The sequence below is a fragment of the Taudactylus pleione genome, unplaced genomic scaffold (assembly GCF_031769625.1).
Source record: "Taudactylus pleione unplaced genomic scaffold, aTauple2 ptg000015l, whole genome shotgun sequence".
Classification (NCBI taxonomy): Eukaryota; Metazoa; Chordata; class Amphibia; order Anura; family Myobatrachidae; genus Taudactylus; species Taudactylus pleione.
Window position 1 is genome coordinate 3340765 of NW_028284417.1, and position 60948 is coordinate 3401712.

Sequence of the window (60948 nt, forward strand, 5' to 3'; positions counted from 1 at the left end):
TGCTGCCCTGTCCGATTTGGATTCCAGCCACCGCTCCGCTTCCTGAACATGACTGGCACCTCCCTGCTGCTAACGGCTACTGCAGGCCCTGCCTCCTGTCAGGCTGTAGCCGCCACCTGCTCCATGACACCAGCAGTCACACTTCCACCATTGGCCTACAGTGAACACTGCTGCTGCTGATGCCGCAGGTAACCAACTCTCTGGCAGAGTGAGTGCTGCTGTTCAGGATCTCCAGCTCCACAGCTCCTGCTGTGACAGCTTCCCTGTTCCGTCTCCAACTCCACCCCCCTGTGCCTGACCGCCTGGCTGCTGGTCAGGACACGGGGGGGGGGGTTGAAGGAAGGTAATCTCCACACTGTCAGTCTGCTGGCAGTACTTTTTTATACCGGTCTATGTGCCTGCCCTTCTTTCCCTGACAAGAACCCAACCACTCCCAGTCATATCACTCCGCCCCTACCACAGAGAAAAAAGTACCGCATAAACTGTCATATGAATACATGAAACATATATGCTTTTTTCTCTCTCATAAAGTGTACATACATATCATTTACCAAAACCTATCTCTTAAAGAATGAACAAATTAAGCATATTTTACCTCAGAATATATATGTCTACTAATACTGTATTTCATTTAACCCTTAACCAGGGTTACACACTCCCCCTGATAATCTGTGAATGATAAAGGATCATTTTACAGATTATCACTCATCCAAACCTATATTGGCCACCGCCAACCCCACTAGGGGACTGTCCCCCCATCACAGTCAAATTGTGGCTTTCCTTAGCCACTATGCTCACTCTTAGTAAGTCTTCTCACATTTCCATTTATATTTTAAAAAACAGAACTCCAGTCTACTCCCCATACCTTTCCCTTACTCCTAAGGGTGGACCCCTCATCTGTCCCCCCATCCGTCTCCTCCTCGGGGTCAGCCCACTTGGCTCCCGGCTAGCATCTATTCCCCTACTCTGTGTGAGAGCACGGCTACATTTGTCTCTCACTATATATATATATACACACACCGGTCATGACAACTTCCCCATATTCTCCTACTCTCTATGAGAGCACGGCTATCTCCGTCTCTCAGTATAAATACCGGTCAGCTCTACTCCTGCTCTCCCATACCATGCTATAGCCAGTCCCCATAACTCCTCTTCTACATTCCCTATGCCGCTGAGGATTAGTCCATTGTCCTCACCTGTAACCACAGATGGGTGCTCTGCTGGTATAGGATTGGACATCAATTACTCTAATTCTTCACCCCTTGACTCTATACGGTCTGTGAGATCCCCATATAATATTAATCTCCTCTCTGGAGTGACTCCATCTCCACAACCATTCCCAGGCCTTCACACTCAAAATTTAAGCCATGGTGGCTATATAAGATAAACCTGCACCTGAGTATGTACCTCACATCTCAGCAGTGCCTCCAAATGTAACCCCCCTTTTACCCTCTCTAGGGTCACCAGATTACTAACTCCCATATACTCTACTGTACCCACCCTTTACCTCCCACTAAGTGGTGTAACTCCTTTTTAAATCAGTGCCTCCACCCAAGTATACTGTAAGTAAGTAGTATGGGCCTACTTGGGAAAACCCTAATTTAAGTGTTGAATTATAGGTGTGTCATGTAACATTGGTTCACACAATGAATATACATTTTACCAGAATTATTATGTACTTCTTTCCTCCACTGCTCCTCCAGGAAAGTGACACACAAGATACAGTTTGAAAAATACTTATACTTTAGTAAGATGGTTGTAAATTTATGTTAACACAAATTCAACTTTATCATTCCAAGCATTGTACATATGATGTTTGTATGTTAACTGAACAAATTAGGCATATCATATAAAAACATATATACGGTCTATTAACTTAAACAAATGTAAACTCACATGTCATGCAATAGTACACTAGCAAAGTCCCCTGTTTAATTAGAAAGTCCAAACATCAGACAAAAGTTCTGCATTTGCAATTTGTAGAATGTTCTCTATGCTCTCAAAGTATTTTGGGAACATCCTTCAATTTAGAGAGGATGTAAGGAGTTCTCTGTAACTTACCGGGTACAGTACTTTCTTACCAACTATGGTTACTGAAAGTGTCTATGTTAACAAGTTACTTTTGTTTCAGTAAATTAAATATATTTTGCTTCACAGTGAGGGTCTAACACCCCACTCCCACAAACTCTCTCCGCTTCGCTATTATTAGTAATAGAGCTGGGTGATGGAAAACTAAACAGCCCTAGGTTTTCCAGGTTCCGATCTCTTTTATAAGTCACTTCTTCCTGTTTACTTCTGTGAAATAGATATAGGAATACAGTCTGCCCTACTACAGGATTACACTGCATGTATGTGCAGCATAATAAGTCACTCGTATCTGCTGGCAGGCGCTGCTGCTGAATATAAGATTCTACTGACCAGCTACCTGCCAGTCACCTCACCCCCAGCTGGCTTCTCAGAGGTAGCTCTGCTCAAAACTGCATGTCGCAGGGGGTTTACTTCTCTGAGCAGCCTTTTGTGCCCACCACCTCGTAGTTACACTGAGCCTGTACTGATCCATCTCCTCTACCTTCACTGAATCTGTCAGTGTCAGCTGTAATACTCTCCTCGCTGGCAGACATCTGTGGAGCGGTGCAGCTGTACTACTCACTGCAGCTCTTATGCTCACCACCTCCCTGAATGGCTTGGGATCTCTTTGTCAGTGCGCTGATCTGTGTACTACTGATTACCTGACTGTGGACTATTGATTACCTGCCTAAATTATTAGGGGTGACTGTGTGCGCTGGCATGTCTGACAGGGGCTCCACCTCCTTCTTACAGCAGACACCGATAATGTCTGACTTCCACCACCGCTGCCTGCCACTACTGCTGCAGACACTTACAGCTCCCTGGCTGCTGACAGCTGATCAGGAGCCGCCCGCTCACTGAATGCCACAATCTCCAGTCCCTTGCCCCCGGGTAGCCGCAGGTGACTCCTCCACCCCATCGCCAATGAGAGCCGGACCCGGCCACCAAGCCCACAAGTTCCCTCTCTGGCTCTACCCCCCTGCGCCCGGCAGTCTCCGTTGCTAAGCTGCCACTCAGGATGCAAGGGGGTGGGCTCTGAAGGGAGGGATCAGCAGACTAACTCTCAGTCTGCTGGCAGCTTTTATACGTCTCTCTGTCCCTGCCCCTCTTTTCCTGACAGGAACCCAATCACTCCCAGCCATATCACTCCGCCCCCTTCTCCTGTGCATGTGCATCCCACTACACTGGGCACATCCTCACCACAGGGAAAAAAGTACCACATAAACTTATATGTAAATACATTAAATATATATATATATATATATATATATATATATATATCTATCATGAACTACAATACTCCATTATAAATACATGATACACACATACATTTTACCTCATGAACTATGACTACAGTACCTCATATGTACTTATATATATATTTACCTCATATATGTACTTATTAATATAGTATGTTATTTAATCCTTAACCAGGGTTACACTGGGTACACACCGACAGATATATTGGCCGATCAATTGATCGTCCAACATATTGTATGTGCATTGGCCAGTGTGTACCAGCGATATGTCTGTGAACAACGTCGTTCAGAGACATATATCACGTCGGCTGTGCTGCACATCCAATGGCAGATATATCTGTACATCGTGCTGTGTGTACAGGCGGTCAGCCAATTCCCCGTACACTTGCAGTAGAGACCGCAGGGAGGGGCAAGAGGCAACCCCCAGCCAACGGGACCCGTTGCCAGATGACAGATGAGGGTTGTTCAGTGTGTATGAACAACCATCATCTTCAGATATACCTGCAGATCAGTCGATTGACCTGGGCCAATGTTCTTTATGGCCCAGGGCACCAAAAAGTCTAGTTACAGCTCTGCACCAGGAGACAGAATACAGTATTGAAGTCTAAAGCCAGACACACACTAGACAATATGTCGCCCGATCCGGCGGATCGGATGACATATTGTCGACATCTGGTAGTGTGTACCTGCTATGTTGCTGATGATGCGTGCTCCCGACCTGAATGCAGCATGGCCCCCGCCGTTGCTCCCGGCATCGGCAAGTGTGTACACATTTGCCGATCTTGGTACCCCCACTGAGACCCACGCATAAGACATCGGCTGGGTATACATCATTAAGTGTGTACTCCGTATAAGGCAGGATAGGATGGATTCACAAAAGATGATCACAGAGGGAGCCTGAACAGTGGGCCTGATTCAGACCCTATTTGCGGCAGCACGCTGGCTAAAAGGGGCCGGCTATTTATATCATGCGCTCGCACTGCGTCACGTAAAGCCGCCCCCTAAGTATTAGCGAGCGGCCGCACTATGCACTCGCACCTGTATAAAGAAGCCCCTTTGCCACTCGCAACACACGTCATCTCCGGCAGTTGAAGGATTAATCGGGAACATCGAGAGCCATCGGAGCTGCTTGCAGCGCTTCGGGTAGCCTTTTCCCACCACAACATTGCGAGCAGTTCAGGCTAAAATACAACCCAGTCACGTGTGTAGTGACGCTACTTTGCTAATTATGCACACCCATTAAACTCTGTTATGACGGTCGGGCACGCCTGCATTCGCACATCCGCACCCCCACGTTTACAAGCACCTTCCCCTGTTACCACCCACAAATGGCACTATCTGTCACTCAAAATAGCGGCCCGGCTACAGGCGAGCACTTTCCCATTGCATTGACAGGTTCGCGCACACTCACTACGGCTTATACGCATGCACAGTTTGCGAAAAATCGCTCATTGCGTACGGCCGCTGCTTTGCGACCGGGTCTGAATCAGGCCCTGTATCCGCAGGACAAAAATGACTAGCATGAGGAAAAGAAGTTCTGATACTCTGCCAACAACAGGTAGTAGTTATAGGTAGTTAGGTGGGAAATAATTATTGAACCCTTTATGCCAATGTTTCCCAACAGTGCATGTTTTCCAGGTCTCCACAGAATCACAAGTGAAATAATTGGCTCCACCTGTGGATCTTTTAAATGTGTCAGCCAGTAATGAATGTGAATGTGCACCAACTAGGAAAATTGGAAACCATGCACTGTTAAGGCGGGTATCCACTACAAGATCTGAAAACGACTGCATGATTACGATATTGTAATCATTCAGTCGTTAGTCAGTGTGTGATGAGCCTGCACTGAACGAGCAGTCGTTCAGTGCAGGGTCATCAATCATCTGGAAACATGCTGAACCTCAGGTTGACCAGCATGTTGGAAAGATGATAGATGTCTAAACGACCAGCGGGCATGCGCATCACTGGTCATTTTAGACACATTTGCAAACGATTGAACGATCGTTATCGTTCAACTAAATTGTCTAGTGGATACCCCCCTTAAGTGCTCCCTGAGGAATGAGTTTGGGAAACACTGCTTTATGCAATTAGAATGCTTAGCACTAGCAGAACAGAAGAAACCTATACCTGAACCAGGCACACAAGTATGAATTATGACAAATACATAAACCAAGTATCTATTGCAGGATTATCATGACAATTTTATCCGCTGTTTTAAAAAATATAACATTTGGAACCCGCCCCTTCTAGAAATCGTGAGCTTGCCCCGAAGTAGCAGCGGAGTCTGGACAGCATTCTGTATTAGACATATGTGCATCTGTAAAGCATCCAGGAGGTAAGAAATATAATTTTTATTTTACAAAAGTCAGCTGGGCATCCACTATACAATTTTCTGTCAGATATCTGTCCAATCTGGCTGGGTAGAATGAAAACCTAGTAATGTATGGGAGCAAATGACTGTCGATCATATGGTTTTAAACACTGAAAAAAGGGACAAAAAATTGTTCAAATTGGTTACATTGTGTGTTTTAACCAATTTGTCTGAATGACCATTTTTGGCTATTTTCCAGTGTTTGTGAGCAAATGGACGATTGTCATTTGCTCCCATACATTACCATGTTTTCATTCCAACCAGCCAGATTGGACAGATATCTAACATTGTATAGTGGATGCCCAGCTTAAGAGACTGGTAAGTAGGTATTGGGGTAAGGATTGGTAGTTGTCTGTAGCTTTGCCTTGGGGGCAAAAAATCCTTGAGCTGGCCCACACTCAGACCTCCCCATATGCCATTAATATATAACACAGACCTCCCCAAATAACACTTAAGCATCTCCATATATACACTCTCACTACATAATCTAATCATCTACAGTAAAAATACTTTAATAAAGTAGAAGAGTGTGAGCTGGGCTCAGCAGGCTAAGTCTCACCTATGGTGAACTGGTATGAAGGATTAAATCAACTGAATGCTAAATATAATAGAATAAAAATAAGTATCTCAGACATGGTTGATAAGAATATTTATTCCTGTTGATGGTGTTGAACTCTTTAGGCTGGCATGTTTAAGTGCAGATTCTAGTCGAATGCTGGTGAGATACAGCGAGGATTTGGTAATAAGGCTTCAGTACATGTGGAGTTAATCAGACTGGCGAGGTATAGACAAGGATTTACAGAACAAGTCTTTAATACACAGAGGGTTAATCCAAGAAACAGGGCAAAAGCAGAGATTCACTGGAAACAGTGAGCTTGAGAGGGTAGCAGGCAGGTCCTTACAGCAAGCAGGCTTCTCCAATAATCAAGCACTGGAAGCTGGGTTGACTTCACTTAAATAGCAGACTGACTGTCTGATGTCTGCAGCCCAAAGTTATATGTAGGACCAGCACGGGGCGCACATGCATCATGTATCCCTTGCTAAATTTGGACCTTCCCCCCACCTTGCCTAACTGTAATGGTGGTGGCCGGCGGTGTGGTATGCCGAAGACCCCGCGGCCCTATCCTGGTAGTCTGCCAGGACAGTAGGCAGATGCTCGGTACCCCCTAAATGGCTGGCCTGGTGACTTCTTTCCACAGCCACTGTGGAAAGTGCAGCTAGCACCGTTTGTGACAATTTTAGCTGATTGACTGTAACCTTACATGAAACAACAAAGAAAACAATGCTAGCACTGAGAACATCCAAAGTTAGGTAAAATGTAGATGAGAGTTCAGCATACTGTATATAAAAATGACAATGAAGTAAGCTTTAGAATGTAAGCTCTTACGAGCAGGGCCTCTACCCTCTTGTGCTTCTCCTTACTTTACTTTCACCTACTTCTTACCCCCACACCAGGGCACCTAACACTTGGTTGCTTACGCTCTGTTGCATATCAAGGTGTTATGGTCACTTATGTATCAATGTATATTATCCATGTCCTTGTCCTATTTTTTACTGTAAGTCCGTTGTCAAATTATTTGTTTATGTACTTTGTAAGGCGCTGCGGAACACTTGTGGCGCCATATAAATAAACGATAATAATAATAATAATAATAATAATAAAGTCATGTATAAAATAACTATAAATTAAAACATTAAAATAGGCAAAGGGTAGTCCCCTTATGGACTGAGGAAATCAGTAATAGCAATATGTCCTCAATGGAGATGTGGTATTAGCATATTAATGATGTAATTACTCATAGCAATATCAAAATAAAAGTAGAAAAATATGTCCAGTATGGGCAAAATAATGTTTACCAGTAGTAAAGTGTTGCATTCACTCTCCATGATAACCGCACAATAATCGGCACAGATGTGAAGTGCTGGAGTGGACATGGTTTAGTCATTGGTGGACAAAGAGATGTACTGTCTGATGGTGCTGGTGGTGTGCACAATGTTCCAGTTAGTAAGACATGTTTGTAGGTTGTAATAGATATGCTGTGTTAGAGACAATCATAATGTGCAGAGGGAAAATAGTGTTTTGCCCATTCGTCAATCTCAATTGCAGATGGCAGATCTAGTAAACAGGTTCCTGCAATCCAGTCCAAAGTGATTCTAACGTAATTAGGAATATACAGTATATTATTTCATTAAATGTTATTTTTATATATATATTCCAATTTCATCTACATTTTATTTAACTTCAGGTGTACCAATAGCGCTAGCATTGTGTTCACTTTGAAGTCTTGTATGTTGCCAATAAAAGCCCTATTGCCAGGGGCTGGCTGGCAACTTTCGGCCTGGGGGAAATATGCATGCAAGTGGCCCTGGCTTATCTACCTGTGCACGGCAATGGAAAAATGGGCTTGAACCAAGTGTACAAGATGAGAATGAGTGTGTACAATGGACCTGGCATAATAGGCACTTAGGCGAAAATAGCAGCACATGTATGTACAGTACTTACCTGTTTAGTTTGAGGGCAAATGCCCTCCTCTCTGCGCTGGACAATGAGGCCATGGTGTGTCTGTGGGGAATAATGCAGCAAGCTCCCTCATGCCCCGACCGCTGTGCCAGTCAGGGATCTGTCACTTCACACTTCCCCTCCTTGACCGCTGCCACCCTGCCTACTTGCTGCAACCAATGCTGTGCAACCAACTGCTCTTCCAATATAGATTTAAGATATTAATCTCCAGCTTTTGCCCAAGGTTGTCCACAAGATGAGCTCCATTCCAATTTTAAAATACTTATTTTTCGACCATTACAGTAACAAATATCCAAAGGTCAGCTGTACTCAGCAAACTACATACTTCAAATAATGTCCCAGAATTGACCCACGATAATCCCCCTGTAATAAAAAAGCCATTTAAAATGAGACCTCAGCAGTGGCGTCCCTCCCTGCTATTGCACCAGGGGAGGGCTTTAGTGCACGCGGCACAGCTGCGCGCCGGGAGAAAGGGGGCGTGACCTCACGGCCTGAACCCTGTAACAACTGGGGAGCTCCAGTGGAGGGGGGGTCCCAGAGTTGCGGACTGCAACCGGGGACCACTCTGCGGGCAGTGCCGGCTCCCTCACTTTGTCAGGCGCCAAGCGCTGCACGTAATGTTACAGTGGAGCACCCGGCTCCTTTCACTTAGGGGGATTCAACATTTTGTTGTCACCCCGTGGCAGGTGACACCCAAGTGCGGAACGCACCCCCCCTTGTGACACCACTAGACTTCAGATCTATGGGGCAGCCCAATTTATCTTCTCATTCTCTTGCCATGCTGCTGCACCCTGGTCCTTCCATCTTTGGTAGCGGCTCCCTGCAAGCACGCTTACACTATAGTTTTAGCCTAATTGGCGGATAACAGCCAATCAGTGTTTAGATACTATTATGACTATTATGACCGAGATTGGTGGATGGTCAGCGCCATCCGCCAATTAACACTGATAGCACCCGGCAGTGCAGCTGTAGCGTGACTTCGGATACTGACACTGCTAGCATCTAGGCTGGTAGAAAATGGATTATTGAGTGGACATAGCTATTCTGCCGGGAGGAAGGCAGAATTGCTAGCCGACAGCCAATCCAATTGTGGCCAGAGTGTATCTTCGGACTGCCTCCTGGTCGCAGCCCCAAATGCCTAAAAGTATACCAGCCCGGGGGGCAGATGACACCCTGCCCCCCGTCCCAGCCCGCATCTGCCTATTGCTATACTGTAGCTGACAGCTGCCCTTCTGCTATACAAATAGGCTGTTAACCACCAGGTGAAGATGTGTTCAAAAAAGTATTAAAACATTTGCTATCCTGTCTTCATTTAAATATATTCTTTACAGGCAGACTACAGGTGCCAACGGGCCCTTAATGTCTGGACATGTTGACACTTGTGGTTTCACAGGTGCCATCATGCCAGGACAAGCTTGCTGGTACCTTTTGTCATGTAAAGAATATGATTAACTCTTTTAATTCCATCAACCGCAGCACCCACCTCCACCAAGGCTGCAGGGAATAGCCCTGACTTTCAGCCCAGGCTGCTTGCTCCTTGGAGGGGGGACCCCATTTTATTTTTGTGGTCCCCACTTTCTGAGGAATTCCAGCCTGGGCTGACCAGTTTGGGGCTGGTTAATGTGATGGCAGGGGGGCCCCACGCTGTATGTCTCCCTGCTATGGCATTACCACCACAGCCTGTTCAGCCTGGTGCTGGCTATTAGAACATAGGGGACACCCCACACTGGTTTTCCCCCTATTTTCCAGTACTAACCTAGGCTCAGAGGTCCAGGGCTGGTTGTTAGTTAAATAGTTTAATTAACTATTTAATCTCTAAAAAATAAAAATCACAAAGCAGGGACACAGTCATTTCATCAGATTGTTTAAGCAAATGTAGATTGGACAAGTGTGTATACATAGATTGGTTGTAGAATCTGCAACCAGGTCTGAAGTAGGATTATAAACAGAGTTGGATGTCTGCATAAGGGGCACTGCATAAAGGGCACTACTACTGGGGTACTGCATAAGGGGCACTAACTACAGGGGGAATTGCATAAGGTGCACTGCTACTGGGGACATTGCATAAGAGGCACTACTACAGTGGGCATTGCATAAGGGGCACTACTACTAGGGGCACTGCATAAGGGGCCCTACTACTAGAGGCACTGCATAAAGGGCACTACTCCTGGGGGCATTGCATAAGGGTTACTGCTATGGGAACATTGCATAAGGGGCACTACTACAGTGGGCATTGCATAAGGGGCACTACTACTGAAGGCATTAAGGTGCATATGGAATGGAAAGCAATGTTCCCAGAGTGACGAGAAATGGTGGCATGTCATGTTGACATCCCCATTTTTCAACAGCCATGCCACATTTTGGCACACAAGCGCCAAAGGGGGAGGGCATTTTTCATCTTGCCCTGGGCGCCAAAGACCCTAGTTACGCCACTGGTCATCCAATTAATATTATACTCCAAAAATGTTTTGGTGTTACATTTAATGGTCTTACAAGCCTTACAAAATAAATACTATAGAACAAGCGCTCTGAGCCGTGTTATATATAATGTAGAAAAGGAGGAAGGGGCAGCTAGATGTCGTGAGTGGTCCTAAACTCACGTGGGATAAGTGGTCAAATAAAAGAGCTCACATATAATTCCAATGTGTTGGATATGTGTGCAGTTGACAACAGCGCACCCTGCCTATTATTATGTAGTTGTTCGTCTCAACTGATGATTCCAAATGTTGTGTGGTGAACTGTAATCCTGATTATGACAAGAGAAACAATGTTGGGGAAACAGTGTCTTTTATTAATGAAAAGGTACTGGAAGGCACTGATAAATAGCCAATGTTCTCCGGATTAATCAGGTGATGGTACAAATCCTAGGAGACACTGATAATTAACAAGTGATCTCTGGATGGGTCAAATAATTGAAATGTCAAAGTTGCAGAAATGCTAAATGCGCATAATGAGTGTTATAAAACAGGGGGGGGAGGGGGGAAAAAAAGGAGAAAAAAAGAAAAGAAAAGTGAACAGTCGGATGTGCAAGGTAAGCCCAGCGACTTCAGTAACGGAGCTATTGGTAGATGCAGTCAAATCTCTCTATGGATGATACGCGAGGTGTGTGAGTAGTGTTCTGGTGGGGCGGCGTCCCGACTCCCCCAGGTGCACAGTACTCACCCTCAAACGTCCTTTGTGGCCACCTCCTGGTGGACTCCGATGGATGTGTGGATGGTCCCACTCCTGTGGTCCTGGAGCTCTGAGGAGCAGCACGCTGTCCACCCGCTGTCGGGGAGAGGGAGCTCCACAATGCTGTGACACGAGACTTCTGGGTCCCGCGATCTCGCGAGATCTCGCGGTCTCCGGGCTGTGTCTACCAGAGCAGCGGCTCAACTCAGAGGGGGGGCTGAGGAGACTTGTGGACGGAGCTGATAGGTGTAATGACTCAGGGCCTGATTCAGAGCCGGACGCTCTGACCAGAGCGCTCGCTCTGAATCAGAGCCCTCCTACCTAAACTTGGAGCGGCCTCCTGGCCGCTCGCATAGCTGTGGGTGACCACCCACAGCATATGCGAGCGGCCAAAAAGATGGTCGCGATGGTCAAGACCATCGCGACCATCGGGCTTGCGACGAGACCCTGCAGTAGGGTCTTGGTGACCGCAAGCCCTGGAGTGATTTTGGCTCTATCAGAGCCAAAATCACTCCCACTGACATCACTAGTGATGTCAGTGGGGCCGGACCCAGACGGTAGGCGTTCCCATGGGAACGCCTCCGTCTGGCTGCCACGCCCCCGGCACGCCCACCAAAGGGAGCGTGCTGTCAATCAACATCGACAGCACGCCCCCTTTGGTGCGAGACCCGGAGCGACAGCTTCCCCATCGCTAGCCGGGTCTCACTCATGCGCACTAGGGCACCATCGACCCGCTTCCGAGCGGGTCTGAATAAGGCCCTCAGTGTATTAAGCCTTACAAGAGCCACATTCAGTATAAAATGTGGAATTGTGGGGAAGGATTAAGTTCCACCTTCCGGCTCCTGCAGTGGGTGAAGGGAGAGATGTCATGGCGTCTGTCCTATAGTGCCGAGTGGGAGGAGCGGACTGAGGGGGGCGCAGAGCAGGGATTCAGGTAAGTATAGTTTTGTGTTCTGTGTGCCTGTTTTATGTGTAAGGGGTAATACTACTGGGGGCACTGTATAATGGACACTACTACTGGGGGTACTGCTTAAAGGGCACTACTGGGGGGCATTGCATAAGGGGCACTACTACTGGCACTGCATAAAGGACACTACTACTGGGGGCACTGCATAAGGGGCACTTCTATAGGGGGCTTTGCATAAGGTGTGCTACAGTGGGCATTGCATAAAGAGCACTACTACTAGGGGTACTGCATAAGGAGCACTACTACTGGGGGCACTACATAAAGGGCACTACTGGGGGCACTACTACAGGGGGCATTGCATAAGGGTAACTGCTACTGGGGACATTGCATAAGGGGCACTACTACAGTGGGCATTGCATAAGGTGCACTACTACTAGGTGCATGCATAAGGGGCACTATTACTGGGGGCATTAAGGTGCATATGGAATTGAAAGGAATGTTCCCAGAGTGACGAGAAACTATGGCATCATGTTGATACATCCATAATAAGTGATCTTTTGTGAGAACATGCCTCTATGAACAATTCCATCAACCTTTTTGTGATCACTACTATATCAGAAATAACAGCCCATTCAAAATTCTCATTAGGCTACTCCTTTTTTTTGTCACAAATCGAATACTTAGACCTTCTTACCCAACACGGTAAGCCGATTCACTGGCTGGCGCATGTCTGCTGGCCAGTCGTGTCAGGATTCACCTGCAGCTGCGGTCTGGTGCAGCAAGGCTACTATCTTGCCTGAAGTCATCTTTATTTGATGCAATAAGAGAATCCCTATCTAGCAGTTTCACATTTTCTAGTGTCTTATTCACTTTAAACCTCTCATATCCACTCCTTGCAAATTGCTCTTTAATATATTATTTACCTGATCTAAAAATACTTTTTTGATACAGTTCTTTGTAAGTCTTTTTATCTTGCCCCCTGGAGTGAAGTCTAACCAATTTTTCTGATGCCAACTGCAATGTAGGAACCTGAATATGTGGGCTTTGTATAACTTTTTGTCTGAATTTTATTATGTTCAATATAGATGTGATATCCAGAAAATTTACTTATACATGACTTATATTAAAACTAAGACTTATGTTAAAAGGGTTGTAATTGAAAAAAAATTGCAGAAGATGGACAAATCTTTATTATTTCCCTTCCCTATAAATAAAATGCCATCAATATAGCGTGACCAGGATACTAGTTTCACCCCATGGGAATTATTGGTCCACACAAAATTTTCACAATATACCATAAAGATGTTTGCATAGCTTGGGGCAAACCTAGTACCCACTGCTGTACCAATGTTTTTGCTAAAATCATCTTTAAAATTAAAGTAATTAGTAGAGAGAATAGAATTCCCATTAATGTAAATTCTTGCATGTGCAATAGAAAATATGAAGATAAAAAACAATCAAGTGCTGATAAGAGAAATGGACAGATGAGGGGAAAAGAGATTAAATAAAACAAGAAAAAAGAAAAAGTGGGAGTAGGGCTAAAGAAAGAGAGGAGGAAAGAGATGTAAGGAAAGAAAGAGAGGGAGAAAACCCAGGCTGTGTCAGGGATTACATCTAGTAGATTATATAGCTATTAATGCTATGCAGAGTCTCTAATAAATGTGGGGATAAATAATTTTATGGTAGATGTTATTAGGAGAAATTTGAATGCCATTAACTGATGTTGTGGCTAGTGGGGTAATAGACCTATATATTAAATATGAATGAACAATTCCTATATTGCTTTTTGTAAAGTATTTGCCCTATTTTTAGCTGAATTGTTTGATGCTGCCAAAGAAAGTGGCAACTTCCCTATATAAGTTAAATCTCAGATAGTAACAATTTTATAGCCTGGAAAAGAACCCTCTGATTGTAAAAATTATAGACCCATTGCATTTACTAAACTCAGATGTCAAAATATATCAAAACTCATTACCAAAGTCTAAATTACCTCCTCTCCAAAGTAACTCACATGTCATATGATACAAAATGGTGTATTTTATGGTACAGTTAGAGTTAGATGTTTAAATACCACAAGCTGATTCAAAAGTGTATTTTGACATAAAAGTGTGTTTCACAAGAAAGCGATCGCCATCTGGTTCGTATGTGACCAGACAGAGAAGGGTTTACATTGCAAGCATAGTCAATACTGTTTACGAGGTATGTCTATAAAATAACGAGACTGTGATTCCACCTAGTAAACAAAGCAGCCAGAACTGGTTCTAACTGAATACGTAGTAACCTTGAACTTGTCTGAATCTGCATGACGAGCAGCAATACTCTATGAAGTTCAGTTTATTGTGAGTCGCCATTTAATTTGGTTGTGTTTTCTGTAGAGTGCCGAAAAAATGCTAAGTTTAAAAGTTGAACAATGTGTCAATTTGAAATTTTTTGTCAAATTTTTTCGATATCAAGGGTGTAATTTTGCAAGAATGGGCTCCAGAAGGCACAACAGTTACCCAGCATTATTATAAGGAAGTTTTGAAACAGCTGAGAGAAAGAGTCAGAAAGAAACGGCCGCAATTGTGGAAAAATGGTTTCATTCCTCACCAGGACAATGCGCCTGCTCACACAGCACTTTCTGTGAAGCAGTTTTTGACCGACAATCACATTACTACACTTAAACATCCTCCATATTCGCCCAATTTAGCACCTTGCGACTTTTATCTTTTCCCAAAAGTTAAATCAGTGCTTAAAAGGGACACTTTTTGAATCAGTTGATGCTGTAAAGTAGAAAATGGCAGATATGTTGAAACAACTAACAGAAATTGATTTGCTCCAGGCCTTCAACCAGTGGAAAACAAGACTACAGCGATGTATTAGTGCAAATGGGGAGTATATTCAAGGGGATAAACATTAAATTTGCAATACCAATAAATAAAGATGAGTTATTTAATCAGTCTCGTTAGTTAATACACATACCTCGTATAATGCTGTAAGCTAATTCAGGAATAATGGATAACGCTGTAATCTAATCCATGTAAATAATTGTAAATTATATTATTGCTTATTACTATAATAGAGGCAACACTGCCTCTTACTGTCTATTAGTATTCATGTATATTTTCTAGTTGAATTTTGTACTATTTAAATGGTTATCAGAGAGAAGGGTATATAAGCTGCCATTCGGAAGTTAACAGCCAGCCTCGTTATTGGGATGATAGCCTAAAGAGTGCCCACTGTCACGCTCTGGCTAAGATGATACTCCGACACGAGATTAGAAGACGTGGACCCAGGTTGAGGATGGAACAGGAGGCAAGGGGCCTAGATTAGTGTCTTCCTCATCCACCAGTACCAGATATTGGCGAGACCAAAGGCACAGAGTCTAACCTACTGGGAGATGTTCACCAGTGACCCCTCCTAGCAGGATTTAGGCTTAAGCTGCACCCAGTAGGCAGGTCACAGCCCTTTGGTGAGGTATTCGGCACAAGGGAAAAAATGGAAGAACACTACCACAAGACAAGCAGAGGAGAAATATATTGGAGGGTTGTACTGAAGTGATGTACAGAGAACACACAGTGGTTTCAGTTGCAATGCTGGCACAGGAGATGGTATAATGAGCGGGTACTTAAATGATGTACCAAGTACACACACTGTGGCCTCAGACGCAGCACAGGAGAATGGTATCACAAGATGGTACATGAATGATGAACTCAGTACACACGCTGAGGATTCGGCCGCGGGGAAGATGACTCTTATTAGATTGTACTCAAAAGACATTCTGAGTACACACACCGTGGAAAACAATAGGAACAAGTCACTAGACGGAACAGAGCTTGGAACCTGGAATGCTGCAACAGCAAGTTAACACTGGAAGTAATGACGTTGTATAGGCAACTTCCAGTTGTCCAGAGCCTGGTTATATAACCTAAGGTAGCAGTCCATTGGTGGACACTGTCAGCTGACCGCAACCGATGCTACCATTGGGCAAAGGGTTAGTAAGGTAAAAACAGGCTGTCATGGCTGCGTCCATGATGGTAACCGCAGAAACCACATCATGAAGCAAGTACATGGATGTCCTAGCAGACCCCAGGTATAATCCTCAGTGAGTCACTCACCACTGCACCTGGCATCTGACTGCTCTAGAGATCAGGGGAAGCCAGCACTGAGGTGAGTAATGGCAGTTCCTAGGCCGCAACCTAACACCCACATTAAGAAGATCGACCTGATTCCAGACATTGAAGCAAGTGTCAGGGGCTCTCTTTAATATATGACTGCATATTATGCTATCACTCATACCAAGCTTCATTGAATAATTTTCTCAATAAACTGTATTTGTTGGGACTAGCACCTCCTATGTCTCATTAATACCTGTGTATCTAAAGAACATGGTTCCACTGGGAACATTACAGTATGTGGTGTAGTTGGCAGGATGCAAAGGGTTAATTTGATTCACAATGAGTACCTTACGTAATTGGTTTAAGGCACATAATGATTTAGTAGAAGCCCCATCATGGTGTAGTAGATCCGAACCCTGCTATAAAGTGATGGTGGAGTGTTGTAAATATATAATTTCAACCAGAAGGTGGTTTGTTCTTGGTCACCAAGCCCCAGACAATACCGCTGTCAAGGTTTTTAGTATGACTTCCAATTAATTTACCATTTTAATAGAATAACTGGCTCAAAGCATCCGACTTTATCCTAGTTTTCCAGACATTTCAGTACAGAACACCTTACATAAAGTGTGCTTGTTTGCGAATGATGTTCTAATGGATGTGACTGTGCCAGAGACCTCATTGGTAACTATTCATGAGATTTTGTACTGGTACAGCAATGCCTCCTGTAATAAATGTCCCTAAATTGACTAAATTTCAAAGGATAATTTTATATATTTGGAAAGAAGTGTAATCTTATTATCTTTGAATTTAGATCCCAACTTATATTGGAAATATTTTTACTTTTAATATTACTTTACTGATTTCCTAACTCACCAACTTGACAACTGCTTGGATTAATCATGAGGTCTCCTGGTTGAGGCTGTTAAAATTATGTTATTCCCTAAATTGTTGTATATTTTGTAACCACTTGCTTCATAAACTTTACCTTACCCACAAAATGTGTCCTGTAAGCTCAAAATTCTGCTAGCATAAATTTAATCAAGAGGGAAATATAATGCAAACAAATATAGGGGGTCATTCAGAGTCGGTCGCAAGCGCTGAGCGCTCGCAACCGACTCGATATTGCCCCACTGGGCATGCGCACGACGGAGCCGGCTCTGTTGTACACATGCGCGAGACCCGGCTAGCAACGGACGCTCCGTCGCTAGGGGTCTCGCAGCAGACGGGGCGAGCTGTCGATGGTGAGTGACAGCTCGCCCCGTTTGGGAGGCGGGCAGGGGGGCATGCCTGCCCAAACTGAGGTGTTCCCGCCGGAACGCTTGCCGTTTGGGGGCGGCCCCACTGACATCATTGCTCGATCAGAGCAGGAAGCTCCCTGGGGCTTACGAGTGCCCAGACCCAACCTTAGGGTCTGGTCGTAAGCCCCGGTGGTCGCGATGGTCTTGACCATCGCGACCATCAACCATGTCGGTCACTAGAGCTGTGGGTGTTAACCCACAGCTTAGCAATCCACAAGGAGGCGGTCGTTCAGGATGCAAGAGGCCGCCCTGATTCAGTGTGACCGCTTGCAACTAACGACCGCCTCTGAATGAGGTCCATAGTATTTTGGGAATGCATGGTCATTCAGCCATTATGAAGAGAAGTGTTTTAATCTAATTTCAAAAGCTGTAATCCTTCCTATACATCCTGAAACCAGTCTGGCAAATTTCCATTTTAAATTGGTAACTTTATGGATGCTTAACTCTAATTCAGCTTTTATACTTCTAAATATTTATCTGTGTATTTTTCTCTCTTTCTCATTATGCTGGACAGTGGGCATGATATGTAAGCATCACTACTATTCTGTAACACTCCCCGCCTCCCCTTATGGTCTCTCCTTTTTATTGTACCCCATATTCATCTTTTTAAAATACCTAATAAAAATTAAGGATCATAAACAAAAAAATGTGAATGCTGTTCATTAATGTAGGAGCTGTTTGGGTGTAAGGTGGTCTAATTAATAAATGCAGGTGGTATTAATCTGATGCTAGAGCTTACTGGTGGGAAATACTTTAGGCATCTTTACTAAATATGAATTATATTAGTTTAATGCCAAGCTTGTTTACTACATGTGAATGGTATTTAATTGTACAGTAGGGTTGTTTGGGAGTATTTAATTGGAGGGCTGTTCGGGGGAAAGGAGGACAATTTATTAATCATAAATGCTATTGATTCAATGTTGGGACGTTAGAGGAAAGGAGGCTTAATTATTAAGTGTAAATGTTATTTAATGTTGGGCCAGTTGGACAGACAGCAAGTGAGCATTACCCATCAACAGCAGTAGGTATTGAAAACTGCAAGAACAGGTTGGAAAGAGATGCACTGTTTGTCAACTATCCAGTTTCCGGAGGGACAGTTGTGATTTTTCTGGACTTTGTACCAAATGTAGGATTGCTGGGAGCTTTGTGCCACTTCATACTGCTCTCTTTGTCAATGGAATCACATCTTTCACCACACACCCTACATCCAAAAACGACCTAACTGGTGCCAGCAAGTGGGACCCCCACCAAAGTGGTGCCATCTTCCAAGTAATATCTTTGGAAAGATGGCACCATGCAGTGAAATAAGAGAATCTGGCACTGTGCCAGAGCCTTTGCCATCTCATGCACATGGGCCATCTTCCAGAATATCAGTGGGAAGATGGCGCAGAGTAGGAGGGGGCCTGCTGCACAAGGGCCCCTCAGACATTTACATACCTGTTTTCTGGTTATGTGGACTTTCAGACTTTCAATCTGGGATACTATATACAGAGTGGAAAGAAAAGTTATTGTTTAAATAACAGAAACTCTATATATGTTTTTCTATTACTATTGTGCATGGTGTCTATCTAGCAGGGCTGACATGGCAAATGTCAAACCCCTACGTGATGGGGCCTGACCATGCCACGTTCTGAATTTCGGTTTCTCAATTGTAGATGCAGTGAGCTGCTGAATGGAGAGTGGCTGCATCTTTGACAGGCCAGAGTTACCAGGCATATCCCTCGGTTCCCCTGGCTCCTAGATTAATGGTACAACTTTTGAATGCAACCAAGTCAGGTGCTGTTTGATGCTTTCACATACACAGTGACAGCATCAAGAATACAAGGTAGATATAGTGATACAGTATATAGAGAATGCAGCACAGAGCATAAACTTGGCTAGCACTATTTATTTTACGTTCACGCACCATCCTGCAGTGTTGGAATAGAATGGAATAGAATATGTATTCCTCAGAGGATCACTAATACTTTTGTTAGCTGAATATAATCACTATAGCATATCATTTAGGGCAACACGTAGTTCTGAAGACTGCTTTTATATTATTAAAGTACTTTATCTATGATGTTGCACGAAATGTATATTAAATGTTTCTCTTCAAACCATAATGCATCAGAAAAATGTATATAAATGTCCTCATAATCACTTTACTATCCATTGGGAGAATAGCAATAGAAATGATAATATAAGAGACCTGATCATTTTTGTAACTTTTTTTATTATGAAATAATTATTTAACTAATATATATAGTTCATAGTGGGTGATTAATCGCATACCACACATAAATAATAGCACTTGTATATAAATTATTGCACACTATGAGCGGGATGCAAAGTCGGGCATTCATGCATGGAACTAAATGTGGATATTTACCTGTATGCAGAGTTGTATGCATCTAAGCGGCCGCACAACTCCATATGTGTGCTTGGTTTCATAGCCGTCATCATTATCAATGTGCACTTCCAGCAGTCCGATCCATGGTGCAGGAGATCCGTATCTTTGCGTATGCACAACTTTGCAGATTTCAATCACACGTCCTCACTAAAGATAATCTATGTGAAATACTGCATTACCACCCTGACACGGCAAGGGGAGATGTGACTGAGCTGCATACAACTCTGCATTACCCTTAGCTGCATATGCTTGGCTTTAGAGCAAGATCCATCCACAAAAACTTATCCTGCTTTAAGATCTGCATCACTCTTCATGTATTCTACCACCTCAATAAGTTATACTTATAATGAAACTAAAGCTCTTTGAAGTACAATAAGACACTTTAGACCATATTACTGCTTAATTCATATAGGGGAAGATGTAGCAAACCTTCTAAAAAGGACAGATAGAGAAGCTTATCGCAACCAATCAGATTTTAGCTATCAATTATCAAGCACATTTTATAAAATGATAGCTACAAGCTGGTTGGTTGCTGTGGGCAACTTTCCCTTGTTGTCTTTCAAAGGCTTGATACATTTCCCCCATTATTGAGAAATACATACTATACTTACTGACTTTCTTCTTGTGCTCCAGAGAGGGAGTTCCAGATAGGAGGGGCAAAATCATGTAATTGCGTAACTGCCAATCCCACGGCACTGAGTTGCAATTAATCAACAGGTTGGTGGGGTGCATGAGGGTTGTCTTCCCTAATAGTAGGACTCTCCTAAAATTCAGTACAGATTAGGCAAGTATGCTTCATGCCAGTTAATCTCCCTTAAACTGAGTACACATTAGGATGACAGATCAGCCACTAGGCCGATCCCCCGTCCTATCCCCCGTCCTATCTGACGATTGGTAAGTGCATACACACTTACTATTCGTTGGCCCAATGCATCGTGATTGACATCACAATTGGGTGGGCATTTACATGTGCACGCCCAGTTCAGCTGTCAATCACCAGCGGCCTCCGCAGCAAGTGTATGGGCAGTCGTCTGACCATCCGTACACACAGCACAATGCACCAATAGACCTGCAGATATATTGGGCATTAGCTGTGCTGCACAGCCAAAGCAATATGTCTGTGAATGCCGTTGTTCACAGATATATCGCTGTTACACACCAGCCGACACGCCCACTATATATTGGTCGTTCAATTAAACGGCTGATATGTCGGCCAGTGTGTACCCAGCATTAGAAACAGAATTTTCCCATTTGAAACCTTATTAGTGTAAAGGATAAGCATATGTTACCTCACCAGTCTGTAGCATAACTGACTCATTTGGGGTCCAAGGTCCTCAAACTGTTTTTTTTTTTTTATATATAGAAATGGTAGGTACTCATGTGTATAGAGAGGGGATATAACCTTTCCTTTCGTGACACATTTCATTTGGTATTGAATCAGAGTCATGTTCACCATTGTCAAAGTTGAATTTAAAACCCAAACAGGCAATCAGAATGTCCATTCAATGAATCAATATTTAAATACATGTTGGCAATTCTATGTATTGCTATTTAAAATAAGTAAATACAGATGTGTCCATATACATCTATCCTCCGTGCGCTACAACTCGCGTTACACGAGTGAGCACCGTGCGACTCAGTAGCGTCGAGCGTCTTTTCATGGGACTTTTTCCAATAAAATGCATCTTATATGCAAAGTGATACGAATAAGACACAAAAGCAGCTTATGCTGATTAAAGTGATATGCCTATACTCTATGGGCAACTGCGGTTATATCTGCATGCAAAATGCTATGTTACAGTGTCAGTGGCTGTGACACTGTAATGTAGCATTTTGTAAAAAAAAAGACACACAAAAAGCCACTCAGCACTACCGAGTCGCGCCTCGGCATAGTGTGACTAGAAGGGCTGTTTAACGAGCAAGTAAGGTAGATGTATGTGGACACATCTGTAACAGTTCACTTGACTCAATTCAACTGTATAAAAGAATGGAAGCCATCTCCTAACATCTGTTAGGGCTCACCCAGAAAACCACATGAACTTCTAGAATCCGGCTAGACAAGTCTTCATCTATAGCAGCATCCTTTCCAATAGGGATTTATATCCTCACAGGTGCCCAGGTGCCCCCAGGTCTTCTACTGAAGATAGTAAGAGCTTATGTAAGAAACCAGGGGGACGCAGAAAGTGAAGCTGGAGTAATAGACGCCAGTAAGGTAACCTGATGAAGGAAATAGTACAGGTAGTCACAGACCAGGAACAGAGAACAGAGTCAGCGTGCAGACACAGTGAAGGTATGCCAGGAGACAATGCAGGATACCAGAAGCAATTGCAGGGCAGGTCTGAATAAGTGTAACAATGCAGGTACTGTAAATCCGGATGCCAGGAGCAATAGCAGGGAGATACATGGAGCAGGTCAGCAGTGTGTCATCACGCCGCAGCAATCCAGCTGAGAGCAGTGGAAGTGGCCAGGAGGCGGCTCTGTCGTGCGCATGCGCAAGACCCGAATAACGATGGCCAAGCCATCGTTATGGGTCTCGCACCAAAGGGGGCGTGCTGTCGATGGTGATTTGGTGATGGTGATTTCCCATGGGAACGCCTACCGTCTGGGTCCGGCCCCACTGACATCACTAGTGATATCAGTGGGAGTGCTTTTGGCTCTGATAGAGCCAAAAGCACTCCAGGGCTTGCAGCAGCAAGACCCTACTGCAGGGTCTCGTCGCAAGCGCAATGAACGTGATGGTCTTAGCCATCGCAACCATAATTTTGGCCACTTGCTATAGCTGTGGGTGGTCACCCACAGCTATGCGAGCGGCCAGGAGACCGCTCCAAAAAGGAGAAGTGATCGTCCCGGCTCTGAATCAGGGCCTCAGTTCGCATATATTTGCAAAGATATGTTTAAACCACCAGGCTGCGTCAAGGCTTCTCTGTTGTGGTGGTCCCTAACGCTATGTAATAATAGCACCCACTTTGGGTCATATAATTACATACAGTTAGGCTACATGATTATAGCACATAGATTAACATATCTAAATTGAGAGCCAACTCACCTGGATCCTTGACCCATTTTATGCCGTTTAAGTGAAGATATTCTACGGTAAATATTCTGTGTTGTTTTGTTTCTAGAAAAATGTAGACTGATGGCAATGGTGCATTGTAGTGTCTCAAAGTGTTTGAAGAATGGTTAGGTCTATACAGAACAAATATGTACATATACTGTCATGATTTGGAATCTGACTGCAGCACCAATTGAGTACCACTATTCACTGGGGGGTACTGCTCTATTTGTGTTTCTGTCAATTTTTCAGGCAAGTTTAATCTATGGCTACACCTGTGTCTACCTGTGAAATACCTGCCTCTACCAAACAGCCTTTTCCAGAGCAGTGAGTCAATCTTCTCAGAATCTAATGTTGGGTTCAGCTATTTGCTTGTTCAGTATCCCTAGTGTCTTGGACTTTGGTCATTCATGTTACAAAATTTTCAGGAATATTGGAGGCAGCAATCTCGGGATTTCGTGGTTAGATAAATCGCGTCATCCTCTGCAGTGGTGCAGCCAGTGCTAACATGTTCTGGCCCGAGCAGTGCTGGATTATTCTGCCAGCTTAGATGCAGCCCAGACCATGATCTATAAACAGCAATGCGGTGGAGTGACATCAGCAGTCAGTCCAGTCCACACAGTGCACACACTCTGCTGTATTGAAGTGACTGAAGCAGAGTCACTGAGGCGGCTGAGGCAGAGACTGGGAGCTCCTCTCTTCTTCTACTGTATCTCTGCAACTTGTAGCGGCTGAGCCTGAGACATTGTGGGCCTCATTCATCAACGAGTTTTATCACTCACAACGAGTGATAAATCTCGCTGCATATGATTAAATGGTGCTCCAGCCAATCAGCTCCCAACTGTCATCTGTTTGATGAATGAGGTCCACAGTGAGTGACTGGCAGGTGAGATTTAGTCATTCTTTGGTGGGAATGCTGGGGAATTAATAATACCGAATCTCATGATTGCAAAAATGGGGCGGGAGTTGCTTCCCTAGACCAGGCTAATAAACTGGCTTGCACATGTGCTCCTTAACCGCTAAATGAGCTAACTACTTTTACTATTGCTAGCTAGTGCCGCTGGGAAGTTAAGCACTGTAACCAAACAGCTCCTATTTTATTTCTCTCAACTTTTGGTAGATGTACTAAGACTTGGAAAGAGATAAAGTGGACAGATATAAAGTACCAAGCAATCAGTTCCTACTAATTTCTCTGGCTGAAATAAACAGTAGTGTTGAAATGTTTTCTTTGAACCAGTCTTAAAATTGACTTTGAAAAACACTAAGCTCTGGAAAGTGATAAATTGGATAAAGTACCAACCAATTAGCTCCTAAATGTCATTTTTCAAACACAGGGCCTGATTCAGCAGTGCACGCTAGTGCACTGCTGAACGCAGATTTCCGATGTTTTGGAATCTGTGCAGGCGCAGGACCCATTCTGTAAGTGTGCAGAATTGGTCCTGCTAACTCGCTCGCAGACTGGCAGTGATTGACAGCCTGCTGCCGTTTGTGGGTGGAGGAGGTGGCGATGCCCTCCGTTTCCCGAAACGGAGGCATGTTACTGCCGTTGCTGAGGAGGGAAGAAGCCAGGATCTCCGTCGGCTGACGGAGATTTCCTGGCCTCTTCCTCTAAACTGAGGTGGCCGGCAGCGGGCCCCCTCGGGTCACTGCAGCTGGACGATATTATGCAGATTATCCGATGCTGCATTGGACAATGCAGCTTGGATAAGTAATGCACAGGAGGTGTGATGTCTCCTGCTGCATTACCATATCTGCAAGGGTCACAATTGCAAAGCTGCCTAAGTGCAGCTTTGCTATTACGATCCTTGCAGAATCAGACCCACTATCTGTAACATGACAGTTAGGAGCTGAGTGGCTGGTAGTTTATCACTTTCCAATGTATCACTTTCCAGAGCTTAGTACAGCTCACCTTAAGCATATTGAAAGCAAGGGCTTGCACACAGGTGTGGCTCAAGCATGAAAAGTGAAATGAGATTCTTATTAGCAGAGCCAATGATGTTGATAGGTGTCAGCAGTGTGCGAAGGAGGTCAGTCCACACTGCAGATAACTTAACCAGGCTTATTGGTTTATTAACTGGCAGATAACAGGATGCAGGGTAACACTGGGTTAATGCAGGTATGCACTTATAACTGCTACAGACAGATCCAGCGAGGAGCTTGTGGGGTGAATGCAGGTAGTGCGAATCTTACTCACAGCTGTGCAGACTTAGCAGCTCCGCTCAGTGCTGTCATTTCTGCACTGAGCGTCTTCTGCAGATTATACTGACAATCCCCCTTCCTTCTCATTGGTGGATAGAGAGGAAGGGGGTGTGCAACAATTTTAAAGCAGCAGCGTGCAGGCAGGATGTGCTGTCCTGCTAAAGCTGCTGCATCATGTAATCAGCGTCGCAGTGCAAATGCAGATCCCTGAGCTGACAGCAGTGGGGACGTGTTGGCAGGAGCTGATGGAGCTGGAGAGGGTGCAGTGAGGAGGAGCCGATGCGCACAGGACACGGGCGCAGCGACGAGAAGTCATTAAGGTGCGGGCAGCAAGAGGAGACACTCGTGTTTCCAGCAGTGGAATGGTGAGCAGTCTGTAGGTGGGACACGAGCAGGGAGCCTGGACCCGGATAATAGTCCATATATCATCAACATCCAAGCTCCCTGCTCGTGTCCCGCCACATTGTGGACCACATCTGGATGACACAGGCTGTAGGGAAGTGCATGGTGGCTGGGACCAACTGTGCTGCTGAGGAGGACAAATGTCCCCCCTGTGCACCCGCAGCGCCGGGCAGAAGTTTTTAGGGGGAGTGGCTACATCTCCCTAGATTTGGCCATGCCCCTTCTGTACCATACCCCCACTTCTAAAAGCTCACTTCGACCACTGTTTATACATATATATGTATGTACATACATGCGCAAGTCTCCAATATATAATCATTCCTGGTTCCTTACCAAATTACAGTAGAGTTAGACACTGAGAAACAAGCAGGTGGCATTCAAGGCTCAGCTTCATAACAAGTAGAACGACCTGTAGAGGTTGTTCTAGTCATTGAAGCTGAGCCCTTCATAGCAGCCCTGAGTACAGTGAATCATCATTGTGGGCCTCTCCTCAACTCTGGGCCTGCATTCCCAGTCAGGGTCTCTGGCTACCCCAGAACACCAGGGTTTTGCAAGGTAGGGAAATACACTTATTTTATATTTAACAGTACCACAAAGGATAAATCCAGCTGGAGGACGATCATATTTGTCCTCATGTACACAAATATTTCTCATTCATTCTTAATAATTAACTTTTAAGTGAGGTTTGAGTAACTTGTTGAGTATAGATACTTGGACCTTTTTCCCCTTTACAGTGCTCCATTTGGGATTTTCACTATGACGACTTACTGTATAGGGTCTGAAATCTATTTTAAAGGTTATTTACAAACTGCAAAAGTGTAAAACTACAACAAATTCTAACATGCTTACTTATGCTCAATTGCAGCCAGGTGTATTGAAAAAGACATGGCTTTGTGGGCCATGGGGGCAGCACCTACGGGTGTGCAAAAATGTACTTTAGCTAATAGGATAAGGTGATATGTTTACTGTTTATTAGTCACAAAGAGGCACCTACTTTTGTATCCAGAAATGTATATTATGGAATAACATTTAAATGAGATAAAGGGGTGAAGAGGGCACATTTGCAGGGACATTCCCTGCTTTGCTTTACAGCCCACTCTCCCCCAGATTACTCCACTAACATTGGCTAAGGCTCAAGTTCTGGAACAACAAACCTCCCAACATGACCCTCTCCAGGAGGGACACAATGCTAGAGGTGGGGCTGCAGCGCAGTTCAAAATTCAAATAGGGGAGCCACACCAACTGTAATATCAAACGCTGAAAACATCACTGGTTGGGACTCACTGGCAGTTGGTGTGACTCCCCTATTTGAATTTTGGACTGTACTACAGCCTAACCTCTGGAGCCACCACCAATCATAAATTACCAGGGAAGTCCAGGACCAGAGCATTGTGTCCCTCCTGGAAAGGGTCATGTTGGGAGGTATGGAACAATGATAATAAAAATGTGTAAAATATGTTACCCCTTTCTGCGTTGTATTAAGATTTAGTAAATAATTTTATGGGTGGAGGTTGCCGACTGGACAGTCATTTCAGGATTTCCTTGTTGCTGGAGTCCAGGGCTGCATGGGTGCTGCCATCTTGCCTGAGGTCAGCTGACACCATTGCAGCCATTCAGAGACTTTCTTCTCATATGACTCCAGTGTCCAATCTTAGTGCAGAGTGCCCTATGTAAACCATTCCAAGGCACCTGTGCTTTGCCAATTCAACTAGTCTTCTTGGAGTTCCTGTCTCAGAAGCTTGTTTCTAGCTACTCCTGGCTCCTGTAGCTACAAACCTATGCAGTTTCCTATAGATTGTAAGCTTGCGAGCAGGGCCTTCCTACCTATATATCTGTCTGTTATTATCCAGTTTTGTTCTATTAATGCTTACAATTGTAAAGCGCAACGGAATATGCTGCGCTATATAAGAAACTGTTAATAAATAAAGTTTCCATTCTGCAAAGCATCCACAGCTCTTTTCTGCAAAGCACTTGCACTGCCAATCTGCATACCAGAACAGTGCTCACATTGCTACTTCCAGTCTGCAACAAGCTATCTATTGAAAACCTTTAATAAGTGCTTCCTCTGCTATAGTATCAAGTGCTCATCAACATCACCTGCAGTTCACACTGCTCAACTACTAAATACAACCTGATCTTCTTAGCAAGTGCTCCCTAGCGCCATCTGCAGTTTATACTGCTCAACTACTAAATACAACTTAGGGCCGTATTCAATTTGAGACGAAAAGTCCAGACTTTTCGCCTACTGGACTATTCGCCTCCTTCGCCTGTTCTCCAGGCGGAAAAGTATCGCGCGTGTGCCCGCTATTCCCCGTATTCAATTCCAAAGTAGGCGAAATTGGGAGGCGAAACTTGGATCGCCGAAAAAAAACTGGAATTTTCAAGAAATAATCCTAGGACCCCCCCCTACAGATGTCCAGACATGGGGGAATCACTATGGATACCCCCGTTTTTGCCTGCAGAAGAAAGTCGGGTTTTTAAATAGCCGCGGCAGGTGCATAAATGCGGTTTTAAAGAAAGTGATGCAGAAGTGCATTTAGAAGGGTTTTTTTTGGAAAAATAACTATGCCCATCAAATTTGGGGTACTTGAAAATGGGTGCAAGCATATTTTTACGTCCCTTAAATGATTTTTAAAAATTCTGCAAACATGCACCTGCCGCTACTCCTGCAATGAAGAAAACACTTGCCGCATATAAGGGTATCCCTCTGGACTCCATTCCGCTCATTTAGAAGTGTGTTCCCTATTTTTTTTTTAAACCCCAAAATTTAAATACATTTTTTGGGGTGTCCCTATTTTTTTAAAACTTTTTTTTAACACAGATTATTTTTAGGGACCATTCCCAGGGGTGCAGCCTATTTTTTTTAAACCTGCACCCCTAAACCCCAATTCTGCACTTTTTTTTGCCTGCTAAAGGCAAGCGAGATCTTATCCCCATTTTTTTACATTGACGTTTCGAACAGGCGATATTAGAAATAGGCGAAAATTACGTCATCGGCGATAAATTATTGGCGATAACTGACTTTTTGCCCCATATTGAATATGGCCATTAGTCCTCTCAGTAAATGCTCACTAGTACACCATGCACTTACCTCTGCTTAAGTCCCAAATACAACTTTTCCTTCTCAGCTGCAACTCATCGGTTCCCAGTTGCATTGCCAGTCCTAGCTCAGTTACCTATTGCTGTACCAGTCCTAGCCTGATTATGTATTGCTATACCGGTCCTAGAGCAGTTACCAGTTGCAATACCTGTCCACCGGTTACTAGTTTCATTGTCGGCCCCAACATGGTTACTGGATGCATTGCCGTTCCCAGCTCGGTTACCTTTTGCTATACCAGACCTAGCCTGGCTATCTATTGCTATACCGGTCCCAGACTGGTTACCAGTTGTATTGCCAGTCCTAGCCCAGTTACCTATTGCTATACCAGTCTCAGCCTGGTTATCCATTGCTATACTGGTCCCAGCCCGGCTACCTATTGCTATACTGGTCCCAACCCATTTACTATATGCTATACTGGTTTCCAGCCCGGTTACCTTATATTAGTTATCTCCTAGGACTCAAACCTCACTATTTCCTATCTAGTGCCCTCTCTTCTTCTCAGTCCATACTCCATGCAAAGGAATTTAATCAAGCCACCTACACGTACAGAAAAGTCCTCAGTCCTGACAGTTTGATTTGGCAATATGGACATTCAATCTTGTTTTAAGTGTGACAAATATACAAAAATAAAAGAAATCAAGTGTTTGTGGGTATATATGGATATGTATGTGTATGTGTATATATATATATATATATATATATATATATATATATACATATACATATACACATATATATATATATATATATATATACACACACACACACACACACTATATACACAAAGGAAATAACAAGCAATATAGTGTAATATCGTATATGAAGTGGAGAGGATAGATGTGCAATTATGGACTGTGTACCAAATATTAAATTAACATAAGGTATCACTGGCTATGCACAAGATAATAAATGAGCAATGGTATCTCAGTATTTATTACTTAGCATTCCCTTTAATGTTCCTTAGTGGATGTGTTCTTTGTCATGCAGTATACTTCATACGGAAGGAAAACAAATACCGTCAGTGAAGTCAAAAACTCGGGGCCTCATTCAGAGACGGACCTAATGGCAATATTTACACAGATCGAGCGATTGTTTGCTAATGCGCATGTCGCAATGTGCACACGCGATTGTGTGATTACTTTCATCCATGAGAGCCATTCGCAAAGTGAGTGACAGGTAGTCAGTATTTAGGGGTGGTAACAGGGGGGCATAGAAGAACGCAGGCGTGTCTGACCATTTAAATGCTGTTACATGGGCGTGCATTGTGGTCTCCTGTGCAGCTGCGTGTCAGGAGAGCTGCAGTGTTTGCGGCTGGACAGACGTGCCGTATATGCAGCACGGCTGCCCGATGTTACTTCACTATTTTACATGCAAACTGTATTCAACTATGTATGTGGCTTCTTAAATTGAAGTGCTGCTTCTACACCTAGAAATGATTAATAAGGTTGGCTCTGTAGTTCAGTACTTCCACAATACAAAAACATACAAAACCTTTGGAAATGTTGCACCTACATTACTCAGGAAGTTGCCTTCAGTCAGTGTCATCTTATATATACAAATCAAGAAAGTTTGGTATTCAAAGCCACTTCGAGTGATGGAAATACCCCATTTTAGAATAACTTCATCAAAGAAAACAGAAAGAAAAACAAAACTGTCAGAGGCATGTGGAAACTTGGAAATAGCATTACATTATTAATAACCTTTCCTCCCTGCAAATTGGTTATCCTGTTTAATTCATGCATACTGTACATTTTAATTTAATAGAATAGAATATGTGTCAGACTGTGGATTTCTGCCTTTTATTTTGAGGATCCTAGCTTTTGTGTTGTCTTCTAAAAAGTTAGCCCATGTGTTCATTTTGCACTGCAAATAGTGTACTGTTCACACTAACCCTTCCGCTGCACAATGCAGCATTAATCAACAGAGGTGAGGATGCAATGACAAGTATCATGTCGCTGTGCACCCCGTACTTTCCACTGCCTGACATTCACTTATTAGAGCTGAGAGAATATGACCGATTGATTCTTTAGGATTGGTCTCAGGTGGGTTTGTAAGCTGTCAACAGTACTTATTCATTTCCTGTTATAGCATTTACTTGTCTGGTTTGTTCTGTTATTGTCCACCATCCTGCCCACCATGACCTTTTTTAACTATTTGTCCACTTTGTCTTGTGCTAGTTACTGGTTATTCTTGTCTGCTGCCTGCCTCAAGTTTTACCCATTAGTGTTTAGGATTAAATGCTGCTCATCCTGCTGCTTGTGACCTTACTACTCTATTTTGTCGAGTAGGGAAGGGGGTGAGAGGGGAAGGCAATACACTGCAGAGAGGAGGTCTAGGCAACTCTCAAGATCACACACACAAATAAATTCCAATAGAAAGATAGTAGATTCCTGATAAAGATCTTGCTGTTATGAGGGTGCTCCCAAGGAGCTATATATAGCTATACAAAAAAAAGGAAAAAAAACTCTTATGTATAAAGGCACACCTCAATAAAATATAACTTAATAGCAAAATCAATTAAAATATAGGAATCACTTAATTAGTAAAAATGGAACACACGATCTCAAAATTTCACATAGTAATCTATGCTCAACAGACAATACACAAGTACATACAGTAATGAAGTAACATTATTCAAAGAAAATCAGGGAGAAATATTGGAGTATTAGTGCATAAAGTGTAAAGTCAATTGGTGTAGTTAGTCACCATTAGGTGACGACGAAAATAAATCAAAACCTATATAAATCACATGTATAAAACACATGCATATTAAAAAGCAACATGACCACTTGTATGCTCAAAATTATTAATTCATACACATATAATTAATTGAGGCGTCCCTCTAATAAATGGGAATGTGGAGTATACTTAACACCAGGTACAATGTACAATGATTCAAGTGTAGAAACTAATAGAAGAAAAAATAGAGACTGTGCATTTACATACACTGGGATCTGCTTTTCCCATTCCTGCCAAGCATCAGACTGGGAATGAGAGATTCCCATGCAACAGCACAGTGAAACGTGTGTCGGCACCGCTGAGGGGTACCCATGTGTGCACAGACCACTATCCCACAAGGAATCTTTCGGCTAATCACTGACAGGTACTTTACTTATTTTTTCTGTTCTCTCGCCAGCTGCGACTTTGATTTGCATCCTGCAATGCTGTGCAACAGGGGGCACTCATAAGGCCTGATTCAGACCCGCTCACAAGCGGGTCGATGGTGGCCCAGTACGAATGCACGGCATGCCCACTGCGCGTGCGCAAGCCCTGGAGAGAGAACAAAAAGCACTTGCTCCGTGGCTCACTACAAAAGGGGCAGCTGTCGATGTTGATCGACAGCTCGCCCCATTTTGTAGGCATGGCTGGGGGGTGGCTTCACAAACAGAGGCGTTCCTACGCACATGCCTGCCGTTTGTGGGCGGCCACACTGACATCACCAGTGATAGTAGACTATTAGAGCCAGAAGCTCTCCGTGGCTTGCGGCCACGAAACCCTACCACAAGGGTCTCGTCGCAAGCCCGATGGTCACGATGGCCTTGACCATCGCGACCATCATCCTGGCCACTCGCAATAGCTGTGGGTGGTCACCCACAGCTATGCGAGCGGCCAGGAGGCCACAACTAAAAAACCAGCGCCCGCCCTGATTCAAAGTGAGAGCTCACTTTTTGCAAGCGCCTCTGAATCTGGCCCATAGTTCAGTGCTTGCAGCAGAAACGGGCCTATTGTTCTTTCACTGTTCCGTTGCACGGGACTCGCATTCCCAGTCTGATGCTTGGCAGGAATGGGAAAAGCAGATCCCTGTGCATGTAAATGCACGGTCTATTTTTTCTTCTATTAGTTTCTACACTTGAATCATTGACATTGTACCTGGTGTTAAGCATACTCCACATTCCCATTTATTAGAGGGACGCCTCAATTAATTATATGTGTATGAATTAATAATTTTGAGCATACAAGTGGTCATGTTGCTTTTTAATATGTATGTGTTTTATACATGTGATCTATATATGTTTTGATTTATTTTCACCATCACCTAATGGTGACTAACTACACCAATTCACTGTACACTTTATGCACTAATACTCCAATATTTTTCCCTGTTTTTCTTTGATTAATGTTACTTCATTACTGTATGTACTTGTGTATTTTCTGTTGAGCATAGATTACTATGTGAAATTTTGAGATCGTGTTTGATCTCACGTGTGTTCTATTTTTGCTAATTAAGTGATTCCTATATTTTAATTGATTTTCCTATTAAAAGTATATTTTATTGAGATGTGTCCCTATACATAGGAATTCTTTTTTTCCGTCTTGTATAGACCTTAGTACTCTGTTAAGCAGGCCACACACTAGACCAACTTACATCCAACCAGCCAACTTGTTGATTGGTTGGAATGAAAATCTGGTAAGGAATGGGAGTAACTGATGATCAGCAATTTGCTCCTAAATGCCAGAAAACAGATGAAAATGGTCGGTCAGACAAGTTTGTTAAATGTTTGATCTAAACAATTTGTTCAAACAACAGTTTTGGCCCATTTTCCAGCGCTTGGGAGCAAATTGCTGATTGAACTCCTTACCAGATTTTCATTCCAACCAATCAACTAGTTGGCTGGTTGGACAGATAATCTTTAGATGTGTGGCCAGCTTTAGTCTTATGTCCCAAACTCAGAACCACACCTGACTATTCTTTATTTTGTTGCCGTGCTGTTTGTTTTCAGCAGACCTTATAGAATCAGATTATTGGTTGGGATTCAGTTTTTAATTTATTATTTGCACCAGGTTCCACAGAAAAGCAGGTTGCTATAGGTGAAACCGGACAGGAGTTCTAGAGGTTTACCAGGAACCCAGGGGCATTCATTACATTAGGCCAGGCCACAATTATGGAGACTAGCTCTGCCCAAGTATTGGAAACCTGATTGCACGCCCTGACCCAAACTATCCAGGATTTTAATAAAGTGTGGGTATTTAGAAATGGAGTTGTTGCCCATAGCAACCAATCATATTCTAGCTATTATCTTCTAGAAGGTGCTAGATAAACGATAAGTAGAATCTGAATGGTTGCTATGGGCAACATCTTCACTTCTAAAAATCTGCACTTTGGTAAATATACAACCTTGGAGTCACACCCCAGGAAGATGCATCCAGAGGGTCTCATCTCACTGTTTCTGGGGCTCTAGAACCTCCATGACTGGACTAGAAAAATCAAAAAATATTTCTTAGGAAAGCTGTATGCTATACTTTAAGGTTAGACACCGTTCCCAAGAATCTGAGCAACAGAGTATGGGAATAACCATAACGCTACTTCAGGATGATTACCAGGTTTGGACTTTTAGTTTAGAGCATAATATCACCCTGTATCATTAGATTACTTTTTTGAACAATTATTATTATTTGATGATTCTGACCAGGTCACTTGTGCAGAAATTAATCTTCACAGAGGCACAGACCTATTGAGATTTATTGTGATCAATTTCAGTAATGGGCCACTGAGTGGCCCATTCAGAATTTAGTGTAGGCTAGGTCTAACTGAGGGGATGAAGTCAAGAAGCCGGTGGTCGAAATGCTGACCACCGGCTTCCCGACTGCAAAATCCCGGCAGGGGAATAATGATAAGCGTCAAAATCCTGAAGCCTATCAATATCCACCCGCCGAAATCCAGACGTCCGGCATACCGAACGAAGGTAAGCCGGGCATCGTGAGCGGACAGCCGCGCAGGGGGTCAGTTAGGCACCCCCCAGGGAGGGTTAGGTTTGGGGTACGGGAAGGGGGGGTAGGTTTAGGCATCCCAGGGGGGAGGTTAGGGTTAGGCACCTCTAAAGGAGGGTTAGGGTTCAGGGGGGGAGAAGGGAGGGCTAGGTGGTTTACTTACCTTCATCGGGATCTGCGCTGTTCAGGCTGCCGATGTCAGGATTTGAACCGCTGGGCTCCAGTCCGGCAGTTATTCATACCGATCCCCTAACTGAGAAGGGTAAATACTTCTTGCTCCAATATACAGTTTGTAAATCTCAATCAATATCAATAAATGCATTAAGGACATGAGACTTGAATGTGACCTTTACTCTACAACCTATGTAGATGGGGGCCTTATGGTTGTCAGTTGAGGAAAAACAGTTGTTCCTTAGTTCTCTACCTTTACCGTGGTGATTAGGGTCAATTTTCCCATTTCTGTGATAGGAAGTGTGAAAGTAAGCACACCTAGGCTGACAAGTTTTGCCAGAACAAACTACGTCTCTAGCAGTACTTTCCCACTCACAGCTACTGTGGGCACACGTTTTTCAGATATACTGCAGTATGACACTGCTTCAGTCCAAAAATTCTTCTCTATGCCTGCGCCACTCAGCATAGTCCATTCTCCTTTCACAATGGTTTGGTTGGCCAGCTCGCTGACAGCATTCTGTTGTTCTGGCATGTACTGTATACAATGGTTACAGCTATACTTTTATCCTACATTGAATTCTGAATGGGCCACTCAGTGGCCCATTGTCAGACCTCCAAGATCTTCCATTTCTGACCGGTTCGAGTCCACCAAAGCCTTGTAGTCTTCAAGTTTGTTCAGTACTTCATTTTAAGCTTTAATGAAGTAAACGTGTGTCATTCTTGTGAAGTCAATGCTTAATGGGCCTGATTTAGAGACGAACGGTAATGCAACTACATACACTCATTAATCGCAGTAGCTAAAATATGCTAATGCAACAGGTGGCAGATTTTTGTATTGAGACGCACACCGGAGCACTCGTAGATGCCTGCAACTGCGTACACAAATGCAGCATTGTACGCAGATCTTCAAAACATTGACAGCTCGAGTATTTCTATGGTCACTCTTAATAGCTGTGGTAATTGAGACGCTGGAGGTCTCTTCCAGTCAGTCAACTGTGAGTGAATCTTCACAGCATGTGCGATCGTAATTAATTTGCAGCACATTTGCAATGTGGCTGGGACGCATGTGCAGACTACCAATAACATCGGAATAGCGTTCAGCTCTGAATCAGGCCCAATGTTAGGAGATAGTGATATCCACTTATCAATTCTACCTCCATCGGACCAAAAATGTCTGTATGCACCACTGCCTCTGCTCTGGCTGCTGACTTCAGAAAGGAACAATGGGTTTGCTTATCCTTTTACACAGCTCTCACTTGCCATTCACTCTGAATTGTTCATGGCTATCCTTGTCACCATCCCATCAAGGAGTTTCTGGACATTATCATACTCCAGGTGACCTAGTCACCTATGCCACAGCACCATAGACTAGATCTAATGAGAAGCTGTCATTGCATAACCAACTGGGAAATATAGGCGCTAGCAATGGGTTGCTTTTAAAAGTGTCTCTTTTATTCTGCACAATAGATTTGCCCTCTCAGAAATTGACCTTGGATCCCTTGTCTTCTAGGTAACTTATGGCGATAAGTTTGGCCCCCAAATCTGGTACGAATAACACATCCGGGATGTCTGTGACAATGGGTTTATCTTTAATTCTCAGGTGTACCATGAGTAGGCCCAACTTTTGTGGCTGTAAGGACCTTGTCTCTAGTTCTTCTGACTGATATAGGGTCATAGGTGCTCAATGGTGTTAACCATTCTTGATTGCAACTGAAATGCCTTGTGGCTCTCGGATCCATGTACCAGCAATCTTTCCGGTGACATTTAAAGTGGACTTGTTTCTTTTTTCACACTTCTTTTCTGTGCCACTTGAGTCTCTCAGTCTGCATTCAGGGGCTTTATGTCCCACTTTGTGACATATGAAACACTTTTATTTATGCCTTTTGGGCTTAATGTCCTTTGTATGTAAAGCAGAACTCTCAGCATTTGTCTCATCCAGTATACGTTCTGGAAACTGCAGCAGCTTAGCCCTCATAATCTCAGTAGTGGCTTTGGAATCCTGTGTGACCAAGCTATCAACAAAGAAATCAAATTCATGCACAAGATTTTCCAGGATTGCTATTTCAACCTCCTCCTCATCCACCTGGACTCATACAGAATGTTTGTGTCAGCTGAAATGAAGTATGATGCAGGAAATATAAAATTATTGGCCATCAAATATCTCCATCCTATTTTTTGTACATGTATCAAAATATAAAAAAACTGGAGTACATGTAATATGATTAAATATCAAATAATATTAAATATCAAATATCTCCATCCTATTTTTTGTACATGTATCAAAATATAAAAAAACTGGAGTACATGTAATATGATTAAATAAATAGTACATTTCAGATAAGCTTAGGGTCCAGGTTTTTTTCACGGTTTGATTTTATTTTTTTAACATTTAGTTCTACCAAAGCTGAGATTCTCTCCCATAGTATTTATTTTTTTAGGAACATGCTGAGGTTTTAAAAAATGTACCCATCATTCCTAAGTCATGTATTTTGTGTGCACTGACTCAGGATCTGTTGGGACTTTTGCTCATAAGCAAAGCAAGGATTATTAATTACTTGTAACAGATGATCTTTACAGAGATTCATAACAGCAATACTGCAAGTCACACAGACATTAGTAAGACCATCAATCTTTTCTTAGGATATAACACTATTTACAAGCTAGAAGGGACACTAGCCTATGACCACATCAACTAAACTGCTGATCCACACATCATGTTATCAACCACAAGTAACAGGGACAGCACAAGGAGATATTATAAAGAACACCATCAGAAGGTCATCTCCAAATGTACTTCTCCCGGCACACTTAATAGTATTCACCCCATAGTGGTATATAATTCTGCACATAGCGCTTACGACGGAGTTAGGATAAGGTAATTCTGCACACAACCCCTGGTAGACCAGGTACATTTATAGTGACCAATATAAAAGCACACTTTATACCCTTTTCCCATTGCTGACAACAACCACACCATAACAACCATAGTGTAACAGCAACCAGCTCATTATAAAACCAGCTGTTATGAGTAGCACAAGACTGCATACTAAAGGTGCCCATCAATAGATGATCAAGTTGAGCGATTGAATGATAACTATATCGTTATCATTCAATCGTTTGCAAAAATGTCTAAAACGACCAGCGATGCACGCTCCCGCTGGTCGTTTAGACATCTATCATCGGGCAAACATGCTGGACAACCTGACAATACTCGTCAGGTTCAGCATGTTTGCAGATGTTGGATGTGCCTACACTGAATGACTGCTCGCTCAGTGTAGGCACATCACAGACTGACAAACGACTGCACGATTACTATGTCATAATCATGCAGTAGCTTTGAGGTCTGCTAGTGGATGGTTAGCTTTACAACTGTTCACAACAACAACAAACATTGCAGGGAGTTGTGTATTGCCGGACAAAACAAACATTGCTAAGAAATATTTATAAATATATCTGATAGGCTCTGCATGTTAATGTTATTGACACATTGGATTTTGCAAATATCGGGACCAACACAACTGAGGGTCCTTAACAGGGGAAAACAATACATTTTTAAATACAGACACCCCAAAATACTAATTTCATAACCTATACCAGGATCCAAATAACATATACTAGGGTCCACAGTTATTGGGACTAGCAGAAGGGAGGTCCCTTAATCAGGGAACATAGTACAATGTTAAATCTAAAAAAAAATAATGAATCCAATTACATATACTAAGATCTACACACGAATGCACATTAAGGGTAAATATACACCCTTTCTACAGATATCAGGACCAGCATAAGTGAGGAACAAAATGCGTTTTCATAGACAGACATCCCTAACCAGTAATCCCATACATAGAGCAGGATCCGCACAACTTATACCTGAATCCACAAGCATCGGCAGAAGAGGGATGTTTCTCAGTCAGGGAACATAGAACATTACTAACCCATACTAAGGCATATTATTGTATATACCAGAATCTGTATAACGCTTATGAGGATCTGCATAACAACCTACACCAAGGATTAATACAAACCCTAGGGGTAGATGTCTGAACCAACTGAGGAGAGTTCCCAGAGGCATAGAGTGACTGATAAGGACAACATCCAATCAGGAAGGGAGGAGGGTAGCCAATAGTCATAAGATAGCGACACCACTAGTAGGATACTTAAACATCCCTTGAAGTCACATGACAAAACGCATTGGGCCGCACCCAATCTCACCACATTTTATTGTGTTGAGTGACCAAAACTGGAAACGTTTTGTACAGAAGTGCAACATTGTTTCCTTATGCCCAGGCAGCGCTCCAAGCTGGAGCGACAAGCAGGGTGATTCAATACCATATTCTGTTGCTAATAAACAGTGCAGCTGTTAATTTGTAATACCACATATTGTGTACACCCCCAACATATTCCCCGCTTGCATGCACGCACCCCACAGCTGAAAGCCCAGCACTGGAACTCCCAGAATCAGCAGACACCCCAGCAAAGCCTGGATGATACTAATCTGTGACATACAGTATAGTGTCTGGTAGTTTCTAATGCTGTGTGCTCTGTGATTAATAAGAGGTGAGGAGCGGTGACTGTGGAGCAGGAAGGAGCAGCAGCTCATACTAATAAGAATAGAAACAGTCCATTTCATCATCTACACTATATGGACATATACACCACTATACAGGACATTGCTAATTCAGCACCATCATGATTTTAAAAACACCCTACCAACAGCATTATTAACAAGCCTTATCAGGTTGCTGTTGTACCTTTTGGGACCATACCATTGTCACAACAAGAGACAGTGCACTAAAGCAACACCAGGTTATTAAGAACATCTCACCTACAGCTTTATCAACAAAAGTAATCAGATTATTAATTAACTTGACTGTACGGGATATTGTATATACTAATATTGTTATTGATGTGTGGTAATTTTGAGTCAGCACGCAATCCCATAACATACATTCTGGCTATGATTTATGGTCTACATTATAGAGCAATTGGAATACAATTGCTGTAATCACCTATAACCTTTAGACTCACACCATCAATGCCCCAGAGAGCTTCAACCTTGTACCTTATATAGATCCAAGAGGTTGGGACATCTCTTTAGTTGCAGCCGGAGTTGCTTGGATTGTTTATAAAGTGGAAGGTTAGCACCTGAGGGAGTGGCAGAAAAAGGCTAGAGCATTATACAAAGAAATGTAGACTTCCAAGGCATATCTAATTATCTGACCACGTAAGACTGCTTTAGAAGTTTTCCAAAATAGGACTAGGCTGTCCCAGTGGTCTATATTTTCATCTAAATATTCTGCCCAAGCAGCATTTAAAAAGCCTTAAAGTTGTCAGAATTGGAAAAGTATGATGAGAAACTTTCATGGTCAGTTAACAGATAATGTTGGCGAGGGATAAAGTGACAGACATCGGTGCATGATCAGAAATTACTCTATTGTGTAGTTCAGCACTGCTTAATTGATCAAGGATATGGTCAAAGAATTGAAGGTAGTCAGAGCCGTAACTAGACTTTTTGGTGCCCTGTGCCAGAAAGAGCATTGGTGCCCACCTATTTTTAAAATAGGAACATTACGCACCCAAAAAAGGGGCATTGCCTCATGGAGAAGGACCAGGGTAGAGATAGGGAGGTTAGGGATAAAATAAGGGGGAATATTTAAGTGAGCACAGGTCGCACTACCCTACCTGAAGGTGGTCATTGCACGAAAAGGAACAGTAGACCACTCAAACGATCATTATTATTGGGCTATCATCCACAAACCAACAGCCAAAGCATGCCAATCTGACCCTAGAACATATGTGTCTGAGTTACAAGAAATTTTAGTTTTTACCTTGGGCAGAATGTTCCAGTAATAATGTAACACACTCTTCATCAGAGTGTCAACATTCCTCTGTGTATATGGATACCACCCCACCACAGGTAATCCTTATTTCATAAGTCTACCTTCAGATGTTCCAGAGGTAGGCTCTCTTCCACTAAGAAATAAAAAAGATTTGCAGGAGAGTACAATCTTCCTTCAACTAATCTGTATCACAAAGTAAGAGATTGTTGATCAGCAAAGGGGTCCAGGAATTAAATTCAAGATCTGAGATCGGGGCTGTTTTTCACCAGTTACATCAGACTGAGACATCCCTCTTCCAAACTGGAACTAAGATGAGCACTAAAATTTTTAACCCTGTAGCAGTACAATTTTATCTACGTCTTCTATATGTATAACTGCTTTAAATAAAGTGATAACATTTTCATAGATGTATAAGATGGGACAATATTCAGAATTCCAGGTAATCCAAGAGACCGTTACAATAACTGGTACATAGAAAGGGTTTTGGTCCAGAGGAAATGTCCTGGATAAAAACAAAAAAAGCAAAGGCATTCATGCCAGAACATTTAAGGAAGCTTTTCATAAGAAATGTCCTAAAAACCTAACTCAAGGGAGGTGTGTTATCTGTCAGGAGTGGAGTTTAGACTTTAGGATAGAAACAATGGCAGCTTCAGTTATACCACTGCATCTCATTGCATTGTTTATTTGCTGCCTTGACAACTGCACTAACTTCCAGGAGTAAACAGGTGCCGTGCATTAAATCATTAGTGCAAAATCTTAGCCATGCCATTCATAACACCACATGCAAATACATATTATGTACTATATGCCTAGTATATAATACAGCCCCATGCACAGCAAAAAAATAGACTTTATAGGGCCTGATTCAGAGGTGTGCGGATATGCAGTAGGGGCTGCGACTTTTGCACTGCCAATTTATGCTTATACCACAGAGGATGGGCTGCCTGAGATGGCCATTGGTTGCTGCTCTAATCCGCTGTATTTGTTCAAGCTGTTCTTCCCAACACTATTTCAGAATGCAGAAGGTCCCACAAATGTGCTGCACTTGTAGGTAGCTTTATTTTCACCCTTCTGTCCAGTTCATTGCAAACCAGCTCAACGGTGTTGGCCATTCCATGATTTGAAGCCTACTATCTTGTTCTTGTCCTTGCAGGTCATGACAAATCTTGGAGGTATGATTTGGGTCATTATCTAGTTGTAGGCTAAACCATTGACAAACGAAGCATAGACGAGGGGGTATTACATGGTGCAGTGGTAGCTTTTTTGCTTGTGGGTATCAGTTACTTTGTGCAAGTTGCCAACTCAGAAGCCAGTAAAAGAGCCCCAGACCATTAAACTTCCTCCTGCGTGTTTGACATTTAGTGTCACAGGGTTATCTTACAAACTTGGGTTGTTTTGCTTAGTAAATACACCCTACACACTGAGGAACCATCTATTTGTTGACTTGATGGCATAAAACAACCTTGCATGATGACCAGAAATTTAAAATTTTAATTCATCAGTCTATAACACCTTCTTTCAGTCTTCAGTAGTCTATTGGCCCAGACAAGCCTGTTCTTTTCTTGCTGCATAACAGCTCGAAGTTAACTAAAATCTAAATTATATTTCAGTTTCTGATAACCTATTTATTTTTTTACCCTCTATCAGTTTACAACATTTTAGGTTATTCAGTGGACTTGAATTGCCTAAATTTCAATTAAACTGGAAAGCTAAAAGTTTTGACTGGTAATGTACAGTATAAGATTGCATCCTGATTTAAAATAGCTGCTCCCTTTTGGTTGTGTTTAGTAGCATCAAATGTCTATATTCAACTTTAAGTACATTAAACAATGCAGGCATATATGCGCAAAAAACAACAATACATTCCGTCAAACTTTAGCAGCAAATAAGGAGGTGATCTAAAAGAAAATGGATTATATATTTCATGTACTGGTGAGTCACTATACTTTTTTATGCAGAGGATGTGAACATAACATTTTGAAGGTGATTTTATTTTTTTGAGTAAGCAACTTTTGTTCCTCTTTTTTCAGTGCTGACTGACTCCATTATTATGTGTACTGGTTTCATAACTCATGGCCAACAACTCCTTCAGTTAATACTTAATTAAATCAAAACACAAGATTAGCCAGCCATGACTGCTGTGCTTGGAGATTTGTGATTAACTGAATGAACTTTCAAAGGTCAACTCAATGTCAACACTTTGCATTATTATAAAAGTCACTTCATTACATTATATACCGGACTAAAATCCCCACAACTGTTAATTACCGTGTACTAAAACAAAACAAATGGAATTGTTGATTGTAACTTTTCAGTCATACATTGTAGCTTCTTGTACCTATCATTGTTAGAAGATTGCTCAGACATATGTGTGATCGGTTTGCCTTCACTTCAATGGTCCCATCTGAATAAACAGACAATGTTGAAGATTAACTTGAGAATAGTTTCCATTAGACTGCATAGATTTACCAAGCGCATTCATTCCTTTAAAGGGTTTAACCCATAACACACCATTTTTTATTCTCTAAAAATCTCCAATTGCATATGATACTCACGTGTTTTATGGTGACCAAAATCCCACTGTTTAGATCAACTCATATTATAGAAAAGGGCTCGTTTATAAAAATAAGCAAACCTGATTCTTAAATTAAGTCTAACATTTTAATATAAATCTAACCTTTTAATATAAATATATACAAAAGGGACATGTAGAAGTACAGCGAAGTTGGCTACTAGGCTGTATATCCATGCAATAACATACAATGGAAACTGCAGGCAATATTTCCATATATTATTGTTTTCATGTATGAAATACTATGTCATAGTTCCATCAGTAATGGACCCTTAGGGGCATATTCAATTTGGAGCGAAAAGTCAGTTGCCGGACTTTTCTCCGTCAACTGAGGTTTTGGCAGCGATAAAGTATCGCGCTTGTCCCCGCTATTCCCCGTATTCAATTTCAAATCGGCAAAAATGGGACCCAGCGAAAAGGAAAATCGGCGAAAAGTGATGTCATTTTTGGGGAAATCAGCCTGACACCCCCCAAAAGATTCTCTGTCATGTGGTTCACTAAGGGTCCCCCCGAATAGCCCTGCTAAAGGTATTTAAATGGTCTTAATAGGTGCTGTTTAGAGTCTTTGGTAAAGTGGTGAAGAATAGCATTTAGCAACTTTAAAAAAAAAAAGTAGTCCCATCAAATTTGGGGTACTTGAAAATGGGTCCTAGCATATTTTAAAGTGGCTAATGTGATTTTTTTTAAATCATGAAAAATCAACCTGCCGCAAAAAAAAAAAAAACACCTTGGGCATACTTGGGGACCTCCCTGAGCCTATTTTGCTAGTTTAGAAGGCTGTACCCCATTTTTTGTTTTGAACCCAAAAGGAATGTACCTTTTTAGGGGTGTCCTGTGGTACTTTAATTTTTTATCACACAGAATACCTTTGGAGGACTGTTCATGGGGTGCAGGGTGTTTTTTGGAAGTCTGTACCCCAAAACCCCAATTCTGTACTTGTTCTCGACACCTATTCATAGGTGATACATTTTCGCTGGTCCCGATGCATTCACTTTTCACACCGGCGAAAAGTCAGACAAATTGAATACGGGGATAAGTGAAATCGGAAAAATTATGTAATTGGCAAAATAGTATCGCCGATAGTCTTTTCACAGTCTAATTGAATATGGCCCACAGCTAGATTAGAGCAATGTATTAATTTTACTTAATGTCCAGCACACTGCATGAGCTACAACACCTATGTTTATGATTTGAGGAACTTCCATACAACAGTTTAAAGCTACCCACATGCTCTCAGCAGCTTGCCACATAGACATTTTCCATATTATAACAAAGCTTCACGTTACCTTACTGCAGAGGCTCCTCAATAGTTCAGGTTTTAGAGATATACATGGTATAGCACAGATGGTTATATCAAATTGACTGCGGTACTAATTAAGTCACCTGTGCTCAACCATGGATATCTCTAAAACCTGAACTGTTGGGGAGCCTTGAGGACCGCGTTTTGGAACCTCTGCCTAACTGTATTCTTTTGATTATAAAGTATTTTATCAGGAAGAAATACATTGATAATTTCCATGTATGCAATGGATATATCATATACAGTTGTGAAGTAATTTCAGACAGAAAAACATGTTTGTAGTGCAAATAGAGCCGAAACACAGACACTTTCAAAGCTCTCAGAGAAATGTCAGATTTACTGGACTGAGGTAGGACGTTCCAAAAATGGAAAGCCAGATGATCCAGATTACTTATTGAATTTAGGAACCATTAGTTGGTTCCGGGAGGTAGATCTTTTGTGTTAAATGCCATTAGCAGCCTGATCATGCAAATCACTGATTTTAGGTAAAATAGGATTTTTATTTAAGTGTACATAATATTTTAAGTGAGCTGATTTTTACACTGAGCAGCGGACACTTGATCAGCAAGAATGGTTGGGGTTCTCGAAAGGAAAACTGGATTCCTGACAAATGATATCCTAGTACAAGATAAGATTGTCAGATCTGCATCATAACATATTGCATATACAATGAGGTGGGTGCATACCTTCACAACAATTACATATCTCAGCCGGACTACAGCTAGAATAGTGATATTCAATATGTGGTTATGCAAAAAATTGTAGGCAGTTGTTTAAAGGTAAAAAATAATATCCAGACAAGTTCACCTCAAAAGCCCTGAAGTATTGAACATTGTAGTTTCCATGGAACACATGTTACATGAAGGATAATCAGCTTTCAGCACTGTACAGTGATGTCAGAAGGTAGGAGGGGGCCTTTATTGTAAAGGAAGGTTGTCAGTATTTGGGGAATTTGATCAATCTAATCAATTACCTGCGATTTTGCTCACATGGAATGCAACATCTGTCCCTTTGCTTTGAAAAAGGAAATCCTGTGACCATGGGAACAGCATTCTGGAGTGCATATGACACAAGTGCGAGGAGGGGTTTCTCCCTGAGCACCATTAGGATGATCATTAATCCAACCTGACACGCTCTGCCGTGCGCTGCATTAGGATTACTGAGTAGAGTGAGTACCACAGAGGAGGTGGGTATTACTCCTGTAGTGGGGATCTATTGGCATGGGGGTAATGCCCCATAAAGGTTTTTTGACCTTGGAGGATAGGGAAGTGCAGTGACATACAGTAGGGCCCTGAGAGGTGGGTGGGAGGTAGTGCTACAATGGACATGGTGAGTGGGGAAGTTATGTCACTGGGGGTATATATTAACAATACTGGATCAGAACCTCTATACACAACTTCCTATACCTTCTAATGTCCTGCCTATACCTTCTAAGGATGACGCTAATTTGCGTATGCAGTCATACCATAAATAAAGACTTAGACATGGAATCTGTGGTTCCAAAGCACAAGTGTTATTCAGGTAAAAGTTCAGACAGTTACACGCAATTGATCTAGACACAATTTAGGCACAAAAGGAAAATTATACAGACCCAAGTACAGTATACATATGCAGGCGCTTCCGGACCCGGAGATAGGCATCAGCAAGAGACCCCTAGTCATACAGCATTCAGCACGAAGACTGAGAACCAGCGTTCGTGCACACATATTTATACCCCCCCAGAATAAACAGGACAATAGGGAAGTTTGTTGCTGATGTCATTGGTTCCCAGGGGAGAAGCATCTGTTACAGCACATTTAACAGGCTGGTTCAAATAGACTCTCCCTGCCTCTAACAGCTGGGGATCTTCCTCTTCACGCCCCCCTGCAACATTCTAACAGTTGTTCATGAAATATACATTTTGTTGCTTGTAGGCTCTGCGATCCATAACTTGAGTTTGCATGATGCGACCTCCCCACCGATAACACCGGAATACTGTAAAAAGAGTACGCATCAGTACAAGACCAAACACGACTTGTTTAGCATGTAAAATACCTTAGTTATCAAATACCTTTATTTCTCAGCATTGAAACTAACTGAACCAACTTAAATCATACACTTTAAAGCTTATTGAACCTTATGTGTGAATATGTAATGTGTGGGTATTCAGGGTTTGATATAAGGATGCTAGTTAACTTGGGGCAGATGCGTGCGCATAAAACAAATAAAACAGCGGTTTCATACAAAGTCCTATGCATTCGCTAATATGCGACTAGTTAACAGCGCAATTGTGCGTATTAATGTGTGTATGAGAAATGGTGAAAAATGCAATCGCATGGTGCTAATAGTATCATCGCCACATGTACTAAAATGTGAGTTTATCTAAAATGGCGCTTAGGCGGCCATTCGCAAAATGGCGTCTTGCGATCTCATTTTCAAGATGGCGTCTTGCGGCCAGTCGCAAAATGGCGTCGTCGCGATTAAATTTTAAACTGAACTTGTCTCAGCCAATTATTCAGCTTCGACAATATTACCACTAGAGGGGTGAGGGTAATGCCACTGGGAGATCTGCTGCCACTGAGAGGTGAAAAATAATGATACAACGAGGGCCTATGGACATAGGCATATTTTTTAAATAAAATAATTAAATACATTTTTTAAAAATACTTTTAACATAACATTTTTAAAAACAAAACTTTGAGGGCCTTTTTGTAAATAAAAATTTGTTAAAGTGGTTAAGCTGTCCATCATTTCTGGCTATTCTCAGGCAATGGGCAATATAATTCCAATATAAGTTATTATTCTGTTTTATTAGAGATAAGCGGTTCGGTTTTGGCTCAGTTCTTTTTGACAAAATAGCCAATCAAAATAAATCCGAATTTGTGCTTATCTAAAATATGCGTGAGCCAGATAGCCAATAAGATGAAATTTTTTAGACCTGAACATAACCGAGGAAAACTGAACCGCTAATCTGTAAATTGTATACCCATTTATTTTATTTTAAACATTTGCAATCTTTGTACTGTATTTTTTATCTGGAACACTGTGGCTACTTTATATCTTATAAAACACAATTTAATAAATTCTATTGTGTTTTAAAATGTATTCATATGCTAGATAAGGCTTGGTTATTTTGTAATGATTTATTTTAAGGAAGATATTGTTAGGATAACAGTTGATCTGATTAGGTTAGGTAAGTGTAGGCGAACTGAACACCACCCATAAAGACCTTTGTTTTGGGAAAATCTGTCTTAGTGTTGACAGAATAGGGTATGTAAGGGTAAGTGTGGGATATGAAAGGGGGATTGTGCCAATCCTCAAAGTCTGAGAAGAATAAAGAACACATGGTATGCATGTAGGTAGTCTCTGTATTTGCATTTGGGACAAAGTTTTGTCTATCCCACCACCAAGTGTTTCCTTTAGGCCTGTGATATATAAGATCTGTTCATTACCTTGAGGTAAACGTCTTGAAGTTAGTCAGATGTGAGCGCTTTCATAGTGACAGCTATAGAATCTAGGAATTTCATGAGTTTAGACAGGTTAGCGAGATCCTTCTGCCAAGTTGATTACAAGTTAGACTGAATAAATTCTTTATTCAATTGTAAAAGGGGAGGGTAAAGAGAATACATTCTGAATGTATTATCTTTATAACCCATTCTTCTTTAAGCAAACAAAAAGTCTTCAATTTTAGATCCATCTGTACACAAAAAATATATATATTAGGTATGAAAGAGTATCCGTGACGTTTGCAGAGATTTCAACTATCCACATGGTACAAATAACAGAGGAAATAAGTAACTATAAATGTATTTCCCTCTTTTAAAATAGAAGTTGAATAGATAATATTTAATGTTCTCTAATTATTTTCTTGGGTGCCAAAAGCAGTCACCACATTGAGGTTGCTCACATTACAAGCAGAAACAATTGGTTTGCAGAAAAGTAACAGGACTCCTTCCTGTGAGTTTTCTCTCATTAAGATGCAACATATCACAACACAAAAACAAATCGTAAAAAGACCACATCATGGGGCTGATTCTGAGAGGGAGGGATCTCTTTGCACAAATGCAAATAGCAATCTTTAGAGTATAATGTATCCGCAGAAGTGAATATACACAGTTTTGCATCTCTCTGTCTGATTCTGAGGCAGCTGGATCTTAGCCGATATCTATCTTTGTATTGTTTGGGCTTTTCAGGGCAGGAGCTGGGTAGCAAAAATGCAATCGCACAGAACTGTTCTGTCTTGTGGGAGTGTCATGGGCGTGTCACTATTCTGAGTTCTGTGTATGGAGAAGGGACGCAAGTGCCAATACTAATAATGATGGTTGCGTCTTTGGATGGAAAAGCAGTGGGCAGAGCAGCTTCCTACTTGAGGCCACACGGATCCTCACATTAGCACTATGGAAAGTCGCATTAGCATAAGGTAGTAAAGCAGGCTCCCGCAGCATCATACAAACACAGACACTTTGCGTCCAAGTCAGAATCAGGCCCCATATGTGTCATCCTGGGAAAACTATCACTGCATCATTTTATGAGGGAATATCAACAAAGTGACCGAATGCAATTAGCCCAGAGTCCCCTCGCGGCACTAGAAAGTGCGGCTCTATGCCGCACTTACGGTACCGCCGGACTCACTGATTTTTGTGTGTAGCCTCATATGGCTGCACACAGAAACGAGTTGAGATCCACCTACGTGGGGGGTCGAATTAGTCCTTGCTCCTGGCTAGCGGGATGCCTGGAACGTCACCCTGCAGCCAGGATTGCTGCTGCAGCACCCATGGAGCATCTGGTGGACGCTCCAGATGGGCACCCTGCACAGCATATGCAGCCGATCCTGAGGACACCTGGTTCACGTCCCCTTCTACATGACATCATGCGGTCAGGGGGGTACAGCACAGGGCCCAATTGTGCCCCGTTACGACTTTGACTGTATATCTTGGAAGATAATATAAGATAGCATGAAAGAAGTGACATTTTGATCTGTTACATAAATAGACCTCCACCAAGTATGTTGCATAGGTCACATATAGTATAGTAAAGGCAATCAAGATATATGTGGAACTTTGCCTTCCACACAAACCTCTAAAAGAACTTGCATGGAAATATGCAGGGAGACAATGCGCATGTGACGTTATGACATCAAAATGAGTGGGCGGGGCTGCCTGGACCAGGAAGAAGCTGCATGCCCAGAGCATCCTAAGGACATGCTGGGTGGCTCTAAAGCAGCTCTAAGTTGCAGGGTGTTGTTCCATGGTCAGCAACTGTACAGGTAGGCAGCAACACTCAAAGTCATCTAGTTACGGCTCTGGAAACCTATTTACATGCACACATAAGAATGGTCACAGAATGGTGATGTTTGCAGTGCTGGTGCTTCTTAATTCAACAGTATGTGTGGCAGTAACAATTTTAGCAATTTTTTTTTTCTTTAAATGTAACAAAAATGTAATATGTTAAGAGGAAGTATGGGGTACAGAAAGCAAAAAAGGGGAGGGGAAGGGGAGGAGTTAAACAGCTAACACACATATATGCAACAGATAATGCACATAAAAATATACATTACAAAAAGACTCAGGTAGTAGGCACAATAGATACAAAATGATTACATTCCAGAAGAGAACATACAATAGGAAGGCATGAATCAAAAGCTAATGAAACAGCAATAGGCTTGGTATAAGGGGTATAGAGCATGTACAAAGACCAAATCTGTACAAACTATATAATGGAGATGTAGTTACTATACAGAAATGCGGCATATCGGCTGAAAAAATCCCGGCGCATGAATGCCACTACCCGGCTACACGACCGACAGTAGGTGACATCCCGACGCCAGAATCCCGACATCCAGGATGCGGAACGTGAGTATAGCGAGGCTGGTTAGGACTGAGCCGCAGGGGGAAGGGTTAGGTTTAGGCATCACAGGGGGGGTTAGGCTAGGGGAGGGGGAGGTTAGGGTTAGGTACCCCCAGGGGTGAGTTTAGGCACTAACAGGGAGGGTTAGGATGGGGTGGGGGAGGGTTAGAGATGTTATGTAGAAACAGAGGGTTAGGGGGACAAGGTGGAGGGTAAGTATACTTACATCGGGATGCCGCTGTCGGTACAGTATATTGACAGCAGGCATCTCGCCTGCCGGGATATCATACCCATTCCATATAATGCTGTGCAACTAGTTCTGTACTGTAAGTGTGCCATATATGTGAATGAGCATGTATTGTATAACCAAAAGCTTCTATATAAAAACTATATACATTTATGCAAATCCTTTTCCACATGCCACATAATTACTATGGTACTGGATTTATGAACCTAGAATAAACCTGAAGCATACATTATTTCAACCAGGTGTACCGGTGGCAAAATAAACTTTTGCAATAGAATACAACCTACTACATATTTATTTTATACCGGGAGATAATGAAGTAGCATCATTATAGGAGGGTAATTTGAGAATAAGTTACTTGAAAGTGTAAATTAGTAACTTCTGCCCACAACAATGTCATTATGAGGGAATAACAGAATATATGAAGCAAAGTCTCTTCTCTTCCACAACTGCTAGAAAATAGAGGGGAAAAGCATGGTGTTTGGAAGGAGTTAAGCGGAGTCTGTTTATTACTTTGGTTACTAATTCAATATGATTCACACATTTTGAATTATGGTGCATATTCGTGAAAATCCTCCCACAATCATCCCATGAAAGGGAATCATTTGTGCCAGTTTCCTATTTATATTGAATCAAAAATGTAATTGGTGCAGTGATTCTCAAACTCTGTCCTCAGGACCCCACACAGTTCACATTTTGCAGGTCACCCAGCAGCTACACAGGTGTAATCATTACTCACTGACACATTTTAAAAGATCCACATGTGGAGCTAATTATTTCACTTGTGATTCTGTGAGGAGACCTGGAAGACATGCACTGTTTGGGGTCCAGAGGACAGAGTTTGAGAACCTGTGGATCAGTGGTTTATAAAATTAAAAAATAGGATGTGCTATCCCCTTTGTGTCTCGGAGAGTAGTTTGGAGAAAAGAAAGTCTGGTTGGTTGGATAATTCTACAAGCATGGTAGTGTGAGTTTGCAGCCACTGCTGTATTTAAAAATATATTTGTAAAAAAAAAAAAAAATATATATATATATATATATATATATATATCACAAGCTATTACGTGAAATCTGATTTGGAATTATATAAAGGTTCACAGAACGGAGATTTATAAAAGGTGGTATAGAGGAGTAATACCCCCTGCCTTGAAAGTTAGACAAATTAAGGCCAGAGGGGAGACTTTGCCTTTAAGGATAATTGCAGGGACCTAGATACGCAATCAACTTGTCCCTTCCTTGCATAGCATGTATCAACAGTAGTTTTAGGGGTAAATTAAGTAATAGGCCTATGCTTAGCAGGTAGCCAAAGTAAATCCACTATGGAGAAACTTGGAGACCGATCTGTTCCTAAATTAGCTCTGGAGAAGGGTGAAATGCCAATCTTTTCATTGGTTGTAGTTTTGCTACGTTTGTGTATGTAAGGCCAATTAACTGCTTAGGGAGGAAAAAAATAAAAGCTAATTTTACTAGAGATAATTTATTCCAGATTAATTAAAAGTGTAAAATTTGATTACCAGACATAACAAAAATGGTGTAGTCCTGAAAATATATAAAATTTAGGGTAAAAGCATCATATTTGTTGCAGCAATTATACTGTACCTAACAGTTAATCGAGAACTGTAGCTAAATAGATAAGGGAATTTTGCTGCCACACATCCAAACTCTTCGTTAATCATTTTAAAAGTGGCCAAAGTTATTTTACTGGGTACTAGTGTTTTGCTTATAATAAAAGACAGCCATATATCCCTGCTGTTTTGTGGAGGAGCGGATTCTGAAATTTCTGGGCTGGTAATAAATAGCAGGAGAATAGAGTTTGTGGTTGGAACCATTTATAACTGAACCTTTAACAAAATCTGTAATTTATATTATCTTGGTCAGCAGCTCAATGGTGGAACAAAGACCAATGGAGAGAGGGCAACCAATGCGAGTGCCATTGCTGATCAGGAATGTTCAAGGCAAAAAGCCATTACTAAAAACCCTGGCTGACAGGCCATTATATAAAGTAAAAAGCAGATTATAGAAATGGGATGGAAACCCAAATGTATGAAGCACTGTTTCCAGTACCTTCAGTGAAGCCTAACAAATGGCATTTCAGCATCAAGCTATAGGAACAATATTGGCTTCAGAGGATTACAAAGAAAAATATAGGTAGAAAAACTCTGCTGGTGCTATCAGGTGCCTGTCGTCCTATCACAAAGCTGACTTGTCCTGGTTTATTAAGAAATCTATAACTGGACTTAATCTGATGGCTATCAACTTGTCACATATTACAATTTTTGAGGGAGCAGGTGAAGAGTTTTCCTAACACGGGCTACATTGAGTGTTTGAAATGAGTGTCTAGCAGCATTTTTAATAGAGATTTAAGGTTGGTTGACACGGATAAGAAAAATACTTAATATGGATATAGTGAAAGAAAAAATTGCAGGGACTAATCGTGTGAACATAAAACATTGTAATAAATATCCATCATTCCATAAAGGAATAAAAAATAATTATAAAAAATAAATATAATAAGAATATATGCAAATAGAATATAGAGATGGTATTGTAGGTTTAACCAGTAACATAAATGAAAAGTAGGTAACCAAATATATACGAAAGGTACACGATCTGGGGAAAAAAGGAAATCAGGGAGAAGTTATTAGAGAAAAATAATGAAAGAATAGAAAAAAGAGAGAGGAGGAGAATTATGAGAAAAAAACGTGGAGAATAAAGAATGCATGTTAATGGGACTGGAACATATAGAATGTGAAGAGTGCAAGTGTGAATCCTGATGTAAAATTCAGGGGTGAAAGTGATATGACAAAAATTATTTTATATATCAATTGTATTTATTAAGATAAGCATGTATATGAAGAAAGTAACATTCTTAATATGAATGTGAGGAAGTAGAGTAAGTGAAAGAAAAATAGGGAAAAAGGTACTAATAAGAAAAAGAGGGTGAATATTAATAAATAATGAATGCACAAGAGATAAGATAGCTAAAGTGAAGTCATAAAAATATTAAGTTGAACAAACTAGGAGAGGTGAATAATGTAAGGACACAAATAGAGGATGGCATGATTGTGCAAAGGGAATATGGATCATTCTGAGAGAAACACACTGTAATTGGGATGACATGGTAATTAAATCATCAGAAAAGGGAGGCAATATTGTGATTTGGCCTCTTAAACAATATCTCAAAGAGGCCAATAGACAATTGCAAGATGTCTCATGCTATCGAACAACTCTTTAGGATCATAGACAGGGCCTTTCTCAAAGGTATAATCAAGAAAATGGAGTATGACTTTTTATGGCTAACATACCCAAGAACTCCGACCTTTTACCTAAAGTCCACAAAAACTTGGTGAACCCACCAGGTAGGCCTATAGTGTCAGGAAATGGGGGACTTTTGGAAAAGGCCAGCATCTTTCTTGATGTTCATTTACGACAACATGTCCTGAGCCTTACATCATATACTAAGGATACAACTGATGTCCTGAGAAAAATACATGACATCACCCTTGACAAAACTCACCTCCTCATCAGTCTGAATGTAGAATCTCTCTATACATCTATCATTCATGACCTAGAGATCCAAGCTGTAAGATATTTTCTCAGCATGGAAGCATTAGGAAATTTCCAGGAGTTTCTTTTGGAACTCCTGGACTTTGTCCTACATTACAATTATTTTACTTTCAATAACAATTTTTACATTCAAACAAGAGAAATAGCGATGGGAGCAGCTCGTGCTCCCACATACGCTAACCTCTTTTTGGGATGGTGGGAGCGAGAGCTTGTTTTTCAAGATTGCAATGAGAGCCATACCCGACACATCATTAGTTGGATGCATTACATCGACGACATCCTAAAGATTTGGGATGGATCCAAGGATGAACTTGATAGATTTGTCGAACTTCTCAATAACAACACTGTCAACTTGAAACTCGCATGCATTAGTAGCAGTACCAGCATTGCCTTCCTGGATCTCAGGATTTTTAAAGGAGCTCATGATAAAATCTGCTCAGAGATCTACAGGAAAGAGACTTCAACCAATAGTTTACTGCACAACAGCAGCTCTCATTTTCCTCCCACTATCAACAACATCCCTAAAGGGGAATTTTTGAGGTTATGGCGTAACTGTTCAGATGAATCCTCTTTTGAAACCCAGAGTAAAGACCTCACATCCAGTTTGCACGAGAGGATACAGTAGAAGTTCAATTAAAAAAGCTTATAATGAAACTTTAACAACTCAAAAGAGAAACCTTGATATTTCTCCTAAAGAGAAAACTATTGTGATCTGATTTATAGGTGATTTCTGTAACAACTGGAAGGAAGCCCGAGACTCACTACAGAAACATATCCTAATATCCTATTATCGGATAATGATCTAGCTGCCAGTCTGGAAGAAAGGGTCAACATAAGCTGGCGCAGAGCACCTAATCTTAAAGACAGTCTAGTCAGAAGTCATCTAAATTATACATCCAAATAAGACACCCATGAATGTCGGCAGCCACCCTTGTGGCATGTGTAAAATAAGCTCACATATAATCAATGTGGATACGATCACAGACAAATTTGGCCAAAAAATCAAGATCAAGGAATTCTTTAATTGCAGAACTACTAATGTCATCTTTTTCTGTCCTTACATTATTCACCTCTCCTAGTTCGTTCAACTTAATATTTTTGACTTCACTTTAGCCATCTTATCTCTTTTGTGCATTCATTATTTATTAATAATCACGTTTTCTTATTAGTACCTTTTTCCCTTTCACTTACTCTACTTCCTCACATTCATATTAAGAATGTTACTTTCTTCATATACACGCTTATCTTAATAAATACAAATATATATATATATAATATTTTTGTCATTATATCACTTTCACTCCTGAATGTTACATGAGCATTCACACTTACACTCTTCACATTCTATATGTTCCAGTCCCATTAACGTGCATTCTTTATTCTCCACATTTTTGTCTCATAATTCTCCTCCTCCTCTCTTTTTTTCTATTCTCTCTTTATTTTTCTCTCTTCTCTCTGATTTCCTTTTTTCCCCAGATCGTGCACCTTTCGTATATATTTGGTTACCTACTTTTCATTTATGTTACTGGTTAATCCTACCATACCATCTCTATATTCTATTTGCATATTTTATTATATTTATTTTTTATTCCTTTGTAATAAATATCCATTGTTCCACAAAGTTTGTGTTCACACAATTAGTCCCTGCGATTTTTTCTTTCACTGTATCCATATTAACATTTTCTTATCATCAGTGTCATTATTTAACATTATGACTAATTAACATTTATCTTTGTATTCTAATTAATTTAATTATTTCTGGATTTTTACGGCCTCAACTTTATCTTATTTAATTTTATTTTATCAAATCACATTTACTTTATTTTGATATTTATTTTTTATAACTATTTCAATACTGTATATACTGTGTCCCCTCCAGTTTTCCCTGTCTGCATTATTATGTATTCATTCTGGTGATTGTTATGACCTTTAAATAGGAATTTTTACATTTACATATGCTAATTCTCTTCTCTTCCTTCTGGACATTAGTGGCCGTATTGATTGGCTACTCTACACTCATAATGCGATTGGCTATTTCCAGAGCCACTCTGAGACACAGACCTGTGATTGGGCAAGTGTCCTAAATCTTACAGCATGCAGGAGCAATTATAGATGATCAGGTGACCAAGCCCTGTCAGCAAAACGCGTGTCCTTTCAATGCTGCACACAGCAGCAGGATCACCCATACACATCAGACTGCAGCCTAGTTTTCCTTACTTACTATCAGGTACTTTATTTTTCTCCCTAGTGCTCTCTCATCTGAGTCTCTAGCGGGGGACTCCCCCTGCAATGCCAGCTTTCTCCCAGACAGCAAAAGCGCTATCTGTTGTTCATCTGGGCTAGATGCAGTTTGCGCTCTCATATCCAGTTTGATTTAGACAGGGGAAAGTAGAAGTGACATCTCGTTCCCCCCACACCCCAGACCTTACTTCCTTCAGCAGTGCTCCATAAATACTATAAGGTATCATATTATCACTGTTTATATCACAAATACTTTTTTACAGGTGACAATATACATTCTGCAGACTAATGCATGATCTGCACTAACCATTTTGGGTTCATAACCTAATATTTCTGTCTTATAAATATTGTCATTTAGACAAAGCACATTTATTACATTCATTGCTCTGTATAAACATCTGTATACTTTGTTGACTGTGACACATGTATATATATTTAATATATGACCCATATGTGTGATTATGTATCATCTTTGATACTGCAATATCATTAGAATATTGTTTATCATTCATACAATTTTACTTTGCCTGCGTCTAATGTTTCTAAGGTATTCACACTATCTTTATTATCTATTACTCATTTTTTCAGTACCAGTTTAATAATATTCATAACTAACTTTTTCGGCTGGAAGTACACAATTTTTCTGCATATTGGATTGTCAGAAATAAGCATTTTAGCATTTGCATTTACGGTTTTGTTCATGGATGTGTTATATAGTTATTTATGGTTGATTTTTGCCAAAATTAGTAGATATTGAGATCCGCTATATCCATATTTTCGCCTTATTCTTACAATTATTGTATCATTCACCTATTTCAATGTATTTATAATTTTTGCCTTTTCTTGGTCTTAAACTGATAAATTTTTGATTTTTTGACCTGACCATTTCATTATTATATATATTTTCATAAGTTACCCCCAGGAGAGAATTTTAGCTCTATGCAATTTATCCTTCAAACACTACACTACATATACATTTTCTCTTAAGAGTGCCCCAACCTAGGCATATTTGTTTTTTTCTTTTAGTTTTTTGTCCTATACAAAAAAAATTCTCTTTATTAAAGTGTCTGTCTGACAGACATTTTATCTGGCAGTGTATTCCCAGCATTCTTTTTGTTGCTGTTCACTCATTTTCTTAAATATAGCCACTGTTTTATTACCAGTGCCACATAAGACTGCTTTAAAAGCATACCAAAGAACTAAACTAGATGTTTTAGCTGGATTACTATTCTGGAGGTAGAAATTAAGAGTTTTGCAATGCTATTTTAGATTCCAATGAATATAACAGACAATTGGATAAGTGACAAAGACATGGAGGAATTAAATCCCCGAAGGGTTCCATGTCCACAAAAGAGGGACATGTTTGGAACATGTATTTGTGAGAAATGGATTGGAAGATAAGCTTATCAATTAGAAGAAAATCTGTTCTTGAGTTAGATTTAAGCACTGGGGAAAAATAATTCTTGTCCATTGGATGTTTTGATCTCCAAACATCATATAGATCAAATTCTGCAGGTGCTTGCTGAAAAGCAGCTGAGGGGCTGGAGTAGATATTGGACATGGAAGAATATCTTGCCGACAATGGGGCTCTCAGTGTGTAATGGGTTACAGCTGCCAATAAAGAAAAATGTGTGATTTCTTCAACAGATGCAAAGGAGAATTGGCTGTGTAATCCACATTACAAATAAATATTAATGACCACTAGGATCAAAATATAATTACCATTTATTGCCACAATCAATTCAAAACACGTATTGTAAAATACATAATCTTATTATTCTCATAGAAAACACATTTAAAATTCTCTGTATAGCTATATAAAACTATTGATACTACATATCATTAATACTGGAACATCTTGGACACAAACTTATAACTGTAACATTTAAACTTGTAAAATTCTGAAACAATGTTGCAAAGAGACAAATACTTCACAGTCAGTGGTTTAAACTGTAGAAGATTGTTATGCAAGTGTACAGATATTGGACGGATGTGGATTGAAAGATCTACATTATAAAAGTAGACAGTCTAGATAGACACCAGATGTTAGACAGTCAATAGGTCGACAGGGACACTAAATGTTGACATGTAAGGTCAGCAGGTACAAATGGTTGCTACGGTCAAAAGGTCGACACAAAATGATCAACTTTTATTTTTTCTAACCCTAATCTTGACCCTTGGTGCCTAACCCTCCCTCCTGGTGCCTAACCGTCCCTCCTAGTGCCTAACCCTAGCCGTCAGGGTAAGTGCCCAACGCTAAAAAAATAAAATAAAAAAAATCATGTCGACCATTTTCATGTCAGCCTTTTGACCATGTTAACCTTCTTACATGTCGACATTTAGTCCCTGTCTACTTATTGACTGTCTAACATCTGGGTGTCTATCTAGACATTGTCTACCATTTTACTGTAGATCTTTAGACCGGATCCCATATTGGACATGCCTATAGTAAAAAGGGGTAGATCCTTGTAGAATGGGTTCAGGTGCAATGTCATCCATAAAAAAAGTGCACCTTTATGAATCTCTGTATTTTTTTTTTATTGCTAAAGTGTCCAATCAAAACACAAAACACGTTAGAGGTGTTATCTGGTCCATAAAAGGACATCGCTCTCCTATGGTGACTTACTAATAGGTCTCTCCCTTCATTTATGCTGGAGCTTAATTCATATTTGGCACTTTTCCCATTTCTGGTTTAGGATCAATTTCAAACAGCAATACAGCACAAGGACTATTGCTTCAATGGAGGCTACTCACTTGTCCGGACTCCAGGGACATTCATTTCAGCATGATGGGTGTATCCAGCTAATCTATTCCACAATATGCAAGTGCGTATTTCAAAGCTTTTAGATGACTATTTGTTCCTAATACGGACTCTCACTTTGCATCTCTCTCTCTCTCTCACTTTGCATCTCTCTCTCTCATCAGTGTACTTATCTTCATTCTTGATATTTTTATAGGTATCTTTATCGTTCTGTGTCTTCTTATAAACAATAGAAATATGTATTATTGAACGTGATTTATTTCTGTTATACCAGATACTATTACCATATACTATTTGAATTAGCGCAGATCTCTTGGTGATCATGTTGACCCAAACAAGCAATACTAGTAGAGGAGAAATCCAACCAGATATGAGCAGTATGTGAGCATGACAACCAATAATAAAAACACTAAGTAAACATAAAGATGTAGAGAAATTAGCAATTAAGAATGGTAGTCCTTACAAAGTATACAGAGGAAGCAAAAAACATCATCTCAGAGAACACAGGATGCATGTAGAACCTGGAGGAGACAACTACCACTGAAACAAAAGAAAAAAATGACAAATAGGAGGAGGAATAAACTGGAAGGAAAACATTTTTCAATCCTATATTGGACAAGCAAGCTTGCAGCTATTGTTAACTAGACTCCAGTCTCATGTGTTGGCAGGAAGAAAAAACTCTTAGTGGTGTCAATAAGACATACAGGAAGAGTTGTAAGTCCCCAGCAATTCACTTTCTGAGAGAGATGTTCTAATGTTCTTTAGAATTCGTTCCTTAATATTGAAAAAGCATAGCTGAAGAATGTTTGTAGATGTATCAAATGGCACTGGTTAGGATTTAAATACTGTGTGGATATGTCTCTTTTCATTGCTGCAGGTAGTAGTTATTGGAAGAGCGAACTAGCAAATTTGATAAGACTGGAATGAGCAATAGACTCTGAGAGGCTCCTCGAACTATTATGTTGTTCCTCTTAGTTCTGTCTTCCATGTTAATAAACTAATCTTTCACATTGACAACTTCATCCTGATAAATCTCATGTGCAAAACTGAGCTCATTATGGGAAGCTCCTCATTATGGGAGTTAGGAGGGAAGATCAGTTTTAAAGTGATGTCAATAGAAGTTGCATTGCTTTGACTGTCACATGTCCATCCAAGATGTCTTCTGAGGAGGGAGCAATGGTATTAAAGAGATACATGAGGAGATAAAGCTGAAACAGTTTGATCTAGTTGTGAGGTAGGATGATTAGGGAGAATGGTTGAGACCAAAAGAAGCATACCGATAGACGAGTCTTCGTAATTTTTGATGGACCCGTTTCTGGCTGGGGATGCAACAAACATTAGTAGAAATTTCAGATAGAGGTTGTCATTTTTCCAGGTTATGCATTAAACTACAGTATCTCATTATAGAAGAATATAGATTACATGATCTCAGCAGAAATGGTTAATAAGGACAACACATTCATGATGTGAACAATGCACACATTTGTTACTGTCATCTTAAGTAGTAGACATTTGGTGCTGAAGAAGTGATCAGTGGTAATTGCTAGGGTCTGCGAGCCGACTGATAACTGCACATTGCAGATAAAGCAAGTCTTTTGAATAAGAGTAAAGGTGCGTACACGGGTCGATTTTTTTGGACGACTGAACGATAACTACGTCGTTATCGTTCAAAACAATCGTTGTTTCAGGGCCAAAACGATCAATGGTAACAACCAATGCGCGCTCCCATCTGTAGTTGCCATGCATCGCCCAAACATCCTGTCCAACCTGACGATAATGTCAGGTTGAACATGTTCGGGGATGAGGGAGGGAGCCCGGCACTGAACGAAATAGTTATTGATTTCGCTCAGTGTTGTTAACAACACTGAGCACACCCCT

At 41.4% G+C, this 60948-nt stretch overlaps 1 long non-coding RNA gene across 1 annotated transcript; it reads left to right on the forward strand.

Annotated features, from left to right (window-relative positions):
• Nucleotides 1–25497: 25497 nt before the first annotated feature.
• On the forward strand, nucleotides 25498–60025 carry LOC148542077 (uncharacterized). The gene is made up of 3 exons (XR_015878254.1): nucleotides 25498–25654; nucleotides 59006–59134; nucleotides 59948–60025. It is a non-coding gene; the product is annotated as an uncharacterized LOC148542077 (long non-coding RNA).
• The last annotated feature ends 923 nt before the right edge of the window (nucleotides 60026–60948 follow it).